Here is a 71287-nt window from a genome sequence, read left to right as displayed (position 1 = left end):
ACATTTGCCGTAGAAACCTCGATATTGAGCGCCCTACATACACTAACCTGAATAGGCTGATAGGTCAGATCGTGTCCTCCATCACGGCCTCTCTCCGTTTCGATGGTGCCCTCAATGTCGACCTTACTGAATTCCAGACCAACTTGGTGCCCTACCCTCGTATTCATTTCCCACTGGCCACCTATGCTCCAGTGATCTCTGCAGAGAAAGCTTACCATGAACAGCTCTCTGTGGCTGAAATCACAAATGCCTGCTTTGAGCCGGCCAATCAGATGGTGAAATGTGACCCACGTCACGGCAAGTACATGGCCTGCTGCCTGCTGTACCGTGGTGACGTGGTGCCTAAAGATGTGAATGCTGCTATTGCCACCATCAAGACCAAGCGCACCATCCAGTTTGTGGACTGGTGTCCCACTGGGTTCAAGGTGGGCATCAACTACCAGCCTCCCACTGTGGTTCCAGGTGGAGACCTGGCCAAGGTGCAGAGGGCTGTGTGCATGCTGAGCAACACCACAGCTGTTGCTGAGGCCTGGGCTCGTCTCGATCACAAGTTTGATCTGATGTACGCCAAGCGCGCCTTTGTGCACTGGTATGTTGGTGAGGGTATGGAAGAGGGAGAGTTCTCTGAGGCCAGAGAGGACATGGCTGCCCTGGAGAAGGATTATGAAGAAGTTGGTGTTGACTCCATTGAAGGTGAAGGAGAGGAAGAGGGAGAGGAGTATTGAAATACTGGAAGGAAGTCATTGTCTGGTGTAAGATGAAATGAAACATGAATTGTATGGCCTGAACTTGAACTTGAAATGAAACAACAAACAAAATAACACTGTATGCAAAAACATAAAGAAATAAAGCTCCTTTCAAGTTCCCACATTTGGTTGTCTTTTAATTGTATTAAACTGGAAAAAGTAATAAATAAAAAATTATATATATATAAAAAAAGAATACATATTTTCTAAAGCAAAACACTTTTCCATAAGCAAATAGTAGGGCTGCACGATTATGACCAAAATGATAATCCCGATTATTTTGATCTATATTTTAGATCTCGATTATTTATCACGATTATTCATTGATTTTAGTGACAACATATTTTTATTGCACTTTCACATTTAAATAAACAGACCGCTGCTTTCAACTCCATATTGTGCTACATTCCTGCAAATGTACAAATCTTATACAAATTAGACTGATCTTTAAAGTGCATCATCTCATAGAAGCAAAATATAAATAAAATTGTACCCAAAATACAGAATAAGCAAAAATAAAAATGCCATCAACCAAATGAAAATATGAAATCAAATATCAATCAATATGCAACCAAATGAAAACAATTCAGGTGTGTGCAGAAAAGGCAATAACAGTGTTTACAGGAGGAGAGACGCAAGACAGTTTCTTTTAGGAGCACTTGTGTACCTAATTACAAAACTTAGGAGCAGAGGTGAAGTTGAGTTTATTATTATTTATTTATTTATTTATTTATTTTTAGAAATGGTAACATTAATGTGCCACAATATAACACACAAGTAGGCATGAGAAAACTTGAGCTGGTCAATTATGACAGAATTTAGGAACATAGTGTGAGTCATGACACATTAATGTACCTTCTGATAAACTAAATGTAATATTTTCAGTTAATTTTACAGGCTGTATGCAAAAAACAACCATTAACCTGTTCCACCTTGTAAACAAATACAATAAACCTCAATGTTCAGTCTTTGAATTCTGCTCCTGTTAAATATATTTAAAGCTACACTATTAGACATTTTCCAGTGTCATGGTTCTGGGATGGAGTCAGTTCTCGAACCGCTCTGTGTATATTGTGTATATATCTGAATAATCTCATATTGGATGTGATTGGGTGAGTTCATTTATCCTTCAGATGCACAGTGCTTTAGTTTAATGGTGTTTATTAGGGATGCACCAATCAGGATTTTTACAACCGAAACCGATCCAGATACCAATCTTTTTTACTTTAAACTTTAATCAGGAGGTCTGTCATAAACAGTTAAATGTAAGCTCTCTGCTCGTGGTCACTGTTAATTGAGTTAAAATAATAGCAATGAGAAATACTTTGGTTAATTGATAAATAAACAAGCATAAAATATTTATTTTTAAATATCTTAAACAATAAAGAGTCCTAATTAAAAGTAGACTAACACAAGCATGATCCATATTAGGAAAAAGGCTAATAGCTTCTAAGGAAATAGCGAACTAAGCTTAATGTCAAATTGATATTAAATGCAACCCATAGTAATTAAACATTTCATTTCTCATTTTATTTATATTTATGAAGTTATTATAATATCTATTTTTTATACTATAACTAAGCACAATTTCTGTCTTTACATTTTATGTTTTCTGTCTGTTTGTTTACAGTTGTTCTTTTTAGATGGGTTCCCCCAGTACAGTGTTGCCATGTCTGATGATAATATTGTGTTTTGGGGATTAAAATCAAAACATGGAAACTGGAGGTGCCTTCTCTAGTGATATCTGGCAACCCTGAGTTTAAATGACGTCACTACGCTATGTATTTGAGTTACTCTACTGCCCACACTCCAGTCCAGTAGGTGGCGGTAATGCACCTTTAGTGGTTTGCCAACCGCCATTAAAAACAAAAAGAAGAGGTAGTATTTGAGTTACTGAAGCGCGAGAAGGACAGCAGCGTACTCCTTCTGAACAGTTGTTAGTCTTGATTATGATTGGTGAGGAATTATTTAATAAAGAAATTTAAATTAAACCCACCTTGTAGCGTTAGCATTATTATTAATTTACTCCACCCGCCGCTGCTGTGTCTACAAGAGCAGGTGAAAGTTCAGGTAATTTTCCGGGATCAATAAAAGATGGCGGTTGTGAGATCGGGAAGTTGAGGGAAGCAGATGATGTTCATTGTTACTCTTCATCATAATGGCTTCTCTGCAGTATTTACACACTTGTTCGGTTGACTGAGGAGATGAAAACAGTGTGAAAGTAACTGTTGCTCGGTGTACATGTATTTTGGACTTCCTGTAGTTTTTATTCCGATTGTATTCTACAACTCCGAACAGGTCACTCGCACCGGTGCGAATAAATATTTATTCACAGTCGCACAAAATACTTTTCAGTCGCAAATGCGAGTGAAATGGTCGCACTGTAGAGCCCTGAGTTTATCTGCAAAGTTTTCTCCCGTTCGACGTGAAGACGTTTAATGTCCCCGACAACCTCTGTAGTGCCATTTAGCATCATGTTAATGTCATGATTTCCGCTCGCAGCGAAACCGGCAGCTCAAGCATTAAAATGCTAAACCATTTCCGGGGTTTGGCGTTACAAAATGACGTCACCCCTGTGCCGCTCTATGTGATTGGCTGTATTAGGAAGCGCTTGATTTCATCTGTAGCGGAGTTTTCTATTAGCGGAGGACGGACTTTAAACGTTAATATCGAAGTCGATCATGTTCATTTAATCGTGGGCAGTCAAAATCGTAATCGAGATCAATATCCGATTAATTGTGCAGCCCTAGTCTGCACCAAACAGGTCTGCTGTTAATGTTGCCAAACAACTCTATCTTTCATACGTCTGTCCAGAGCACATTATTCCAAAAAGCCTGGTCTTTGCCTATATGCTCATTGGCAGACTGTAGTCTTGCAAATGCTTTTTCCTGGCATGCCTCCCATGAAGGTCACATTTGTGCAATCTCTTTCTGATTATGGGCTGAATTTGCTGGGATGGCCAGTAAACAGTATCCTGAGCTCAAGATCGAATCAGGGATCTTGGAAATTTCCAAGTATTGCATTTCCCAGAGCCGTCTTCATCACACATTTTATTTGAATATTTGTCTTAATTATTAGCAGGCTGTGATTATTACAAAACAGAAAATTTGCTATTAATTCTAGTTATTCCAGTAGTTACTGTATTTACATTGCACTTGTGTGTTAAAATGTACGCTAATGCAGTTTTCTTCACTGCCTAATTGCCTGTTGTTGTTTCTAGATTTAACCACTAAAACATTGAAAGTATTTTACACAACAGTGAAACAGTCTATCATCATTCTGAAGTCACCTGGATGTTAGCTGCTGCCAGACGCATCACAACACCATAACAGTGTAATAAATTTACCACATAGTCCTCAAGTTCCACAGTGACCGTCTCCATGCGGTGACAGGAAATGATTTCTGTAACCGTCCCAGATACTCCCTTAAGAGAACAATTTAAATTGAGCAAAATTAGTCACTGAAACTAACAAAGGTTTTGTGAGGCTACAATGAATAATCTCTTACCTGTATGCCAGTGAAACAGTCCTTGGTTTCGGAATAATAAGGGAATCCCTGCAAATAACAATTAGCTGAAACTCAAGATTTATTTCACATAAATGCTCCTCTAATAATCATTAACATCAGTTCTCTTCATCAGAGTAATAAAGACTGGGATTACGTCGTGGTTCAACCAGCGTTTCTTGGTGGTTTTAAACCAGCAGAGCCGACTCTCTGGACCCCTCATCATTCCGAGGAAGTACCTCCTAATGTTCACTGACTAGAAATAGAAAAAACAAAAACAAACATTAGAGCTTGTGTGTGTGTGTGTGTGTGCGTGTGCATGTGCGTGTAAGCTGCAGCACTGTACAATACCCCAGACTGCTGGAAGCTGAAGTAGTCTGAAGAGAGGAACTGAACATCGCGCCAGGCGCTGCTTATCTCGCCAGCACTGAGAGGCTGTGGAAAGTAGAGCACAAAGATCGTAACTGCTTCATAACATAGCAGTTTCATACTGACACATCTTACATTCTGTCACTTTCTACACAGCAGAAACAACTTTGGAAAATTTTGTAATTGGCTTTAGTAAATAAATGAAAGGTTTGGTTACCAGAACGACAGCTGAAGGGTCATGATGAGGTTCAGTGGGCAGCACCTGCAGGTTAGGCTCAACAACCTTAACACACACACACAATCACAATTAGTCACAGCAAGTATTTAATTACAGCAAAATTTTGTTATGCCACAATGAATAATCCCTTACCTGTATGCCAGTGAAACAGTCCTCTGCATTGGAATAATAAGGGAATCCCTAAAAATAACAATTAGATTAGACTCAAATCTACAACTGCACTCCACAAAAGCGCTCTTCTAATAATCATTAATGTCAAGTCTCTTTATCAGAGTAATAAAGACTGTGATTACCTCGTGATGCAGGCGTTGTGTCTCTGTGGTTTCAAACCAGCAGAGTCGAGACTCTGGACCCCTTATCATGCCAAGGACGTCTCTCCTGATGTCCACTGACTAGAAATAGAGAAACAAAACTAAACATTAGAGCTTGTAAATAAGTGTGTGTTTGTGTGTATCTCAGCTGCAGCACTGTACAATACCTCAGACTGGAAGCTGAAGGAGTCTGCAGAAGAGGAACTGAACATCGCTCCAGGCGCTGCTTGTCTCACCGGCACTGAGAGGCTGTGGAAAGTAGAGCACAAAGATCGTAAGTGCTTCATATCATAGCAGTTTCATACTAACACATCTGACATTCTGTTAGTTGTAAAATTCAGTGATTGAATTTAGTAAATAAATGAAACTTTTGGTTACCAGAACAACAGCTGAAGGGTCTTGGTGATGTTCAGTGGGCAGTAGTTGCAGGTTTGGCTCAATGACCTACACACACACACACACACACACACACACAATTAGACAATAACAGCCTACAGGTTACAAATGTAGTTAAATTATTTATTTCTAACTGACACATACCTGAAGGACAGAGGGAGTGTCTAATGATTCTTCCAGCACATCCTCAGGCTCTGCAATAAATGACTTTTATGTGACTCAGAATTACATTTACAACCAATATTTTCTATCGTTCATTTAAAACCAACTGTCAGATTTATTATTTAGTAACATTAGGATAAATATTGTGTTGTGTTGAGACCTTAAAATGGGTAGCCATGTTTTCAAGTGCACCTGCATTCAGCGAACTATTCAATTGTATAATTCATGTTTAAGCATTAATAAGAAAGGAGAATATTTGACCAGCTACTCATTTTAATGTTTAGCTCTGCTCAATACAATTTTATCTTAATGTTAGCTCCCAAGCTAAGTAGCCAGGTTTGTTAGCAGTGTAGCTAATGCTAATGTGTTTGAGAAAGTACAGGTGACATGATTAAACTCTCTAAAACCTCCGGTCCATCACCCAAATCTATATAAACATTATACTGTTATACTTATTAAAACCTTTAACCGAGTTCAGCAAGCAAACCAGCTTTAAACTCACTATGATATTGTGTAAATGAAATAACGAGCTAAGTTGTCCAGGTAGATAACATTCACCTGTAACAGTTCGTTAGCGCGCTAGCTTGCTCATCACTACACTCATCATGATTTAGTGTAAAACCAGTAACCAGGTTTGGTAAAAGTGACTTACTAATGGGGTAAACATTATACTATGGAAATAAACTACATTATTAAGACAAGCTAATCAACTTGGCTAAGGATTTTAGTGTGTAATATGAACCAGTAGCCAGGTTTGCTGGCACGGTAACTAGCATTAGGCTAATTAGCCCCAATAGACACTGCTGCTTGTGAACTAGATGACATGACACTGTAACACTGTGTGACTTGAACATGATTTATTGTAAAAGCAGTGAGGCAGTAAAGTCACATGACCGACCGAAGTTCCTCTTACCGTGAGGAGACGGAGTGTGGTCAGGAGGAGCGCTTCCTCTCCGCATGCGGCGGTAAACACGGTAACCCGCACCGGCAGAGAGCACGAGCAGCCCCGCAGCACAGGCGATCTCACCCAGTTCTTCAGATCCGGCAGAAATCTTCGGAAATCCATCGCTTTCTTCCAAGTCACTTGTTGTAGAGTTGAGGGAGATGAAGTTGATCCGTCACGAAGCAGAAACTCAGTGTTGTGTTTTGGTTCAAAATAATTCCATGGAACGCATTTATCAACATGGAGACATTTTAAACACAAACATTTTTGTGCACAGATGGATGCACAGATGGATGCAGGTGCAGGCTCTTGTTTTATTTTAAAAATCAGGTAAACAAGCTACAACACAATCCAAGAGTCTAAAATGGGTTTAAAAATATATCAGGAAAAGCTCAAAACCAGAGAAAAAAACAGAGCGCAAAAGTAACACAAGGTCAGAATCAGAAATAAGCTACAACACGCAATATAAATTCAGAAATTAATTCACAAATATAGCGATTGTATCACTGCAAGTTGCCAGCCGCTGTACTATGAAGTCGCCAATAGGCGCGCCTACTACTGGTTGCCATAGTAACATTTATCAGTGGGTGGTGCGACTAGCGTTCCACTTTCGGCAACAAATCAGTATTCTTGCCACTGAAATGAAACATTCTGGAGGGAGAACGTTTGTATATAAAATTCACCAGTGTACAGTATATATGCATATACTACAATATGAAGGAGAAGCAGTGTGTGCTCTTTGACATTGCAGCCATCTATCTGTGGCGAAAACAAGCTGTCTGGGTCCACAAAAAAATTTGGACTCGCAGACAGAATGGCGGATCACGGATCACTCTACTGTCTTCACACCCATTGGTAGTCTCTGCACTAAGTCACACAAAATTTGCATAAAGTGAAACTTTCATCTTTCTCGCGTCACCGGACACGCCCACATCTAGTCACCAAAGGTCGCTGTCGATCATGTCGCCGGAAGTCGCCAGCTCTCATTGCAAATGAATGAAAAAGGAGTCACTGTATGTGTGAACATACCTTGAACGTACCATAACTCAATTGTAATCAGTCAGTGATGCATTAATCAATCAAAGGTACATTATTCTAAAAGTTTCTAAAATATCATTTTTGATTAAACTTTAAAGTTTAAAGCTTTTGGTGGATATGTTATGCTTGGAATATGTAGGCTATTAAAAAAAAAAAAACAATTCAATTATTTCAGTGAAAAAGCATGCACCTGTGTACCCCTAAATGTAGTCATCACTGTATGTGGTCGTCTGCTAAAATATTACAATAAGCCTGTTCATCCAAGACTTTTAAAGAAATTTGTATTTGAATTATGTCTGTTATTTTTGATACATTGCTTGATGCATTGCAAAAACTAAAGCAGCATGTGCCATTTAATATCAGCATTGTGTCATATGTAATGAAATTAATTAATTAATTAATTTTTTATTACGGTTGTGTTTGCTGCGGCCGCTAGTGTTGAAAAGTTGTAAGTGGATGAGTTCACATTCACTGATGTACTATTTTACCCTTCACCAGATCCTGTCATATTCTGACAGAAAAGTTGATCAAATCTGTAAATATATCCAGAACGGAAAACAAAAGAATTGCTCCTATAGTGCAGGTCAAAGCAGTCTTTTATTTATGAATGCTGCTCAGATTTTTATTGTGACCCAATTAAACCAAGACTAGGAAATGACAAAGATCTCTGTGATATGCTCAGGCCATTTTTACTTCAGCTTTGCATCAGAGAAGTGCATGAAAACCACATAGTCACATGGTCCATTTTGAAAGCTGCAAACCACAATGTGTTTCCTTTAAATGCTATTTCTATTTGGTACTACTTCTACAAATATGCATTCTTTTCCAATGTAATACAACAGTTTTCATTACAAATGATATCATTCACAACAACTGTGTGTGTGTGTGTGTGTGTGTTTTACTATGTTTACACTTTACTGATTTGCTTATATACTAATGTAAAATATGAAAATCAGAAATTCCCCAGCAGCTCTGAGATTCTTAAATTTTTTATAATAACACTGATTAAGAAAAAAAAACATAGCCTCTTTCTGATTGGATCTTTTGATTCAAGCTCCATTTTCTGACAACACCCAGAGCAACGAGGTAAAAACAGACAGTTAAAACCAGCACCCCCATATGACTCTGTGTTAATGAGAATGTTTTAGGTTAAGTAGCTTGACTGATTTTTTTTTAAATTATTAATATTATTTTGTCCTAGTTTTTGTTAAGTATTTTTATACCACAGCACTGTTGAATTCACAAATATGATTATTCAGAAGATGTTGATTAATTGTTTATAACAGCAGCTCAGAAAGTACTGTAGTTCCAGCTACAAGGCAAATCACTTGTGTGATTGTTCATATAGTATAGCATTTTGTGAGAAGATTGTACGTTCACATTACCGTGGCGCAGAATGGGGTTTGATAACATCCTTTAAGTAGGTGGGTGCTGGTCTGTTATTTTAGCTTTGTAGGCAAGCATCAGTGTTTTGATTCTGAAGCAGACAGCTACAAGATGCCATTGGAGAGAATGGAGGAATATAGAAGAATTTGGGGAGATTAAAAACAAGAAATGACAAGGGACTGAAGAAATCCTTATTTATTATTCATCATATTAAACAGTAGGCTACCTGTTAGAGTAGGGTTACAGCTGAATTAACAAAACAGTATGCCAACCTACTGTAGCTCTAGTAGTGGCTATGGTGAACATTCATGAATATGACTTAGATATCCTTTCATGAGGCTTTGGCTAGAAATACACAGAACACATACTGTATATGTTTGCCAACAACTTTCTTAAAAACCTCCAAACATGGTGTCAGACAGACCCATGCAACTCGCTCTCATACAGTGGATATAAAAAGTCTCTGCATCTCTTTTTTTCCTCATTTTTGTGATGTAAAAAAAAATTAAACCAAGTTAAATTGTGTCAGCACTTTTTCCACGCTCAATGTGAAATTATAATGTATAAAAATTAAGTAATTTTTTTTAGGGACAAATAGGACAAATAAAAAACTTACAATAACCTGGTTGCATAAGTGTGCACACCCTTTTATAACTGTGAATGTGGCTGTGCTCAGAATAAACCAATCACATTCAATCTCATGTTCAAAAGTAATTATCATACAGCTGTCTTCAATGGGTTATTCTGATTATCACCTAAATAAAGAACAACTCTTTCTGTAGGATTTTCTTCACATCTTCTTAGTTTCATGACAAAGCATGCATGATGTCTAACTTGTTGAAGGGAATCAATCAGGAGAGGGGTAGAAAAGAATTAGATCTGAAAACATTAGATGTACCATCGAACATCGTGAAGGCCATCATTAACAAGTGGAGAAAATGGAACACCACAGTGACATCACCAAGAACAGGACGTCCCTCCAAAATTTATAAAAGGATGAGACAAAATCTTACCAGGGAGGCTGCCAAGAGACCTACAGCAACATTAAAGGTGTTTTTAAAATAAGCATGCAAGAAGATTTTTTCAGATGCTGCAAGTGTGCCAGATTCTTTCAGCTTACAGAGCCCAGTTATCATATAAATCAAATTCTTTCCGCTTTTCAGAGGCTGGTAGGAGGAGTGGATGTGTGTTCACAAGGAGGGCAGGAAGAAGAACACCGGAAACTTTACATGCAGACAGTGTAACAGTCATTTGTGGCATACGAGCTACTCAACTGTCTCAGCAAGATGTTTGCAGCTGTGCTGTTTATAACAGGTATGTCCTTTTTAGACTATTCTATGAGCATCTTACATATTTGAGTAAGAAGTATAAAAATTATACGTGACCAAATATATATACTTGATTCTTGATTTTTTTTTATTTTTTATTTAAAGAACCAAGTGTTGAAAGTTTCTTACTTTTGTTAGTATTCTGTACTAGGCTTCAGTCCTTCTATATTTTGTAAATAAATTTAAAAAATTCACAGGGATATACACAGCAGTGGGATTCAACGTATACATAACGCCACTGAACAATTTTACAAATGAAGACCCACTGTTTGGTCAAACCATTATTCAGTCAAAGGATGGGTTAGTATCTTTAACTAAGTTTTTTAAAATTGTAAAACATGTTTAATATGCTTATTTACCAATGGTACTGGAATAAAAATGTATTTATTTATATATTTTGTTTTATTTATTTATTTATTTTTAGAGTTTTTGTTCCTTTGCCTACCTCTGGAGATGTTTTCAGATGCACAGAGATCAGCTGTACTCTAATTAATGTCAATGGTAAAGTTAGTTTTTTTTTTTCTTTTTTACTTTGGTAATGCGTTTGTCTATCTCATACATATTTTTAAAAAATAGGTCAGACATGTTTATACACATACTATACTATTGCACTTTAATAAGTTACATTATCTTTAAATTGCACTTGCTGTAAGATTATCTTTATCTTTTCACACTGCAATACTTCCATGTTATATGAAAAATAATACTAATAAATCAATTACAGATGTAATGAAAGGCCTGAGTCCAATTGCATCTGTAGCATCCAGCTGGAAGGAAGATAATGAGCAGTTTCTGGTATTTTTTTTTAAATTAAATATTTTCCATGATGATGCTTTAATATATTTTTTGGTCATTAGAAGTGAATTGTGCTCAAATTGTAGGTCAGATACTGTATGTGATGCAGTTCGTGTCTGCTTCTCATGACAGTCTACTTCTGTGTAAAACCACAGTTTCCCCTGCTAAAGGCGTCAGACATACCGACTTCTCTTTTAGGCAGCAAGTCATGTTCCCTCACAAAGAAACGACATGTTGCTGACTTGGGGCCTGATAAGTAAATGTTGTTTAGACTATGCACAAAACTGTAGCCTACACAGAAGCAGACACCCGGGGTTAATAACAAATTAGCAGATTGTTTAAAATTCTCATTTATCCATTCATAACAGCCACCTGCAGTCACTCATGACCTTTCTTAGTCACAAGTCTAACCACACACATTTGTGACATAACCGACCCAGATTTTCAGTAGATAATACAGATGGAGTTTAATGTAACTAAACAAAAAGAAACTTCCCCAGTAGCCATGTTCTTCCTGTAATTCAGATTTTCTGGGGTGAGCCACTTTACGGTGCTGTGAAAAAGTATTTGCCGCATCCTGATTTCTTCTGTTTTGTGTATCTCTCGTACTAAATTGTTTCAGAAATTAAAACACAATCTAAGATAAAACAAAGGCAACCCGAGTAAACACACAATACAGTTTTTAAATGAGAATGTTACTTACTGAAGCAAAAAAGTTATCCAAAACCAACTGGGCCTGTGTGAAAATGTATTTGCCCCCATACAGTAGTTACTAATTCCCCAAATCTATGAAACTGCATTCATAATGGGGTTCAGCTGGACTAGACGCAACCAGGCCTGATTACTACAAACCTTGTTCAATCACATCAACACTTAAATAGAACTTTTTCAACAGCAGGAAGTTAGTTAAAAGGTCTTACCCAGTAACACACCATGCCAAGAAATTCCAGAAATGATGAGGAAGAAGGTGATTGACATACATCAGTCGGGGAAGGGTTACAAAGCTATTTCAAAAGCTCTGGGTCTCCGAAGAACCACAGTGAGAGTACAGAGAGTTCAGTAGTGAACCTTCCCAGAAGTGGCTGACCTTCCAAAAAAGAACAACATTAAGGCTCATCTGAATTTTGCCAAAACACACCTTGATGATCCTCAAACCTTTTTGGAGAATGTTCTGTGGACTGATGAGTCGAAAGTGGAACTTTGTGGAAGACAGGGGTCCTGTTACATCTGGCGTAAACCAAACACCGAATTCCACAAAAAGAACATCATACCTACAGTCAAGCATGGTGGTGGAAGTGTGATGGTGTGGGGATGCTTTGCTGCTTCAGGGCCTGGGCAAGTTACAATAATTGAGGGAAACATGAATTCTGCTCTCTACCAGAAAATCCTAAAGGAGAATTTCAGTCTGTAAGTTGAAACTCAAGCGCAACTGGATTATGCAGCAAGACAATGATCCAAATCATAGGAGTAAGTCCTAGTCCTAGAAGTAAGTGAAAGTCTGATCTCCAGTTATCGGAAGCGTTCAGTTGCAGTTCTTGCTGGTAAAGATGGCACAACCAGATTTTAAGTTTAAGGGGGCAATTAGTTTTTCACATGGGTGATAAGTGTTGGATAAATTTTTTGCTTCAATAAACAAATAAAATAAATATAAACTGTATTGTCTGTTTACTCAGGTTGCCTTTATGTTGTATTTTGTTTGAAGAGCTAAAACTATTTAGTATGAGATATACACAAAAAAAACAGAAGAAATCAGGATGGGGCAAATACTTTTTCACAGCACTGTATTATCTAAAATGTGACAAAACATTTCAGACATTTTCTAAAGCATCATTTAAACATTGGAACAAAAAATCAAAATCAGCAAACTTTTATTAATGCATATGTGACAATAATCATGAGATTGTGACAGTTGGATCAGAGCAAAGAAGAAGAAGATGCTGGGATTTTGAAAGAAGGAGACTAAATACTGGAAAACAGAGGGTTTATATAACTAACCAAGTAACTGACTAATTAAGTTAAATAAGTACATTTAACTATATAATTAAATAAGCCAAGTAAGTAAATAAATAAACTATAAAATTATTTTCATCTTCAACGTAGAAGATGCCACTAAGCCATTTATTTATACCACAGTAAGTTTAATTTGAATTGAAAAATACATGAAAAACAAATGATTCTCCAAAGCTCTTGAACCTTTTTCTCAACACTTAGGTTTGTAACCAAGTTCGGACAAGGAATTCGTCAACTGAATATTACAATGGAAACTGCACATACCTATATAATGAGCAGAGAAAGAGTCAAATCTATCCTGATAAGTTGGGTATGTGTCTACACTAAATCATACACAAGAAATTCTGTCATCGGAAGACTTCCCACTTAATAACATTACACCACTTTAGTTTTACAGGTACTGGAACAAAATGCCAACAACAATAACAACAACAATAAAGGCAGTCAAAAATCTCATCAAGGTAAAAGCATCTGAGGAAAAAGTAGAAATGATTAATAATAATTAAGTCTATATTGTGCATATTTTATCATGAATGTGTTTTTAAATACTGTAAATGTTTGTAATTAGACCACTGGAGGAAGAGAAGAGCTGCAGAGAATGATGAGGATGAAGACGATGAAGGTAATTAAAATTTTGTCTATCAATCAGTCCATGAACAGAATTTCTTAAATTACACTTCTTTAAACTACAGTTTAGATTCTCATGTTCTCAACATTTGTGAAATCTCTCTGATACTTGTGTTTATCTGAAGATGCAGGGACGGAGATCACTTTTGTGCTGGACGGCTCTAGTAGCATTGAGGAGGAGGATTTTGAAAGGGCCAAAGACTTTATTTATAACGTGATGAACAATGTTTGGACGACATGTTTCAGTGTAAGTACGGGATCAAACAGTATGAAAAATTAATGATATGATAACTGTATAAACCAGTATAAAAAATTTTAACATACTGTGATATTTTAGGAAAATTGCTAGAATATTTAATTGCCTTTAATTTTTATGTAATGTCCTCTGCTTTAGTGTGTCTGTAAAAAAAAAGACCACAATTTAGATGTCCAAAAAATTATATTACAGAGAAATTATATGATGAAAGAACAAAAGAAAGAAATAAAGAAAGAAAGCGATATTAATTATTAGAACACTTTTTAGATAATGTGAATATCATTGAATTTACAGAACATCGTTAAGGCTTTCTGGAATTACTCCATGATGAAGCCATTCAGAGGCCTTTTACTAAGGTTCACAAATAAACTGAGCTCTGAAGTTCTAAAAGAAAACTACTTATTTAGATAAACATTTATCATTAGCAACAAAGGCAAAACTAAGGTAAACTCTGTCTCTCTCCACCCCACCCCCCCCCTCTCTCCTCAGTGCAACTTTGCAATAGTGCAGTATGGCAGAAACATAAATACAGAACTCTCACTGAAAGAAAATAATGACAGTGTTGAAGCCTTGAATAAGGTGAAGAGTATAAAACAGATTAATGAAATCACCAAGACTGCTTCAGCCCTCTACCATGTTCTGTAAGTAATCAAATCCAAACATTTGTTATCATGGGTTTGCACAAAAGTGCATCAATGGCTGACAGTCTATCAGTGTTTGCAGCACATCTTACTAAAGTCTTTAATAGCTTCTGTGTCCTGTACTACCTGCAGCACAGACGTTTTTGTTCCTCAAAATGGATCAAAAGAGAACGCAAAAAAAATGATTATTCTGCTGTCTGATGGAGAAATGTTAGGAGATACAAGAAACCTCACAGATGTTTTGAACATGCCACAGATGAAGGGGATTGTTCGCTATTCTATAGGAGTAAGTGCACAATTTTACAACGTTTCATGGCTCTAGTGACAAGAATAGAACAGGAACTGTTAATAGGCTGTATGCTATAGCAGCCACAGAGATGTTTAATCTTTTTACAGTTAGTTTATATGCCTTGTGCATCTAAAGACTGCTGGTTTGGATGTTTAGAACATCAATTTTCCAAAAAAGTAAACAATTATTTCTCAGATTATTTTGTCCAGATATCAAAAATATGTCCTTTCATATTTATTTATTTATTTATTTATTTATTTATTTATTTGTGAAGCATTACAACTGTTTTAAGGGATGTGTGATTAATATCAAAAACCATAGTTTGTAGGGATTTTTAAATATTATTTAATGATTTAAAATGTAAATTGTTGTTTTGTCTTCTGGGAAAAATTTAAAAATAAATAAATAAATAAATAAATAAATAAATAAAAATCTTATGTAGCTTATGAAGAGCAGTAGTAAATGCAAAAATAAGAGCTTTAAATAAAAAATAAATAATAATTTACAAAGATCATCCTGTTCAAAAGTTTACAACCCCCTGGCTCTTAATATAGTATCGTGTTGCCTTCATGAGCATCGGTGAATGTTTGCAGCTTTTATAGTAGTCGTGAACGAGTCCCTCAGTTGTCCTCAGCGTGAAAATATGGATCTGAACATCATATTGTCACTGTTGGAAAGGGGTCAAATATGCAGAAGATGCTGGAAAAGCAAAGAATGTGTAGGACCAAAGACAGGATAAATGAGCAACTATCAAAAAACATAAAAACAGATCATCCAGGTAATGACACACAGTAGTAAGAATCAAACTACTTAATTTGTGTAAATGCAGTTATTATTGTGTCTTGTGGACTATATGTAAACATGTGTTATGCTAAATAAATTATTCAAGGCAGAACTAAAAAAAACAATGCAATTTTTATAATCCTTCTTATCTTTTTGAAATTCTAATTCTACAAGGGGTATGTACATTTATGAGCACAACTGTAGATATATAAAGGGTTCATTAAAAATATAGCACTAATACAGCGATTTTCTATTCTCAGGTGGGGCCAGAGGTTCTGAATAAACCAAAGGCAATACAAGAAATGATAGAGATAGCTGGCAGTGATGAACGATTTTTCAATGTTTCTAATTATGCAGCCTTAGAAAAAATCCTTTCTTCTTTGGAGAAAAGCATCATTGGAATTGAAGGTAAGTTATTTGAAAATAAATGCAAATCACTTGTGCTTGTTAATAATTGATCGATAAATTATGCCTCAGCACTGCTGAATTTTCACATTGGTCAGAACACTGCTGATTTTACAGATTTCTATGATTGCGCTTGTTCTAAAATGCTATAATTTCTATTCTAAATGTGTAAGTTAACAGTGTTGGCACGTTGTAACAGTCAGTAGGTCTTCTGCTATGGGAGAGAATTCAGGATAAAAGACTGTATTTTGTGGTTTCTCTATAACATGACAAGGTGCATTTTATTGTGTTATTAACTTCAAGAGAGAGGAAAAAAACTTATTGTGGCATGTCTACAACATTAAATGTAAATATAAATTGTTATGTGTATGATGTCTTTCTTTTTATTAAAAAGAAAGGTTTCTTTTTATTTCTTTTTATTATTTTATTCGGTAAATTGGAGTGAGACAAGTGGAATAAAACACTTCAGGACATCCTATGGAATGCTAGATTTTCATGAATGAAGCATTGCTGAATTGTACTCTTTTTTTTCAGCAGACATTTAGTCAAAACTTTTTCACTATGGAATGATAAACTCCATGTTTCATTTGCAAAGATAGTGTTGCTTCACACTTTTGACTTGTAGTGTTAAAGTTGACCCATATAAAAAAAAAAAGTTTTTTTGTCTAATATGGTTCTAGTTTTGAATAAAATGCTGCAGATATTGTTCGGGGTGTTTTTGATTGATTGTCTCTTCTATCAGGCATACAGAAGGGAGCAGGATTTGAATTTCAGCTTGCAGAGGCTGGATTTAGCTCTCACTTTACCCATGATGTAAGTGCCAGATATTACTCATCAGTTATAGCTGGAGATTATTTAAAGGACATAGAGTAACTGCTTTTGTTTAAAAGTTGTTATGAAGTCAAGTTTGTCCTTATACACAATATACAATTACATACCATCTCTTTCAACCTGTAGGGTTCAATGCTTTTTGGTGCTGTAGGGGCCTATGACTGGAGTGGAGGGATCATTGTGAAAAAAAATAACGAAGAGCCTGTGGCATTTTTTAATGCAACCATGGACGAATCCAGATTTTCCTATTTGGGTATGATCAACAGAAAGCATGAATGTTGAAGAAAATTGTTTAGTAGATCTCAACTTAAAGCTTTTTGGAAATTATAGGTTACAGTGTGGTATCTGCACATCTGGACAAGAAAACACTATATATATCCGGGGCACCCAGGTACAACTTGACTGGTGCAGTATTTATTTTTGATGGGACCAATCAGGATTTGCTAAAAGGAGATCAGGTTTGAAGAAATAAATAAATAAATACATTAACTTTTTTTAAAAGATAAAAATAGTAATTTGACAATAACTGACATACATATTGGTTCTACAGATAGGATCTTATTTTGGATCAGTTCTATGTGCCTTGGACATCAATAAAAATATGGAGACAGATTATCTTCTGGTTGGAGTGCCGCATTTTCATGTAAAAGGGGAAGAGGGCAAAGTACTGGTTTACAAACTGAATAAAGTATGTCTACTAATTACATCTTTCCTTCCAAATATTTTTTACATTTTGTCTCCTTTAAATTAACCATTCAGTGGACTGCTTCTGCAGGGAAAATTTGAGAAAGAAGCCTCTGAATTGCGTGGACTAGCCAAGTACACATATGCAAGGTTTGGCTCAGCCATAGCCGATATTGGAGACATTGACGGGAACCATTTCAATGATGTGGCAGTGGGAGCTCCTCTTGAAGAAGATAATGCAGGAAGTGTCTACATATATAACGGATTTGAGGATGGGATAAAGCACCAGTTTTCACAGGTAGGCTATACAGTGCCTTGCATAAGCATTGACTCCCTTGACCTTTTCACATGTTGTAATATTACAACCTGAAATTGAAATGGAATAATTAGGCTTTTTTTTTTTTTTTTTTTTGCTATTTGATTTACACAACATTGAAGGTACAAAATATTTTTTTATTGTGACACATAAGTTAAGAAAACAAGAAATTCCAGACATTTTTGTGGGTTGCATAAATATTCATGCCTCTGGTTCAGTATTGTGTAGAACCACCTTTGCCTCCAATTACAGTTGTCAACTTTGCATCTTTGGCTGCAATAAAAGTTCTCTAGGTTCTGTGTGTTAGTTTTGCATCTTTAGATTTGGATCCTGATATTTTTGCCCAGTCCTCTGCAAAATTGCTCTAGCCCTGTCTGATTGGATGGAGACCATTTGCAAATAGCAATTTTCAAGGTTTGATGATGCTGGTTATTTAGATAGGTTCTCTTACCAAATCTGTGGATTTCCAGGAACAGGTGTATTTATCTTGAGATTATGCAAAACTTTAATTGCACACAGGCAGACTCCGTTTAAATAATGTTGTCATGTCTGATTATAACTGGTTGTTATTTAGAGATCTCGCAGCAATGAGTATTCAGTGGTTGAAGGCCTGGATCTAATTAGATTGCAATCCTCTGCAAATAATAATGCATCATTATCGGATTATCGGACAATTATGTAATCTCATTACACAACAACAATATTATTTCTGAAGAACTGTATTATGTGTATAGCCAAGTAAAACCTACTATTTCTTCTGTAATGGGGTATTGTTCATAGTCAAAAAGCGATTGAATATGAATGTCATTTTTCATGACTGATCATCCAAATGACCTGTTTTAGCTCATTTGTTTCTTGTTAGTTTTGAGTGAGTGATTTTTCTTTTTCTTCACAGAGAATCACACCATCAGACTTCGGAATAAAACTTGTGCATTTTGGCCAGGCAGTGAGTGCCATGTCTTCCTCAGAAAACGAGGCACCACTAATCAGTGTTGGGAGTGAAGGAGCCATAAATGTCTTTCAGTGAGTATAGAAAATAGCATTGTAGGAACTAGGTGTAGAACAAAAAAAACCCCTCATGGTATGACAACCCAGTATCACACTTTTAGTACTGTATATGAAAGTGTGACCTATTCCATCAGTTTTCAAAAAGGATGTTGTGGTTGTTGATTGTTCTTTAAAATACAATGAAGGCTACTGTGGTTTGTAATGAATGGTTATAAGCTACAATTTTTAGGGACATAAAAATATCACATTTTTAAATCTACATAATGTAACATTTGGGAATTGCATCCTTTCTAAACAGAAAAACACTATTGTGAGCATTTTGTATCATGTGTTGTGCGGTGTCATTCTGAGCCACATGGATTAATCATGGGGAGTTTTCCAGAAAGAAGGTTACTACTGACCCCAATCTGTTAATCTCAAGCAAATTACCTTATATTGACACAATCCAGCGACAAAGCAACAGGTGACCTTCCAATTTCGTTCGGTGTGTGACACAGAGATGTGATTTCACAGACACCAGCCTGCTACAAAGTGACAGTGGAACAAGAATCTGAATTGAGATTTTCTTAATGCTATGAAATTTAGGTATGACACAGTAAAGCAACACACCCGAAAGAGTGATCAAACGATTCCTCTGACTAATCCTATGCCATTTGTTGTATGACGATTCTTCAGTTCCTCACTCACAATTTTGGTTCCTATACCTCCATTTTGTTCGCATTGCATGTGCTATATACACTGTGGCCAAAAGTATGTGGACACCTACGCTTCGTACCCATATGGGCTTGTTGAACCTCCTATTCCAAATTTAGACCCCCTTTTCTGTTATAACAGCCTCCAATCTTTTGAAAAGGCTTTCCACTCAATTTTTGTATGTAGTTGTGACAATTTTCCCATGAAGACAAAAAAGCAAAATAAATATGGGAGACAATCAAGTTAATAAAGAAATATTTGGGAGGGTGCCAGATAAACCAGTGTAGAAGGATGGGGTGAGATTTGGCCTAGGTAGAAGATTAGATTGCAGTTAGGTTCCAGTTATGGAAATCATGGATCTGTAAGCAAAAACATCTTATATTATCACTGAGGGCAGTGGTAGATCAGTGGTTAAGATGATAGACTACTGATTGGAAGGCTGTGAGTTCAAATGCCAAGCTGCCACCACTGGGCTCTTGAGCAAGGCCCTTAACCCTCAACTGTTCAGTTGTATAAATTAGATGAACATAAGTCACTCTGGATAAAGGAGTCTGCCAAATGCAGATTAACTTAATTGAATTAATATAACTGTTTAATTTATTTAAAAATACTTCAGAACTACTGAACCTTAGTTTAGGCCATATAATCTTTAAACACTGAATAAACTAATCAGGTTTTTTTTTCTCAAATGTGTAGAGGTTTCACAGTTTAAATGAAATTTAATTTCAAGTTAAAATTTAGGGTTTTTTTAAACCCCCATTCTGAAATGCACCCCCCTCCTTTTTCATTTTTAACAAATGAATCCTTAGCACATGAGCTTTGATATTATAGCCGTTTTTTTGTTTTCTATATTACAGTATACTCCTAAGCCTGTAAATGACTACATTCCTAATAAAAATTTGATTTTAAAAATAAATCACCAAAATAAATTAGTTATAAGATGCATTTGCTTATTTGCATTCATTATTTAATGGATTCATAGTGAGAAGAGATATGACGATAAATGTGTAATGTAATTTTTATTTCACTTCTAGGACCATTCCTGTTATCATTATTAAACCAAAATTAAACATTGATCATAAGGTAATTACCCTTGATAAGCAGAACAATGATGAATCAAGCAAATTTGACACAAGGCTCCAAATTTGCTTCAATGCACCAAAAGGAGAAATTAAGTGTAAGTAGTCCTACCCAAACTTAAATGTGTCAGCTTAGTCTTCTGTCTTTATTTTTTTGATTGATTTCCATTTTTAATCGTTTTTGTCTCCCACTCTTCATCCCTTTAGCCGGTGAACTACCACTTGAGTACAATATTGATTTGGACTCGGGAATAGAACAAAAGCGACTGATTCATACCAAGCCTTATGAAGGGAGAATGAGCTTTACTCTGACAAATTCCCAAACCTGCACTGAACGGATAGATCTGAAATATGTGGTAAATTAATGTGAATCTCTTGAGTCTTGATTCCCATGTTTAAAAACTTGAAACTCTTTGATTTAATAAAGCTATTTTATTATTATTATTATTATTATTATTAATAATAATAATAATAATAATAATAATAATAATAATAATATCTGTTTGCAGGGCTGCTCTGACTGTTTCTCACCTATCAAGATTAGGGTGAATTTTACATTAACCCCATCCACTGGATTACCTATTCGGGTTCTTGATGCATATAATCCAAAAGAGGCCACAGAAGAGGTGAATATGAAAAACTGTGAATTAAATATTAAACCAAGGTGGTAAAAAATTGTAGCTGTAAAGCTGTCCACAGAATATTAGGTAGTTTTTAAGATTATAATTGATCTTAACAAATCAATTTTTCTTCACTATTACTCTAAGATAGTAGAAAATAGTAAAAAATAGTAGTGTATAATGTGTCTATAGAAAATTACATACAGTATATATTGGATAGATGGAGAGATCGATAGATATTGAGCATTGGTAGCTGAGTAAGTAGTTCAGTGGTTAAGGCATTGGGCTACTGGGCTAAAGCACCACTAAGTTGCGAATGTTGGATCCTTGAGTATGACCATTAACCCTCAACTGCTCAGCTATATCCTAGCTCAGTTGTAATTTGGTTTTGATAACAAGCATCAGCCTAAGGTAAATTTACAGTCCAGTCCAATTTCTTGTTTTAAAAAGGAATAAAGAAATGCACAAATGTCTAATGTCTTATTTTTATGGTTCAGATTATGTTTGCAAAGGATTGCAGCAATGAACACTGTAAGGCTAATATTTCATTGGTTGACTCAAAACTCAGGTGAGGCTGTAATTATGTCAGTTTTTGAAATCCTAGCCCTGCAGACCCCTTTTTAAAATTACTATTTTAATGCTGACTATTTTTTTCCCCATCATTATAGCGATGACATTTTAATAATTGGCTCCAGTCAAACCTTGGATATAAAGTTTAATCTTGTGAACTTTGGGGACAATTCCTATCTGACCACTCTGACTGTGAATTATCCTGAGATATTATCTTATAAGGTAAACCACAATTATCCTTAAACTTTTGGGGTTTTGACTTGAAAACCACATTGATCGTGCTTAATTTCAGTTGAATATTAACTTTTTATGTGTTTTTACAGAAAGCTGATGGCGGAACATGTGAAGATAAATATGACAACCATCAAATAGTGTGTAAAATTTTGCATCCTATATTCAAAAGGAATAAACAGGTATTACTCAAGCATGTTTGTGGCAATACAATCTAAATTATTTCACAAGATTTTACTTTTTAATATAACTGCTATTCTTTTTTTTTTTCTTCACTTTGCTGCTATAGGCCAATGTTATTATCGCTTGGCAGCCTATCAACAGAAACTCAAACCGCTCAGTTGCAATTACTGCTGTCTTAACAGGGTTGGCAACTACACTTTTATTTTAACTGAGAAAGATTTCTGTGTGTTATGTTGTACTGAAATATTTTATTAATCTATATATATTTTCAGTGGAAATAATGCCAATGAGGAACTTGCTCGTAGGAACTATAATTTCACAGTGAAGAAAGCCCTTGCAGTTCAGCTTATTGGGTAAGGAAAGATCATCACTTAAAAAATATTTTTACAACCTTGTGTACCTAATTCTATTGTTTTTTTGTTTTTTTTAACAGCACAGCCAAGCCAAACAGACTGAATATTACAGAGGGTGAAGAAACCATAACACAATTGCTACATTTCACTTTTAAGGTAAAAGTTCTGAATTGTAAATTGTCATAGTTCTGAGAATTCATTTCTGCTGTAGGGTAATGGGTCATATTCTGGTCACTTTTAACATTCAGAACTCGCTTGTGCTTGTCTGTCTTATATTTGCAGCTGCTGGGTGAAAACAAATATAATGCCAAAATAAATGTGACGATAACAATTGAAAAGCAGACACATAAAACTGACATCATCATCACGAGCGTTGAACCAAAGGTACAGTCAGTCATGAGAGGTTTCATTTGATGCAGTTTGTACTAACATGAGGATATGTTTTTGATTGAGACTACAAAGGACTTCTCTAATCACTCTGGATAAAAACATCTTTTAATGCAGTTAATTTAAAAATGTAGATGAAGGTATCTGGACAAACAACTTTCCCGTATGTACATTCTAACATTACTGTTTTCTTACTGGTAGAACTGTTCATGGCCCTCTGACAGAACTGTTAAGGTAAGGGACTTCTTATCAAATAAATGATAAAAGTCATCATATTCTTTGCTATACTGTATATTTTGGTGGAATATTTAATTTAATCATGTACAGTATGATCATGTTTTTTTTTCTCTGTAGAGCACCTTCCAGATTGTATGTACTCTGACAGAGTTGCATGATGTTAACATTATGGCTGAAACACATATCCATGACATTCAGGTACAGTGGTACTTGTCTATTCATAATCTTTTTCTGAAGTGGTTAATATTACTGATTGTCAGACACAATTCTCAGGCATACTGGTTCAAAATATCTGTGAACAAAATCACTGTGTGAGTCTTATAGGTTGTGACAGTTCAGCATGAAGAATGAGAATAAAATCAGTAGAACAAACTTTATATGTTATAAGCAATATCAATGGCTTCGTTACCAGTACGCTTGAGGCAATATCAGCGGCTTCATTATCAATCAGGACATCTAGCTGCAAAAGCAGGGAAATACTGCAGATGTTTGTATTTTAGGGTACACAAAATGTAGTGCATAATATATTCATTTAAAAAGTTAATTTTGTGCTTTATATGTGTGCAGACGTCATGACCAAATGTGAACTTGTTCCTTATCCTTTCAATTAAACAGGCAGAAACTGAAAAGATCACTGCCAAGGGAGAAATTACATTTGATGAGAGCATCTATGATGGAAAAAACATTATAAAGACACAGCAAGTGGGTGAAGGTTAACCTTAAATACCTAAATTATACCTTAAGTACTTAAAAATTTAAAAATCTATAAATGCCTAAATTAGTTTTTTCACCTAATAAACGTGTTTAACTGGCTCATGTTTTTCTCTGGAACGGCAGGTAGAGGTTTCACTTATTAAGCTGACAGTTGTGACATCAACTGCACTTATTGCAGGCAGCGCCATTGGAGGGTTTCTCCTTTTAATCGTCATTATCATTATTCTTATCAAGGTAAAGTTTTTTTTGTTCTGCTTGCTACACCCTTCTCCAAACTTTATATACATTTTAAAAGTGTTAATACTCCATTTTTTCTTATAAGCAGTGTGGATTTTTCCGCCGACGCCATAAAGTGGATCGCAGACAGAGTACAAACTGAACACATTCATATTATTATTGTTATTATTATTGTCCATTTTAGAACATGACTGCACAGATGTTTTATTATTATTAAAATTGTTTATTATTATTATTATTATTATTATTATTATTATTATTAAAATTGTGCACATTTTGTTAACTGCTGAATTGTGAGCTAGAACCCAAATGTTACTTCTGTGGGGTTTTTTTTCACTTAAAATTCCCTTTGTTTTCCTATAATCTTGAGGTATTTTGTACCGACCCTGTGTAAAAATAAGCTCTGTTGGCAAATTTTTTTTGCATACATTTTTGGGTGAGAGAATGAAAAAAAAAGAAAAAAAAGAAAAGAAAAAAAAAAAAAGATTTCATTATCCTTAAGTCCTGTGTATAATAATACAAGGAATTGAAAGCACAAGACATATACAAGCTGTGAGCACACTAAAACTACACAGGTCTAGCACATGAAAGATAAATATTTCTACTTGGAAAACCTCACTGCTTTCTGCTTAGTCCTTAATCCTGTGTTTTTTATTTCCATTTCCATTCATTCTTTCATTCTGTCTTTTAATTCATTTGAAATTAAATAAACCATTCTTTCTCCCTGATTTTTCAAGTAATGTTCATTAACCTAAGTGGGATAATTAACACATCTGTAAATTTCCTGGGAAAATGAATAGGGTTTTATTGTGGTGTTAGTGGTATAAATTCTTAATAACTTCAATGCCAAATTTCCAGACAGACAACCTGGGAGTACCATTACCAGTCTGAATGTACATAAAGCCAGTACTGCAACAAGCACTTGATATTGTAAATAAAGGGCTGCATACTCCAACCAAATCTATCAACACTTATAGAGAGGGCACACAGTGACAATCTAATGCTGATAGTCAGTATTACTCTTTGCCTCATTTTGCTGTGTTTGAATTAAAATTGTTTCCAATAACTTTCTAACAATTGTAGAAAATGAGCTTCTATGCCATAGCCATCCTTCATTCAAATCAAGACCCAACAAAAAATAAGTGCATGCTATTAACCATGTGTGAGTATATGAACAAAAACTCTAGCTAAAAACAATTGAATATTGTTAAGGAATATAACTTAAAGGATGTAGAGCAGTGGTCACCAACCCTGTTCCTGGAGGTCTACCTTCCTGAAGACTTTAGCTCCAACCATAATCGTGCCCACCTGACCATCTAATTGTTGCCTTAAGAAGTTCTTGATCAACTAAAACAGGTGTTATATTTTGGTTGGAGATGAAACCTGCAGGAAAGTAGATCTCAAGGAAGAGGGTTGGTGACCACTGATGTACAGAAAATATATGGTGTATTGAGTTGGTGCCTGAGTTTATCCCTAATGCACTTAAAGTGTGGAGTAATAAAAGATCACCAGGAACATCACATACCAGAAAATGGACCCAAAGACAACAGCAGACTCTCATAATAGTATTATTAAAATATTTATATAAGCAGTGCTGTCTCTAGGCAAATTTGGGACACTCAAAAGAAAAACAGCTTACAGAACATCTCTCAACAATTACAAAAGCTTAACTAGAAATCAATCAAACCAAATCTACCACAATCACAAGATTGGATTAAACTCTTAACGGATGTCTTTATCATTGTAAAAAATAATTAGCTTTCCATCTAAAACTCCAAAATTGCAGATTTAGCACATTCTGAGCGAATTTGTCAGTCCTAATCACCCTAAGGTATTTGTCTGGCAGATTATTGAAGATACATACATGAATGTTGCCAGGAGCATACTGGGAACAAAATCAGCATGGAAATTTGATTTAAACTGCCCCTGTGCATTTGTCAAAATGACATAGCCTAAATGAAAGTGCATCAACTATTGTCAGAACATAGGGCTACATTAGGCCTAGTGTATAATGCCACGTAAATAAAATATAGCCATAAACAACAGTGTTGTATGAAAATATACAAATGTGTTCTAACATTCCATTTATTATAACATTACTGCGGTCTTCCCTTTCACATAAACAAATCTAATCAGCACATTTTGCATACTTCAACAATTTCTCTAATAAAGAATAGACAGTTGATTAGTGAGCTAAATATTTTTAATGCAAGACACAAAATTAGATCTGGTGTCACCATTTCAGAAAACTAGAAGCACCAACACTAGCCATTACCTGGTTGTTAACTGTTAAAGGACTGTAACATCAGGATTAATTTAACTTAAGAGGACAATACTCCATACACTTGACCTTTTACACTAATTTGCAGTGTTTAGTGTACACGTATATATGTCTAAATGGGTCTAAATATCAGATCTGAAATATTGATGGTACTTGAGATCCAGAGCACCCACAGAGCTGGTGCTATTTTGTATGTGTGTGTGTGTGTGTGTGTGTGTGTGTGTGTGTGTGTGCGTGTGTGTGCTTCCTGTCAGATAGTGTGAGTGTGTAGGCCCATGCAGAGGATAATTACCTGATGACTAGTCCACCTCTGACTACTGCTGTGAAATGTCTTCCTGAAAATCTGTAAATATTTATATAGTCAGAGGATTCAGATAAGGGGCTGTTTTTGTTGATGTTGGGGTAGCCTGCATTAACTGGCAATCATATGTCCTTTTCAATAATTAAATCAGTTGGACCTAATAAGAACCCAAGAAACGGTGAGCAAGATCAACACGTCAGGAGAAGGTGCCTACAGAATAAATGGAGTACAGCACTGCAATGCAGTTATAAAGCACACTGCAGGATTTAGAGGATGTGTATAGAGTTGCACTATACATCCCCATTAACATCATGGATGTGTGTAATGGTTGTTTCCTTGCAGTACTTCGTTTTGGTGCTACATAGAAGCAATTCTACCCAAGACACAGTGAAAAAGGAACATCTTATTTTTCTCAGAACATGTATGTTTGACCAAAACAGCTTAATTAACAACTGAAGGAAAGGGCTTATGAAAAATGCTCTGTCCAATGTAAACACTACACTGACCTGGCTTTTGGTGTCTTAATGAGCTGCTTTGCATGTCTCATTATGAGTCTATATACAGTGCTGTGAAAAAGTATTTGCCACATCCTGATTTCTTCTGTTTTTGTGTATCTCTTATACTAAATTGTTTCAGAAATTTAAATAAAATCTAAGATTAAACAAAGGCAACCCGAATAAACAAAAAAACACAGTTTGTAAAAGATAAAGTTATTTATTGAATCAAAAAAATGTATCCAATACCAACTGGGCCTGAGTGAAAACTTATTTGCCCCCAAGTTACTAATTCCCCAAATCTATGAAACTACATTCATAATGGGGTTCAGCTGGACTAGACGAAACCAGACCTGTTTACTGCAAACCTTGTTCAATCACATCAGCACTTAAATAGAACTTTTTCAACAGAATGAAGTTGGTTAAAAGGTCTTACCCAGTAACACACTATGCCAAAGTGGAAAGAAATTCCAGAAATGATGAGGAAGAAGGTGATTGAAATACATCAGTCTGGGAAGGGTTACAAAGCTATTTCAAAAGCTCTGGGACTCCAAAGAACCACAATGAGAGCCATTATCTCCAAATGGAAAAACTCTGCACAGCAGCAAAACTTCTTCCCAGCTGTGGCTGACTTTCCAAAATTCCTCCAAGAGCACAGCAACTACTCATCCAGGAAATCACAAAAGTGCCAAGGACAACATCGAAGGACCTACAGGCCTCTCTTGCATCAATAAAGGTCACTGTTCATGACTCCACTATCAGAAAGACAGTGGGGGAAAATGGCATCCCTGGAGTGGCGAGGCAAAAACCACTCGCCTTAATGTTCTACCCAGAAGAACATTAAGGCTCGTCTGAATTTTGTCAAAACACACCTTGATGATCCTGAAATCTTTTGGAAGAATGTTCTGTGGACTGATGAGTTGAAAGTGGAACTGTTTGGAAGACAAGGGTCCCTTTACCTCTGGCATAAACCAAACACCGAATTCCACAAAAAGAACATCATACCTACAGTCAAGCATGGTGGTGGAAGTGTGATGGTGTGGGGATGCTTTGCCGCTTCAGGGTCTGGGAAACTTACAGTAATTGAGGGAAACATGAATTCTGCTCTCTACCAGAAAATCCTAAAGAAGAATGTCCAGTCTTCAGTCCGTAAGAAATTCAAGTGCAATTGAATTATGCAGCAAGACAATGATCCAAATCATAGGAGTAAGTCCTAGTCCTATAAGTAAATGAAAGACTGATCTCCAGTTATCGGAAGTGTTTGGTTGCTAAAGGTGTTATTCAGTTATTGCTGCTAAAGGTGGCACAACCAGATTGTAAGTTTAAGGGGGCAATTAGTTTTTCACATTGGTAATAGGTGTTGGATAACTTTTTACTTGCGTCAATAAAAACAATAAAAAACTGTATTGTGTCTTTACTCAGGTTGCCTTTGTTTTATGTTGTATTTTATTTGAAAATCTAAAACTATTTAGTATGAGATATACACAAAAACAGAAGAAATCAGGACAAATACTTTTCCCCGGCATTGTACAGTCGAGGGACTGCAAGCAACACTGTTGCTGGTAAAGGTTCAATAAAGGATCGGGGAAGGTACATTAACCTCTCTGAAGGCCCAAAATTCCAACTTTGTGTTCCTGCAAGTTGGAACAACTAAAAATGGGAAGGAATTATGCTGTGTTTGACTAAAATTCGTAACTCTGAATTTTCAACCTAGGAAAGATCAAAGAAAACACCCCCTTAACTGGCAATTCCTACAAGGTGTCCTTAACCCTGAGTTCAGCATACGATGTCGTGTCAAAACATCATCAACAGTAAAATTAAATATCACTGTATATATAAAATAAATATTCACTACTTTAAATGGGTTTATAGTAGGATTGATTTAGATTAATCAACGGAGACACTCTGTTAAATCTTTAACACTGGCCGTACAGTTCATTGTTTTCAGAAAGTAAATAGATCATAAACTCATGATTACTAATGTTAACTGGCTAACTTGTTGCTAACAAAACACATGTTTTCATGGATGTGTCCGTTTTTCCCCACTTTGTCATCTGAATGTGCCGAGCTCAAAATGACATAATTCTGACTTCAGAAGTCCCATTTCTGAGCATTAACTCCAAATGGAATTGCACTCGGTTAAATGCTTTGTTACTGGTCTAATAAACATGTACAGTATCTCAAAAAAGTGAGTACACCCCTCACATTTTTGTAAATATTTGATTATATCTTTTAATGTGACAACACTGAAGAAATGACACTTTGCTACAATGTAAAGTAGTGAGTGTACAGCTTGTGTAACAGTGTAAATTTGCTGTCCCCTCAAAATAACTCAACACACAGCCGTTAGTGTCTAAACCGCTGGCAACAAAAGTGAGTACACCCCTAAGTGAAAATGTCCAAATTGGGCCCAAAGTGTCAATATTTTGTGTGGCCACCATTATTTTCCAGCACTGCCTTAACCCTCTTGGGCATGGAGTTCACCAGAGCTTCACAGGTTGCCACTGGAGTCTTCTTCCACTCCTCCATGACGACGTCACGGAGCTGGTGGATGTTAGAGACCTTGTGCTCCTCCACCTTCCATTTGAGGATGCCCCACAGATGCTCAATAGGGTTTAGTCCATCACCTTCACCCTCAGCTTCTTTAGCAAGGCAGTGGTCATCTTGGAGGTGTGTTTGGGGTCGTTATCATGCTGGAATACTGCCCTGTGGCCCAGTCTCCGAAGGGAGGGGATCATGCTCTGCTTCAGTATGTCACAGTACATGTTGGCATTCATGGTTCCCTCAATGAACTGTAGCTCCCCAGTGCCGGCAGCACTCATGCAGCCCCAGACCATGACACTCCCACCACCATGCTTGACTGTAGGAAAGACCCACTTATTTGTACTCTTCACCTGGTTGCTGCCACACACGCTTGACACCATCTGAACCAAATAAGTTTATCTTGATCTCATCAGACCACAGGACATGGTTCCAGTAATCCATTTCCTTAGTCTGCTTGTCTTCAGCAAACTGTTTGCGGGCTTTCTTGTGCATCATCTTTAGAAGAGGCTTCCTTCTGGGATGACAGCCATGCAGACCAATTTGATGCAGTGTGCGGCGTATGGTCTGAGCACTGACAGGCTGACCCGCCACCCCTTCAACCTCTGCAGCAATGCTGGCAGCACTCATACATCTATTTCCCAAAGACAACCACTGGATATGACGCTGAGCACGTGCACTCAACTTCTTTGGTCAACCATGGCGAGGCCTGTTCTGAGTGGAACCTGTCCTGTTAAACCGCTGTATGATCTTGGCCACTGTGCTGCAGCTCAGTGTCAGGGTCTTGGCAATCTTCTTATAGCCTAGGCCATCTTTATGTAGAGCAACAATTCTTTTTTTTTTCAGATCCTCAGAGAGTTCTTGCTATGAGGTGCCATGTTGAACTTCCAGTGACCAGTATGAGGGAGTGTGAGAGCGTTGACACCAAATTTAACACACCTGCTCCCCATTCACACCTGAGACCTTGTAACACTAACAAGTCACATGACACCGGGGAGGGAAAATGGCTAATTGGGCCCAATTTGGACATTTTCACTTAGGGGTGTACTCACTTTTGTTGCCAGCGGTTTAGACATTAACGGCTGTGTGTTGAGTTATTTTGAGGGGACAGCAAATTTACACTGTTACACAAGCTGTACACTCACTACTTTACATTGTAGCAAAGTGTCAATTCTTCTGAAGGTGTGAGGTTTTCTGTTCAAGTAGGAGTAACAACACCTCATGTGGAACCAAGAGGTTCAATTCTGAGTAACCGACCAGGTCACTGGATGCCACCACAACTTTCTCAGCTGCTGCTACTGCACGTACATATGGGGGAAACCCTGTAGCGACTCGACACTGTGCCCTGGAGAAAGTGGTAGAGGTGCTAAGTTGTCCTTTAGCATTAGGTTGTATATCGTTAGTGATTCTCAATACCCTTAACACAAGTGTGTGAAAGTGTGAAAGTGTAAGGACGTCCGTCAAATATGAATGCAAACCGAAACTGTCTTTATCAAGAGATATACTGAAAAAACGCATTAGCTACGACTGAAAACCATTCGCTATTTACTGGAACCTGGCTTAATGAAGTGTAAGAATTTGGCACATCTGGAGCTCTCTGTTTGACTGCTGCATTAACCGTTTGCAAATCTTGTACAAATCTCCATTCATCACGTTGTAGGTTTTTTTGTGTTTTTTTTTTTTTTGCTTCTCACACTGGAAATATTGGAATGCGCACTGACGAATCAGGACAGGGGACAATGACCCCTGCTTTTAGTAGTGAATTAAATACTGGCCTAATTCCCTCAATAGCTTCTGATTTAAGAGGGTGTTGAGATTGTCTGGGCCTAAAGTCAGATTTGGGCGTGATCACAACTGGTGGTGCACTTCTAATCAGGCCTACGTCACGTTTCCCTTGGGCCCACCGCCCGAGAGGCACCTTCTTCAATTGTGGGTGTCGGGCTTGTCCCAAGGTTCAGAAACATTCCTTTGTCATGACAAATAACATTCCGGTTAACCTTGCACATTTCCTTAAAGAATTTTTATAAACTCCCAGCGACAGGCTGTACCACATGTTGGAGGTGGGTTTCTGTTCCCAATCTGTAATTTTCCCACTCTCACATAATCTGACCCACAGTCCCACGTCTTTCTACTGTTTGTTCTTTATTTTGGCTTATGAGACGTGGGGCGCTGATACTGGGACAAAAAATACATGCAACTGCGTGTCACTCAATTTGACTGAGCATGCACAAAATTTGTCACACCAGTATAGGTACAGCTTTTCACTTTATGGGATATCCATAAACCATTCTTTCTCAAAATTAAAGTCTCTTCCTTCATGCACTTGCACTGTGCAATGAAAGGCAGAGGACAGCATAAAATCAACATAGTTGTCCTTCATCTTATCATGTACCAACGTCAACAACTGAGCAAAGGCTCTAGGCTCGTTATGCATGGACCACTGATAAACACAGAGCTCTGTTTCTTTAACAAATAAAGTTCCCAAAGATGAGTCATCAGTTGTTGTTGCTCCCTGAGGTGAGGACATCAAATTTAAGTGTAAAACACACATTAAGTCCCTGCCCAGTAGATTTACTGGACATAAAGATGAAATTAGGAATTGTTGGGTTACTCTTTTCCCATTTTCACATTCACAAACCAGCTGTTCAGAGAAACGTTCTAATACTGAATGTCCTGTCACGCCCATGGAGTGCAGTGACCGTGAACTCATTTTCAAGGATTCTTTTAATTTGCAGTGTTTTATTACTGAATACGTTGCTCCTGAATCTACCAAAAATATGACACTTTGTCTGTTAACTACAAGAGTTATACATGGTAACTGTGTAAAAGGAGAGGCATTATACTTTAAAAGGTTAAGGGTCATGACTGCTTCAGACATTTGTGATTTGTCAGTCTGACTAATGTTGGATGTGGGTATGTGCATATATTCCTGTTCTTTGTGAGCTAACTGATAGTTTGGGTGTTTGGCGCGGTGACGTAATGACGTGTGCCGTTAATCTAATTATGTTCTATAACATGTAAAACGGGTACATGAAAGGATTATTCTAAAAGTGACTCATGTAAACACCTTAATCACATTATTATCTTACTCAGAGTAAGGTCAATAATTAGATTACTGCTGTCCATGTAAATATAAAATTCATAAAATTCTCATTCTAATTCTAAATTCTTGATGATTTCTACCAGTCAGTGGTAAGGCTGCATCGGTCTTTCGCTCTGCACAACAAAGGAAAAATCGCCTACGCCAACACGTACTTCAGGGTGAAACTTTTCACGAGCGTCCTCCGGTTTGCTTGTTGTCCAGAAAAGCTGAAAAGACTCTCGCAGCCCAGCCAGAGACACCAAATTGTCGTGGAAATTAGACACAGTCGCTGACTTGTCCTCTGAAGGTAAAAAGGTTTATTACAGAAAGATGGTTAATACAGGATAGAATAATGAGAGCGCTCTGAAGCGCTTGTGCTGAACCACTACTATATATATGAAAAGCAGAGTATGACACACTTCTGTGTACTGATAAGAAGCGGTTTGAGGCAGTTCAAACAGGCTTTGTTTTAGGATCTTGGAAGATGTTTATATGAACCTTGAACAGAAGAACATGTTTGTGTCTCTGTAAGCAGGTAAACATTCTTTGTCTTTAATTTATTTATTAATTTTCATATGAATTTACATGAGATTCATTTACATGTGATTCATTTTCATGAGATTCATATTCATGAGATTCATATTCAAGTGATACATTTTCATGTGATTCATTTTCATGTGAATCATTTTCATGTGATTCATTTTCATGTGATTCATATTCAAGTGATACATTTTCATGTGATTCATTTACGTATGATTCATTTACGTATGATTCATTTACATGTGATTCATTTACTAATTTGCTTCTCTTTAAATCCAGATTTAGACTGTGATATTACAAAGGTCTTTCCAAATTATTACTTGCTACACTGTATGAGATAACCCCAGTATAATTGCCTGAATTCTATAATATAATTTGTTCACCATGTTAGGTTTAAATCCTCTAAAAACAGATTCGCAATTAAATAACATTACATCCTTCAAAGCATTGGCATGTTCTGCTTACTCTCACAATCCTCCAAACACCCACACACCCAAAGTCTCCATAAACAAATGAGACAGCAGTGTATCCTACAGAAACCTAACGTTGTCCACAATGTGAAAACAACTCGGAGAGTAAGATGAACTAACCAACAAAATTACCAAGACTGAAAAACAGTCTGCACACAATAAATATAATGTCCTTACCTTTTAAAGACTTGTAAAAAATAATATAACAGTGTATCACGTAAAGCCGAGGAGATAACACTAACAAAATTAAATAAACAGAAACTCTAACCCGGTCAGAGCATCAAAACAGAGAAGCACATTAATACAGAAGTAAATCTTAAGAGGAGTAAGTCCACAAAATCTAGGTGAAGTAATGCAATGACAATATCTTCAATAAGAATCCGAATTCTGTAGAGCTGGAAGGCCAAGTGCAAAAAATAAAAATAAAAGAAGAGCGAAAAAGACTCTGCTGTGTAGGTGATGCAGTTCACCCCGATATCAAGAGTTTAACATAGTCTCTGCTTCCTCCGCTGAAATAAAGTCCTTCTGAACACCGTTATATGTAATGCGAAGCCGAGCTGGGTGAAGTATTCCATAGCGAGCGCCCTCAATACCACGAAGTTGACGCCGAACCTCGTTAAATGCGGCCCGGTCCCGGGCTGTCTTGGCTGTGTAGTCAGGGAAAACGGAGATGGTCAAATCCCTCACTTTAATCCGCTGGATCTCTCTCGCACGGCGTAAAATGTCAACACAGTCACTGTAATAGTGGAATCTGCACACAATAGCTCGTGGTCGTTTGGGCTTCGGCTGAAGGGTCCGGTGGGACCAGTCCAAAACCGGCTCCTTCTCCAGACCAAACGCTTCTTTTAACAAGGCCGCTACAGCAGCAGTTGTACAGGTGTCAGCGCCCTCTGGAACTCCCACTATCCTAACATTATTGTGCCGTGACCTCGACTCCAAATCCTCACATTTATTCTCTAATTGAGTCACGGTCGCAGTGAGAGACTCGATAGTAGTCTTCATATAAACTATGTCTTTGGTGCAACCGGAGAGAGCGTGCTCCGTTTCCCCAACAGTACCTTTCAGTGTTGATATGGTAGCCTCGGTAGAAACTTTATCACTAGCCAGCTGTGTTTTCACGGCCTGCAGGTCAAGCTGGATAGTAGACAGCGCATCCCCGAGAGTCTCCTGGAGCTTCTGGAGCTGCTTTTTAAAAATATCGGCGATGTCCTTCCTCAGTAAAGCCAGCAGCTCGAGCCTGAGTGCGGTGAAGTCAGGGTCACCGCTCGGCGATGTGGATTCAGGGAGAGAAGGGGACTCACTCACGGTGCGCACACTTGGCCTCAGTCGTGTCTGAATGCTACCCCAGGTTTTCGTGTTCTTTCCAGACATTTTAACATACCACAAAGTTAAAATTGCAAACAAGGAAACAGAGTAGAATAAGTCAAAATATATTGTATGACCGAAAAGCACTAATTAATTACAATTTAAATCGAAATCAGCAGGAGCCTCCAACTTCGCGTCCTACTCCATCGAATTCCGAATTCCGAATTTTTTTTCAGGTAAACATTCTTTACTGATCTCAGTGACATGACATGGCCTTCTTAGGCGTTATCCTCAGATGATCAGAAAAAGAACAAAACTATTACAAAGTGAAAATTAGTAATTTCCCTCACAGATCGCGAGAAAAAGTACATAGCTGATGTGATCACTACTTAATAATGACAACATTCCTTCATTTTGCTTATTTTTCCAGAAAAAAAATATCACAGTTAGCATTCTTGTTTTTAGTCATGCTTTCAATTTCACAGTTTTCACACAAATGCATTTTCACTAGACCTTTAACATGAAATATTAGGATACTTGCATTAGACTACAAAGTGGATCAAGCCCATGTAATTGCACATATTTTAGATTATTAAAAAATCTAAATCATATTGCAGTCTGTGAATTTACTCAAACAACTGACTGCATGCAAGATCAAAAATAAACACTGAACTCTGCATAACAGAAAACCCACTGGACTTGTTAACAACCAATAGGGAAGCAGTTAAGAGAGTTCTGGCCCTCCCATTCTGAGTTCTGACCCTCCCACCTGGAGTTCTGACCTTCCAATTTAGTTTTATGACCCACCCATTTGGAGTTATGAGCCTCCCTTTTACAGTTATGCTCTCCCATTGGAATTATGACCCTCCCATTTGACATTATGACCTCTTATGACCCCATTTTGACATCTGGCTTTTGGCATTATGACCCCACTATGACATCTGGAGTTATGACCTCCTATTTGGAGTTATGCCCTCCCATTTGGAGTTACACCCTTCCCATCTGAAATTGTGCCCTGCCAATTGCAGTTATGACCTTCTATTTGCAATTATGACCTCTTTGAAATTATGACCTCCCATTTAGAGTTATGACCTTCCCATTTGGAATTATGCCCTCCCATTTGGAGTTATGACCTCCTATTTGAAGTTATGACCTTCCCATTTGGAGTTATGCCCTCCCATCTAATGTTTTGGCCTCCCATTTGAAGTTATGCCCTCCCATTTGAAGTTATTACCTCCTATTTGGAGTTATGCCCTCCTATTTGGAGTTATGACCCTTCCATTTGGAGTTATGACCCTCCCATCTGTTGTTATGATCCTCCCATTTGAAGGTACACCCTACCCACTTGGAGGTATTCCAGTTTGCAGTAATATCCTTCTTGGTGCCAGTATTTGGTTGTGTTGTGCTGAACCCTGTCTCCAGCAAGTTTAAAAGAAGCTAGGTTAAAGGTCAGATACAGTGACATCTGGTGGCAGGTGTATGATTTATAAGTGACCCAGCAATTGAGATTCAAAATAAGCAAGTGGCACAGCCAGGTTTAACCCACACTCTATACATGAACTCAGTCCCAGAACCGGAGCTGTGACAGTGCAATTGCTCCACTAATTTCCAAACACCACACTTTAATATCATGACTGTTGCAAAAATTGCTCAATTCGTGTGATTTTACACTTTACTACCCCTGTGAAAATGAAAATACTGGTGCATCTCAAAAAATTAGAATATCATGGAAAAGTTTTTTTCTGTAATTTAATTTTTTTTTTTTTTTTAAATTGAACTTTTTTTGGAACTGTGCCTCTCCACTCTTCCTCCAGACTCTGGGACCTTGATTTCCAAATGAAATGCAAAATTTACTTTCATCTTCCTCATGATTGTGGTTGTGTGTACCGAACCAGACTGAGAGATTAAAGGCTCAGGAAACCGTTGCAGGTGTTTTGAGTTAATTAGCTGATTACAGCTCTTCTCAGGTCGACATTTCTGTATTATAAATTCTTTATTCTAATATTTTGAGATACTGGATTTTTTATTATTATTATTTCCATGAGCTTTAAGTCATAATTATTCAGATTTAAAAAAAAAAAAAAAAGGCTTAAAATATTTCACTTTGTGTAATGAATCTAGAATATATTAAACTTTTTTAATTAAATTACGGGGGAAAAAACAAACTTTTCCACGATATTCAAAGTTTTTTTAGATTCACCTGTATATAACAAATCCACACACAAATGGTAGTTACCTGGACACCTCATGACAGATAGCCCCATGAATAGTGTTCATTGTGTTTTACATATATATGTAAATATATATATATATATATATATATATATGTGTGTGTGTGTGTATGTGTATGTATGTATTTCGAGACAGTCTAGTATTTCCGTTCAGCTGCCATGAAGAAACTACATGTGTCTACCTAAACCCTCTCTATTCTCATGCACTTCAACACTCGCGAGATCAAGAGGGAGAGTAAGTTAAGGAAATATGGCGATGTCTAATTTGTTAAAGGTAAGACCTTACAGCTCGATTGTTTCCTATTGTGCATCAGTAACTGGCGCTCTGCGTGTTTGCTGAAAACTCGAGGAATTATTTCTTCTTGTGTTTTATACGTGAGAGTTTTGCTTGGGTACCTTCCTGCAAAACCACTTTCTGCCAGGTAGTTGACTAAAGACTGATTAGCCGAGCTGTTTTGCTAGTGAACGAACATCAACGACCGTTTCCCCCCGCACCTGTATTCCGACGAATGTGGCATTCCTCGCTACGATTGGTTAGTCATATGTGTCCGGCTCTCTGATTGGTTAATACCTTCTGCGCTCCAGGACGTGAGTTGGAATTACTGGCCAATCCAATCGCCTGAAGGCGACCCCCCCCCTTTCTTTTGGAATACGGGTGGGGAAAATAATGCCGCACAGCTAGCTAGCTAGCTAGCATTCAAGCATAGTATTGGCCCATTTTATCTTAATAGCTAGCAAACAGTGATATTATTCCTTGTATTATTGATTCAGAGCTATATTCTGTCCGTCGTCTTTACTCTTTGCTCTGCAGACGCGCAATTTTTACATAATCGCACATATTAGTTTGGATGTAGTTAATCTGCGGTGGATTAGCAGTTAGATTGATAGTTAGCGAAGTAGCTGCCTGGGATGGTTTCAATAATTTGATGCCGGTTAGCAGCACTAGCAAGTAAATATTCTGATTATGAATGCATTTGAAAGTTTTACATAAATTCTTCCTCGCTTAAACAAAAACGGGGCGACTTAGCAGATATTAGGTTCGTGTTAAACCTTTCATTCACTAACATGAAAGATTTTATCTGCAGCTTAGTTTAGCTTAGCCTAGCCTAGCTAACGCCTCCGCTGCTCTTTACATTTACAGAGCCTTTAAGAAAAAGTTCCTCTGTAACGATGCGGTACAGTTTATTAAAAACTGTTGTTACATAACTGACATGGTGAAGTGTTTTTAAACGAGTTTTGGACCCTCATAAATGAACCAAGTTCCCCTGTCAGCTGTCACCTACTTTACATTGCTATATTTGTCAGAAGATTTTCTGGAAAGTGGCTCAGATGGAGAATACACTGCAGGCATAGAGCTGGTTAAAGGGCTTGATTTGAAGCAAAACTCCACCCTGAAACTCTTTAAATAGGTTTAGATTCAAATATTTGTGATGTGTTTCGTGATGCCGGTGCAGATTTTTTGGTTGGTGTTGTATTTTCTTGTTCTTGGGAGAAGTTAATGGTTGTGTGCAGTGCTGAGGCCACAAGAGGAGAAAGGCTGCCATCCCAGACATACAGCGGTGCTTGAAAATTTGTGAACCCCTTCGAATTTCCTGTAAATATGACCTAAAACATCATCAGATTTTCCACACAAGTCTTAAAAGTGGACAGGGAGCACAAATGAGACAAAAATATTATACCTGGTCGTTTATTTATTGAGGGAAATGATCCAATATCACATATCGGAGAGTGGCAAAAGTATGTGAACGTCTAAGATTAATAGTTAATTTGAAGGTGAAATTAGAGCCAGGTGTTTTCAATCAATGGGATGACAATCAGGTGTAAGTGAGCGCCCTGTTTTATTTAAAGAACAGGGATCTATCAAAATCTGATCTTCACAACGCATGTGTGTGGAAGTGTATCGTGGCATGAACAAAGGAGATTTCTGAGGACCGCCGAAAAATAGTTGTTGATGCTCATCAGGCTGGAGAAGGTTACAAAACCATCTCTAAAGAGTTTGGACTCCACCAATCCACATTCAGACAGATTGTGTACAAATGGAGGAAATGTAAGACCATTGTTACCCTCCGCAGGAGTCGACCAATAAAGATCACTCCAAGAGCAAGACGTGTAATAGTCCATGAGGTCACAAAGGAGCCTGTGTAACTTCTAAGCAACTAAGGATTATGTTTGGAGAAAGGAAAACACTGCATTCCAGCATAAGAGCTTTATCCCATCTGTGAAACACGGTGGTGGTAGTATCATGGTTTGGGTCTGTTTTGCTGCATCTGGACCAGGACGACTCGACATCATTGACGGCACAATGAATTCTGAATTATACCAGAGAATTATAAAGTAAAATGTCAGGACACCTGTCCATGAACTGAATCTCAAGAGAAAGTGGGTCATGCAACAAGACCGTGAGCCTAAACACACAAGTCGTTCTACCAAAGAATGTTTAAAGAAGAATAAAGTTAATGTTTTGGAATGCTCAAGTCAACATCCAGAAATGTTGTGGAAGGACCTGAAGCAAGCAGTTCATGTGAGGAAACACACCAACATCCCAGAGCTGAAGCTGTTCTGTACTGAGGAACGGGATAAAATTCCTCCAAGCCGATGTGCAGGACTGATCAACAGTTACCGGAAATGTTTAGTTACAGTTATTGCTGCACAAGGGGGTCACACCACATACTGAAAGCAAAGGTTCACATACTTTTACCACTCACTGATATGTAATATTGGATCATTTTCCTCTATAAGTAAATGACTGTGTATAATATTTTTGTCTCATTTGTTTAATAATTTAAAATCTGATGTTTTAGGTCACATTTATGCAGAAATACAGAAACTACACAAACTTTCAAGCATCACCGTATGTACAGAAGCCCTAAGAGGCCATGCATGATCTTTTTTTTTTTTCTTTCTTATTGTTTTTTTTGTTTTGTTGTGATAACGACTTCATTTTCTCATAATCGCCGCATAACAAAAAGCTGTTTTCTCACAACGTAATTTTATCATGAGAAAATCTCGCACCTTTGTGATTGGGACTAGTGTCACATTCATGTTTTTGTCTTTGCAGTTGCCATCATGAATTTAATCATTACCCTCTGCTGAGATGGACTTTATCTCCGCGTTAAGAGAGAGGGGTCCTTCTCACATGTCGGACACGGATGTGGAAGTTGTCAATCTCTGACAAACGTAGAGCTATTTCAGCTTGAGTGATAATAATTGAGTAATAATGCATGGCCTCTTCGTACTTCTGAACATAATGGTAACGGTCAGGTTTTGCTCCTATCTTACATGGAAGTTATGGAGACAACAAATCCTGGGCTTAAAGTTAAAGAATTCAGTGTAGCTGTACAACGCTGTTTTGCGACGAGTTACAGCATAGCCTCCGATGACTGTTTATAAGATGCACGTATACAATGGCATTGAGTGCGGTATATTAGCATGAAAGTTGAAGCTTTGGTAGCTGATCAGTTTGAGCAGAGTGTCTAGATGAAGAGGTGAGAGAGCTGGACAGACTAAAGGACTAAAGCTCTGCTGCATCACTCTTTCGGTAGAAGAGAAGCAAGAGCTAGATGGCACAATCACTGGGATGTGAAACAACACGTCATGAAAGAAGTTTATTTAGGGAAAAAAAAATAAAGTCCATTCAGAATTTATTTATAAAATAAATCTGTCATGCAAGATCACATGTTCATTTTAAAGATTAATACACAAGCCCTTCAGATGTTTTTATTTTTTTCCTTTAAGGATTCAGACCACTAGCGGCTATCTGCCAGTTCTGGGATTCGTTCCAAATTTCCGTGCATCAGAAAATGACAAACCTGACCTGATTCTGATCCGATCCCAACGCTTACGATTTCATCTGACACGTGAACACAAACTGTCTCAAAGCACCCTGCCATCGCTCCTCTGATATTTATTTTTTTAACAGAAGTTTGAGTGACGTCTTGTTGACTGTGCGAATGTCCGTGTGAGAATGTCAGTGATGTGCAAGTGTCCGCTCTCCAGAAAGATTAACTGTAGCGTTATTCAATAGAGCGCTACAAAAATGAGGCCCGGCAAACGTTAGTTTAAAAAATAAATAAATAAATACTGTGGTGTTTTAATGAAGCCATTTTGATCTTTCTCAGAACAAAGGGTCCCTCCAGTTTGAGGACAAGTGGGATCTGATGCGTCCAATTGTCCTGAAGTTACTTCGCCAGGAGTCTGTAACGAAGCAGCAGTGGTTCGATCTGTTCTCGTAAGATTCTTTCATTGAATTTGATGCTGATTATCAGACTTGGTCTAATCTTACTCTTTAAATTTGCCTGAAATGTCCATCTTAATGCTGTCTTTTTCTGCTTTTTTTTTCTGCCATAGAGACGTTCATGCAGTCTGTCTATGGGATGACAAAGGCCCAGCAAAGATTCACCAGGCTCTTAAGGAGGACATTTTAGATTTTATAAAGCAAGCCCAGGCGGTAAGGAAGATCATGTTTTTGTTGTTGTTTGGTTGTTTTTGTTTATATGGGGGGGGACACTTCAGGCCAGAGTCGTACGTGGTTTCAAATCAGATTTCAGATTCAAGCTAGACCAAGCTGTGTTCACATTACCAGGCTGAAGTGATTCAAATTCAAATCAGATTTCAGATTCAAGCTAGGCCAAGCTGTGTTCACATTACCAGGCTGAAGTGATTCAAATTAAAATCAGACCCGCACCACTTCCGTACGAGGGCCTATATTGGAGGCAGATCCAATAAGGAGCCGTGTGAGAGAAATTCCCAGCGTCACTGCATATTTGCTGTCATCATCATGGCAAACATGGAGGACAGCACCTGTGGGGACTGCATTCAGTGGAAGGATGGGGGGAAATTGACAATTTACTTGTGGTGGTTATTGGCTATTTAGAGAGTTGCGTTCGAAACAGTTGCCCAAGAACTGTGGCTACAATGATAAAGAAATATTCTCCCGTATAAATGCTCAGTGACTCCCTCAGCACTGTGATCCCACTGCTCCTGACTCCTCATCACTCAGTGTCAGCAGTAGCTGCAAAAAGCTAGCCATCTGGTCTTTTTCTTCACCTTCTCGACCTGATAGTGTACAGCCGGCTGAGAAAACAAACTGAGAAAATTGTGCTGCAGGCTTGGGCTATGAGCACATTTGATTTGTTTCTTCTACTGTCATGGATCGTCTCACAAATACAGTTTGATGCGTGTGAATTATGGAGCACAGATATCCAAAGATTTCAGAGGAGAGGAGCATTCACATTAAAGTCACAGTTCCAAATGTAACTTACTGCCAAGATGAGCACAAATCGAAATTGTAAATTGTGCAGTAAAGCTTGTAATGTGAACGCAGCTTCAGTCTGAGCATCTGTGGGGTTTTGTGTTTTTTTGGTCAATTATTACACTGCGCTTCCTGACATGAGAAATTCATGTCATGAACACTGACTGTCTCCCAAACCAGTTACTGCTGTGCTAAAAATTAGTACATCAGTCATGTTGCTGTTTATTTGACTATTTGTGACGCGGTGTACGGGCTAGAACGTATGCAAGCAAAAACAAGCGTGAACCTAGCCAAACTGTAGAATCTGCGATGTCGGCGAACCCAGCGGCAGACTGGTTATATGCCACGTTCAGCATTTTTGTCCTTGCTGTTTGGGTGGAAATTGACTAAAAAAAATAATTGACTGGGGAAAAGTGTTCATGGCATGCTAACTAACTTTTAAACACAAGCTCGATGTAGAAGAGATTAGATTAACATGGCATCCTGCAGTAATTCCATCATTTGAAGGTGCTACTCAGTCCCATGTCAGTGTTGTTTTGTTTTCCTCCTCTGGAAAAAATACAGATCAAATTACCTCCGTTTTTTTGTTTGTTTGTTTTTTAACTATGAGCTCTGATGATATTAGTCCAGTCGGAATAGACATCCCTGTCATTACTAATCACTAAAGCATATAAAACAACAAATGGCACACACATCTGGATTTGTAGGAAAGACATCCCGGTAGAAATTCGCTCATCCTGTGTTAATTTGATTGCCGTCCATTCTCGAGAGTTTTTTTTTATCATGGAAGAGAGAAGTACACATTAATACAAATATCACACATGCAGTATCTGGATAGGGCTGTTTTTTTTTTTGTTTTTTTTTATCTTCAAAACCTCATTTTTATCTTCAAAGATAATTTCCCCCACCAGTTTGAATGATCCTCTAATCCTGATTTTTTTCCACTGCCATGCTCTTCAGAGGGTGCTCAGTCACCAAGATGACACGGCCCTCCTCAAGGCTTACATCGTGGAGTGGAGGAAGTTCTTCACTCAGTGTGATATACTACCTAAGCCATTTTGCCAGCTTGAGATCACTCTGATGGGGAAGCAAGGCAGCAACAAGAAGTCGAACGTCGAGGACAGCATCGTGCGGAAGGTGAGCAGGGAGAGAGCAGGAGAACGCGAGCGGTCAGCTCGGCGTTTAAGCAGTAAACGTGTGCGATGTGTGACGCGAAGTTTGTTTTCACTCCTGTATCCATTCCTAGCTGATGTTGGACACTTGGAACGAATCCATTTTTTCCAACATCAAGAACAGACTGCAGGATAGTGCAATGAAGCTGGTCCATGCCGAAAGACTCGGAGAGGCTTTCGACTCTCAGCTGGTCATCGGAGTGCGCGAGTCTTATGGTAAGGACAAAAGCATTTGGAAACTCTGCATTCGTTTTTACTGCACAGTATTTAATACTGGAGGTGTTGTATCAATTTTGTAGGATTAAGGTCAAGTCTGTGTTTTGCTAGAATATTTATATAACCACGCTTTTTTGGTCTAATGCTGGTATATTTATTATGCAAGGAATAACACACAACAGATCGTGCTGTTATACTAAAAAAAAAGTGCAAGGCTGGGGGGGTGATATGGGGGGTTGATGTTCCATGACGCAAGTCATTGTGCATGTGTTACTATAGAAGCAACCTATTATAACGGGTGCATTAATATTAACCTGTCGGTCATGTTACATATTTACCACGCTGTGGTAGGATATACACCGATCAGCCGTAACGTTAAAACCACTGAGAGGTGAAGTGAATAACATTGATTATCTTGTTACAGTGGCACCTGTCGAGGGGTGGGGTATATTTATTAGGCAGCAAGTGAACAATCAGTTCTCGAAGTTGATGTGTTGGAAGCAGGAAAAATGGGCAAGCGTAAGGATCTGAGCGACTTTGTTGTGGGTACAAATTGTGTTGGCTCGATGACCGGATCAGAGCATCTCCAAAACGCCAGGTCTTGTGGGGTGTTCCCGGTATGTAGTGGTTGGAAGGACAACTGGTGAACCGGTGACAGGGTCATGGGTGCCCAAGGCTAACTGATGTTTATCGGGAGCGAAGGCTAGAGTCTCTGGTCCGATCCCACAGAAGAGCTGCTGTAGTACAAATTGAATGAGAGCGAGAGGGAGAGATGGATAGAGAGAGAGAGAGAGACAGCAAATATGTGAGTATATGTGTTAACTCTACATGAAGATCCCTAATTGTAACCATTTTCACAGTGAACCTGTGTTCCAACCCCGATGATAAGCTGCAGATCTACAGGGATAATTTTGAGAAGGCCTACCTGGACTCCACTGAGAGGTTCTACAGGACACAGGCTCCTTCCTACCTGCAACAAAATGGAGTCCAAAACTACATGAAATATGTAAGAGGTTTACAGTAAAAAAAAAATAATAATAAGGCAGCGGGTTATGATTCTGTGTGGGCGTTTTATTGTAAATTGCGACTCCTTGACAAAAGGTGCACCTGCCTACGCGTGTACACCTGTCCCTTCGATTACGTTGCCATGTCTGATGCACCTTCATGACAACTATGGAGTTCTTTAAATGGTGCAGCCTAAAGATCATTTGGTTTACTGAGGATGGTATCACTTAAAAACACTTAGGCTTTAGACCACAATTCATATGAACAGCTATGCTAGATGTAGTAGAAGATGTAGTTGACCTGACGTGGATGGGAATTGGCCACGACTAAATTAGCGCTAAATAAAAATCACTAAAATTCCACTCATAACTTCGTGTAATAAATGATTCCCTCATAGTTTATTAGCACTTAACTGGCTGGAGTATAGGGGATGAGAATATAGGAGTTAAGAACAGAGTAATACTTTATGCAAAATTAATTACTAGCCCATGTTAGATTAACTGGTAATGTGGTCTGCAGTAGTGTTTAACTAAGCTTATACACCTTTCCAAATACACTATATGGCCAAAAGTATGTGGACACCTGACCATCACACCCATATGTGGTTCTTCACCAAACTGTTGTCACAAAGTTGGAAACATAATTGTATAGAATGTCCTTGGTATGGTGTAGCATTAAGATTTCCATTCATTGGAACTAAGAGGTTCAGACCTGTTGCAGCATGACATTGTCCCTATGCACAAAGCGAGCTCCACGAAGACCGGTTGGAGTGGAAGAACTCGAGTGGCCTTCACAGAGCCCTGACCTCATCCCCACTGAACACCTTTGGGATGAACTGGAACGCCGACTGCACCCCAGGAGTCCTCACTCGACATAAGTGCCTGACCTCACTAATGCTCTCGTGGCTAAATGATCACAAATCCCCACAACCATGCTCCAAAATCTAGTGGTGAAAGTGGAGGTTATTATAACAGCAAAGTGGGCTAAATATGCAATGGGATGTTCAGCAAGCACATATGGGTGTGATGGTCAGGTGTCTTCAAACATTTTGCCGTATAGTGCATGTCTTTGGTGAAGAAAATAGATATAAAAGACTGATCCTTATTCTAAACTTTTATGTGTATACACTACCGGTCAAAAGTTTGGAGACACTTGAAACTGAAATGTTTCTCATGATCTTAAAAACCTTTTTGATTTTATCCGAACATTTTATTTACAAATAAATATTTTTTAAACGGACGACTCGGAGAGAAATATTCCAGAAAGCAGCCAATAAGTGTCCAGCGTAGGTGTGAACTCCTTTAATACTGTTTAAAAAGCATCTCAGGGAAATTCCTCAAGAAATCGGTTGAAAAAATGCCAAGAATACATTTCTGGAAATTCTAGCCAAAAAGGGTGTCTACTTTGAAGATGCTAAAATATTAAATTATTGATTTATTTTGGCTTTTTTATCACAACATAATTCCCATAGCTCCATTTGTGTTACTCCAGAGTTTTGATGACTATTTATTATTATTCAACAGTGTGGGAAAAATAAAGAAAGAGTGTGTCTAAACTTTTGACTGGGGGTGTGTGTGTGTGTGTGTGTGTGTGTGTGTGTATGTATATATAATATTATAGGCTATCCATTTTACTAGTAATGGAAATCATTAAAAAGTTCTATTGCATACCTGTGATTATATAACCTTTTTGCTTTTTTAAATGTTTGGTGCCATGTTTGTCACTTGCAGGCAGACGCTAAATTAAGGGAGGAGGAAAAACGTGCACTACGCTATTTAGAGACACGACGTGAATGTAACTCTGTTCAAGCAGTGAGTATTTAGAACTATGTCCTCTATTATATCTGTGAACCATAACCAGTGAAATTTCGAATTACTGATTTGAGAAATAACCTTTCTTTTAGCTTATGGAATGTTGTGTAAATGCACTGGTGACGTCATTCAAAGAAACAATCTTGGCAGAATGTCCAGGCATGATTAAACGCAATGAGACTGACAGTGAGTATTGGAGCAGCTGGTTTAATATTTCCTTTTGAGGATTAGTCGTCTTGTTGCTATAAATGTTACACAATGCCACGTACAATTACAGAGCTTCACCTGATGTTCTCACTGATGGATAAAGTACCCAGTGGAATTGAACCCATGCTTAAGGATCTGGAGGAACACATCATCAGTGCTGGCCTGGCCGACATGGTTGCTGCTGCTGAGACGATCACGACGGTGAGTGGAGGGGGGGAAACATCCAAACACTGGGTGTTTTTACTTTTTGGATAGATTTGCGTTCTTCCGCTGAAGAGAAATGAAAAATAATTATTCTCCAGAGCACTTCTATTGTTCGTGATTTCTATGGGGTTTCTTTCTCAGAGTACTTTTGTTTGTGAAAGTACCGAAAGAAATTCTCATTGAAGAATGCTCTTAAATTTCTTCAACAATATGACAACAGGAAGAAACATTCACACGGTGCTAAAGCCGAAACACTTTCCTCTGGATTTTGGAACATGACTGTGGGGATTTGTGCTCATTAAACCACTAGAGCATTAGTGAGGTCAGGTACTGATTTCAGGCAGGAAGGTTTGGGGCTCAGTCGGTGTTCCAGTTCATCCCAAAGGTGCTCAGTGGGGTTGATGTCAGGGCTCGAGTTCTTGGCAAACCGTGTCTTCATGGATCTCGCTTTGTGCACAGGGGCGTTGTCATGCTGGAACAGGTCTGGGCCCCTTAGTTCCTGTGAAGGGAAATTGTAATACTACAGCTTTCAAAGGCATCCTCTATAATTGTGTGCTTCCAGCTTTGTGACAGCAGTTTGGGGAAGAATGACATATATATGAATTAATACATAAATGAGGGGAAAAAAAATACGTGATAAATAAATACTGATCTAATATTTCTGTGTTCAGGATTCTGAGAAGTATGTGGAGCAGCTTCTCACTCTGTTCAACCGCTTTAGTAAACTTGTGAAGGAGGCGTTCCAGGACGATCCTCGATTCCTCACAGCCAGAGATAAAGTGAGTGCACTGCAGCATATGTGTTAATGCTCTGGCTCTCTTAAACGTTTACTACAGTTTAATGAGAATAATGACTCTATAATCTAAGTACTGCAGCAGACTAGGGCTGGGCGATAGGATGATGTTGGATGAACACTGAGTCAGTGCTAATCCTTGACAGACAATGATCTCGCACATTTTGTAACAGCTTTTGAGAGACAAATAGTACAGAAAAGTTTACATTTTACCTTCTTTTAGTTATACTGCATACTCTGCATGATGAAACTAGATCCATTTTATTACCAAAGACAGCAGACATTGTGAGGGGAAATTAATCCCTCCCAAAGTGATCATGTATGAAAAACAAGACAAATGTAGGATATATTATAAAGGTTTTTATTTATTAGGCATTTAGTTATTACAGAATATAGAATGAAGCATTTCTAAAATTAAACTAAAATTTCGAATTTAACTTGAGTAAAACGCAACAACACAAAAAGAGATCGTTTAGCCTTTATCATTAGCAAAAAGTATTTAAAAAAAGGATCTAGTATGGTCTATGTGAAAAAGATTACCATGAGTACTCTGCTGTCTACTGCTGTCTTACATATGGGGTTGGGATGTAATCAATTCTCCTCTCTCTCTCTCTCTCTCTCTCTCTCTCTCTCTCTCTCTCTCTCTCTCTATATATATATATATATATATATATATATATATATATATATATATATATATATATATATATATATATATATATATATATATATATATAAAAAATATTTATTTTCTAGAGAGAGAGAGATGAGAATTGATTACATCCCAACCCCATATGTAAGACAGCAGTGTTTACAGCAGAGTACTCATGGTAATATATATATATATATATATATATATATATATATATATATATATATATATATATATATATATATATATATATAATATAATTTTATTTATTTATTTATTTATTTATTTATTTTTTACAAAAGGCTATTGTTATAACTATTTTTAGATCTCTCCCAGCCCTGCTGCGGATATTTTTAGATATCTCCCAGCCCTGCTGTTTTATACTAACCCCTATAATAGTGACTGTTTATTAAGTGATGAATGAAATATGCAATACAGACACTACTGGAAGCTGATTACATAACCTACTGTTCATTTTTACTAGGCGTACAAAGCGGTTGTGAATGATGCCACAATATTTAAGTTGGAGCTACCTTTGAAACAGAAGGGGTGAGTGAGCAAAAACAGCTGTGCATTTAGAAAATGCTGAAAAAGTTCAGTGTTTACCTCATCCTGATTTCTTCTGTTTTTGAGTATCTCTCGTACTAAATTGTTTCAGAAATGAAAATAAAATCTAAGATAAAACAAAGGCAACCTGAGTAAACACAGAATACAGTTTTTAAATGTCAGTGTTATTTTATTGAAGCAAAAAAGTTATCCAGTACCAACTGGGTCTGTGTGAAAATGTATTTGCCCCCATAGTTACTAATTCCTCAAATCTATGACACTGCATTCATAATGGGGTTCAGCTGGACTAGATGCAACCAGACCTACTGCAAACCCTGTTCAATCAAATCAACACTTAAAGAGAACTTTTTCAACAGCATGAGGTTGGTTAAAAGGTCTTACTCAGTAACACACTATGGCAAAGTTGAAAGAAATTCAGAAATGATGAGGAAGGAGGTGATTGAAGTACATCAGTCTGGGAAGGGGTACAAAGCTATTTCAAAGGTTCTGGGACTCCAAAGAACCACAGCAAGAGCCATTATCTCCAAATGAAAAAACTCAGCACAGCAGTGAACCTTCCAAGAAGTGTCTGACCTTCCACAATTAATCCAAGAGCACAGCAACTACTCATCCAGGTAGTCACAAAATGACAACATCAAAGGAACTACAGGTTTCTCGTGCATCAATAAAGGTCACTGTTCATGACTCCACTATCAGAAAGACACACAGCCTCCATGGTAGTGTGATGGTGTGGGGATGCTTTGCTGCTTCAGGACCTGGGAAACTTGCAATAATCGAGGGAAACGTGAATTCTGCTCTCTACCAGAAAATCCTAAAGGTCTTCAGTCAGTATCTGGTCAATCCTGTCTGGTCTTCAGTCCGTAAATTGAACCTCAAGCGCAACTGGATTATGCAGCAAGACAATTATCCAAAGCATAGGAGTAAGTCCTAGTCCTAGAAGTAAGTGAAAGACTTCTCTACAGTTATCAGAAGTGTTTGGTTGCAGTTATTGCTGCTAAAAGTGGCACAACCAGATTTTAAGTTTAAGGGGGCAATTAGTTTTTCATATGGATGATGGGTGTTGAATAACATTTTTTGCTTCAATAAAAAAAATAAAAGCTGTATTGTGGTTAATCAGGTTGTCTTTGTATTATGTTGTATTTCATTTGAAGATCTAAAACTTTTTTTAGTATGAGATCTACACAAAAACAGAAGAAATTAAATACTTTTTCACAGCACTGTATCTCTGTACAGCTAACTTGCCTCTTACACAAGTTAAGTTTGTTTAGTAATTCAGCTCTGTATTTATATATAGAGTGGGCCTCAAAACGCAACCCGAGTCCAAGTGTCCAGAGCTGCTAGCCAACTACTGTGACATGCTGCTGAGGAAGACGCCACTCAGTAAGAAGCTCACGTCTGAGGAGATCGAGCTGAAGTTAAAAGAAGTGGTAAAGGCCTATAAAAAGCATGTTGAACTACACAACAAAATCATTCTTTCCCAAGGAAGTCAGACTTAACCCGTGCTTTGTTTTATAGTTGCTGGTGCTAAAATATGTCCAGAATAAGGACGTGTTTATGAGGTACCATAAAGCCCACCTGACCAGGAGGCTGATTCTGGACATCTCCGCTGACAGCGAGATTGAGGAGAACATGGTCGAATGGCTCAGGGTAAAGATCAGGATAGGAAAATGCTGCTCTCTTTATTTAAACCGACCGTAATGGATCAGATAATGGGTGGAATGCTCCTGATTCTCTCAAGTTCCTATGATTAGGTTTTATTTTAAAATGTCTTGCTCTCATTCTGTAGGAAGTTGGTATGCCGGCCGATTATGTCAACAAGCTAGCTAGAATGTTCCAGGACATCAAAGTCTCAGAGGATCTAAACCAGGTCTTCAAGGAGATGCATAAACACAACAAGCTTGCTTTACCAGGTGACTTTAAAGCACAGATTTTTAATCTGTGATCATGTTTAACCCAGACAAGGCTGGTTCTCATATCTCAAATTATGTGTCCTGTGGTGCAGCTGACTCCGTAAATATAAAGATCCTGAATGCTGGAGCATGGTCGCGCAGCTCAGAGAAGGTCTTTGTTTCACTTCCCACTGAGCTGGAGGACCTCATTCCTGAAGTTGAAGACTTTTACAAAAAGAATCACAGTGGCAGAAAGCTGCACTGGCACCACCTCATGTCCAATGGCATTGTGAGTTGGGTTTTATTTATATATATATATATATATATAAAATTTTTCTCTCTGTAGAATTTGTTTTTTGAGGCATCGCTTGCCAATAAGTATCTCCTCTTTATTTATTTATTTATTTATTTTGCCACAGATCACATTTAAGAATGAAGTGGGTCAGTATGACTTGGAGGTCACAACCTTCCAGCTGGCTGTTCTTTTCGCCTGGAACCAAAGACCTAGAGAGAAGATCAGCTTTGAGAACTTGAAGCTTGCCACTGAGCTGCCTGATGCAGAGCTGAGACGCACACTCTGGGTGAGGGGTGAACATGCAAAGTGCAGTGTAGTGTGGAATTTTTCAGTCTCAGGTGGTGTGGTTCATCAGTTACAGTGAAGTTCTTCCACTCCAACTTTGGCAAACCATGTCTTCACGGTGCCCGCTTTATTATATTGTTATGCTACAGTATTCAAAGATATTCTATAAGCTTGGCCATATATGTGTAAATTATACAGTTGCAATCAAAGTTATTCGACCTTCATTGCAAATCAGGTTTGTTGTCAAAATGTACAGACTTTCAGATGTTTCCAATGAACTAATCAAACAAAAGCAATTCAAATAGTTCAACACAATGAATTCTGGTATTTCATTGATTTGTCCATTGCAAACAGCTGAAAGTCTGTACATTTTGACAATAAACCTGATTTGCAATGGGGTTCGAATAATTTTGATTGCAAGTGTACAATGCATTCAAAAAAAACTCCTGAATTTGCATAAAATACTCCATAATAAATAGTTTCTTAGAGTTTTCAATTCATTGTAACATGTACATTCAGTTTGATGGGACATCATTTGGATAGGCACACGTCTGCATGGCAAAGCAGAGTTGCAACCCAAAGGAATTGTCTGTAGCCCTCAAAGACAGGATTGGGGAAGGGAACTGAAAACTTTTTGCGTCTGCAGCTTTGAAGGTCTTGAAGAAACGCTGGCTGCTTCCATCATTCTAAAAGAGAAGAACTGAGCAAATGGTGAAAAGAGCTGTAGTCAGGGAGGTGACCAAGAATTTTAAGGTCACCTGATGGAGCTCCAAAAGTCCTGTGTGGAGATAAATGTAAGAACTGACCAGAGGGGTAGTCATCTGTACAGCACTGCACCAATCAGGCCTTGATAGTCGAGTGGCCAGAGAGAAATGTAAATCAGTAAAAGTCATGTGATTGTTCATTTGGCACCTGATGGGCTCCTGGGCCATGAAAACCAAGACTCTATGGTCTGATGAAATCAAGATTGAACACTTTTTGTCCTGTAAGCTAAGCACTACATTTGAAGGAAACCAGGTTCATCACATGTCCAGTTCCATCTCTATTCTGAAGCACACTGTCCTGATGCGAGGAGGCTTCACAGCAGCAGGGAATGGAAACTTGTCACGATTCAGGGGAGAAATGAGGCATCTCATCTGCTGAATTAGAGCTCAGGACTTCCAGTTCCAACATGACAGTTACTCGAAACACACAACCACAGGAATGGCTCCCATTAACGCTCTTGAGCGGCCCAGCGACCAAACTCGAACCTGATGGAAAATGTCATTTCTGGAGAAACCTGAAAATAGCCGTACACTGACCGTCCACTTCCACCCTGACAGAGCCTGAACGGTTCTTCAGAGAATTGCTGCATAGGTGTATTAACAAAATACCGAGTTAAGAGTCTGAACACTTGCGTAAATGTCATGCCTCAGTTTGGTTCGTGATTTCTCATTATGGAGTGTTTTTGCAGATAATTGGCAAACCATTTTAAGTAATTAATTTTATAGTAAGGCTGTAGGTTAACAAAAATGAGGAAACTGGTTTGAATCGTTTCTGAATGCATGGTGGTTGAGGTAATGTGACAATTGTCATGTTCTAAAGTCATATCTATGTAGCCGGTGGGTTTAAGCACATTGCTGACGTTTGTTCTGTCTTTATCTCTCTCTCTCTCTCTCTCTCTCTCTCTCCCTTTAGTCTCTCGTTGCCTTCCCAAAACTCAAACGGCAGGTGCTTTCATATGAACCTCAAGTGAGCTCTCCCAAAGACTTCACAGATAGTACATTGTTCTTCGTTAACCAGGAATTCTCCTTGATGTGTGTATCTCCTTTTTGATTATTTACCTTTTTTTTTAAATATATAAATATATATATATATATATATATATATATATATATATATATAAATGTTTTACATTGATTTTATCAGAGTAAATGGGTTAAGTAGAGTCCTGGTGCTACAGCGTTCACTGTTTTGCTCATCAGAAAAAACTCCAAGGTGCAGAAGAGGGGGAAGATTAACCTGATTGGCCGCTTACAGTTGACTACGGAGCGAATGAGAGAGGAAGAGAATGAAGGCATTGTTCAACTAAGAATATTAAGAACACAGGTATGTAATCATTTTGATGGGAAAATGTTTCATGGAAGTTCGTGATGTTGTTTCATAAACTGCTGCAAGGATCATCAACTGGCGGAGCACGGTCCAGATGTGGACCTCGTTAAGTATTTCAGTCGATCCAAGAGAACAGATGCAGAGCCGATTAACATCTGGAAAAGATGGTCATAGTTCACCAGTTTTATTAGTATGAACCGATGCAGCTTCTGTAACAGACTATCTGTTGTACTTTATCCAATCACATGCATTAACGTAAATGATTTAGCAGCTCATTGGAACAGAGACTGCCTACAGTTCTAGAGACAATAGACAAAATATAACCACTTTGAAATGTCCAATTGTGTAGGTAGAAACTGACTAAACTCTACCGGTTTAAGCGTTAAATGTACTTTAGACACTGTGTTTGTAAGAAAGGAATGTTATGTAACTGAACCTTTCAGAGATTTCCATTGAATGCGATGGTGTGCTGGGTTTTTTTTTTCCCCACCAAGAGAGATTTGTTTTGTTACAGTTTTTCTCGCTTTTGATGTTGCAGGAGGCCATTATACAAATTATGAAGATGCGAAAGAAGATCACTAATGCCCAGCTGCAGACCGAGCTAGTGGAGATCCTGAAAAACATGTTCCTTCCCCAGAAGAAGATGATCAAGGAGCAGATCGAGTGGCTGATTGAGCACAAGTACATCAAGCGTGATGAGACGGACATTAACACCTTCATCTACATGGCATAGCACTGAGGTTGTTTGTTTTTTTTTTTTGTTGCTGGAAATGCTTATCGTTCCAATCAAGATGAAGACACTGAACATGCAGCGGCTCAGCAGCGAGAGAGGAGTGCTGACGCAATGGAGCAACCAAGCTGGCTGCTGATCTTCTCGTGGAGTGATGGGCTTGTTTTACACGACAGTCACACACCAGAATAGCTTGTTTTCAAGAAAAATCCCTGCCTTACCTTACAGTAAAGAAACCTGAGATGAGGATGGGAGATTTCAAAGGAAAAACAAAACAACAAAAATAAAATGAACTATATTTTTGCCAACAGGTAGTCAGTATGCATGGTGGGTGGTTTGCCTTTTTTTTTTTTTGTGAGTGTCGACATCAACAGCATGCTGTCGGTGGGAATGTTTGTCATCTGAGGACTTGTTTGTGTGTGCTGTGTTTCTGTGTGTGTGTGTGTGTGTGTGTGTCCTTGTCTGGTCCAGGCTGTGTCCACTCTTCTCCTCTCCAGCTCAGCTCTCAGCCTGGTCCAAAAGCTCACACTGCAGCCACATGGGAGCTCCGTCACCAGGGTGGTGGACTGGAGCGTTAGCACTTTACGCATTCTGCCACACATTCAGCATGGCCATGTTCCCGTCATCTGTTCTGTGTTGCTTTGGTTTCTTTTCTTTTCGAGAACGTGTTAAACTTGGATAGTCGATGATGGCGTGTTATACTGTAAGGCAGCCATCTTGAGATCACAGAAGTTCACTTTACATTTTCCCCTTTATTCATTATTATTATTATTGACTTCTTCTCTCTGGCCTACACGACGTCAGATACAGTTGCAGCGTGATACCACGTCCAGTCTGCAGTTCTGCTGTACAGTGTGGGGTTTAGTAGGCGTCTGTTCCGTTATCTGAGTAGTTTTGATACGACTTGCCCCGGAGATACCGTTTACTCCTACTACTCCTACTACTACTTCTACTACATACTACTTCCGTTGACCTTCAAGCCACTTAAGGACACATTGGCTTCTTCTTAGCGGTGTTATTTTTTCAGAGTGTGTCGTTGGAACGGTTCGATTTCTCGACACGAGTGCTGTACGAGCTCGCACTTTGTCCACGTGGAAGGATTGATGTAATCATTATACGGAAATGATCTAGGCAATATTTTCTAGTGTATTTCACTTTTACTCACTCATTTAGGATGAGCTCCCTATGACCGGTATCGTTACTCTGTTTCTACATGATGTAATTGTTTTATAGCATACCCTCCTCACACTCTAACAGATGTGAGCGATGAGTGATACTGTTTTCCGTTATCAGATTTGAGTGATAAATGATATTGCTATAATTGACTAAATGGTTGGAAAAAAAAAAAAAAACATTTCTTGTTACCTACACGGCCTATTTAAAATGTTTCACACCAGTCATTAGGTGGGTTGTATACACTGACCTACACTAGCAAGTGCTTTAAAGTATCTTCTTGATAACTGAGGTCATAATGAAAAATGATCATGAAAAAAACAAAGCATTAAATATTACATAAAGTAACATTTTGTGAATTAAAAAAATGAGTGCACGTATGATATTGTTCAAATCCACGTTTCAGTATTTTTTTTTTTTTTTTTTTTTTTTTTTTTTTTTTAAGTCTACTTTCAATCTGGATCGATATACTATGTGTAGGTTTAAATAGGTTACATACAGGGTTTATTTATACATGTTTATTTCATTTAAACATCGTTATCCTTTGAAAAATCCTGAGCCGCACGAATCAACTTGGTATCAGTACAATGTGAAAACGAATGCCCAGACAGGAAAAGCCGACACATAGACAATTTGTAAACATAATAAACTGACTCGTCATTTATTCACCCTCAGTTAAGCACTTTATCCAAGTCAGGGTCGTGGTGGATCTGGAACCTGTCCCAGGAACATTGGGACGCCAGTCCATCGCAGGGTCTCGTACACAGACCCATTCACAGCTAGGATAGCCAATCCAGGTGGGAGGAAACCCACACGCCACAAAACTCTTCTTTTTTTTTTTTTTTTTTTCTTTTTTTTTTTTTTTTTTTTCTTTTTTTTTTTTCTTTTTTTTTTTGGCCAGTGTAAAATTCATTGTGTAGTTTATTTATTTACTCATAATTTCATACCATGAGTGAGAGCGCATAATTAGGTGTGTATCTGTACATTTAATTGTTCAGTGATTTGTTTCACGTTTCCTAAATTGCAGATGACGTTTTACAGCGTCTCCTTTTCCACTAGTTTTTGACCGGTGTGTAATAATTCTGATTTGGTTTGGGTTTCCATGTCATGAAATTGTTGGAATTTGGCATTAATGGTTTTTTGAATGTAAGGTTTCCATTAAGTAGCGTGACACTAAGAAGATATTTAAATTTCTCTGAACTACCTAATGAGTGAATGAATTTTTTTTTTTTTTTTTTTTTTTTTTAATCAAACTATTTTTGCAAGCATATTTCTGCCGTTAACATTTGCATTTAAATTTAGAAACAACTAAGCAAATCTTTACCCAAAGCAAATACAGGCTGTTTTTTTTTTGTTTGTTTGTTTTGTTTTTTACTAGAAAGTAGTTCCAGACACGTCGTTTAATATTTTTTCGGCATGTTTTAATAACTTGGTAATTGTTAAAGTAAAATCCATAGTGGATGTAGCATGTGGGGCGTGCTGCAGTCGTGCATTAATGCGAGGACGTGGTGTTTTTAATGTAGGACGCTGAGAGTCGTGTCGGATTTGAAGCAGCAGAAGGCTGAAGTCATGTGTGATTTTTGTGTTGTGAGGTTCCAGCATTGGATGCTCTACTGTTATCCTGTGTGTTATAGGACCTATAAGTTATAAAACAATAGACCTTGAGGTTGCTTTGGTTGATCTTTCACCTAAATCCACAAAAGCACCTTTATCCAAACCCAGCACTAGTTTTCAGCCCCTTTATATCGTAAGGGTTTCAGAGACTCCGTGTGTGTGTGTGTGTGTGTGTGTGTGTGTCCTGTTCACTTTTCACACACCACCCACTTCATCCACACGTGAAAAGGCTGCAGCGAAGCATATAATCAGTATTCATTTTCTTTCGTGTCTTAAGATTCGAATAGAGTTGAACGAACAGTTTTCAGTGTTAATTTCTGAGTGAGTGAGTGAGTGAGTAATTTTCTGCACTTGACCGTTTTGTCTTTAGGAGAACGATAGCAAGAAATTAAGTATGCTTAGTTTGAAACCGCACCCAAAAAAAAAAAAAAAAAAACACATGAATTTACCTATTAAACATGCATTACTGTGTAGGATCATCTACGTCTCTAAGTTGTGCAGATCTGACGGCTGTAAACATGAAGACTTGGGTTTTTAATCCCCCGCTGAATTCACGTGAATGTGTGCCACTATGTGCAGAGAGGGAGTGGAGCTGTGGGGCGCTCGAGTGGATGTTCATCGTGCAGTCAGGGTGAACCGGTTTGGTGTACACCATATGTTTATTTCTCTTCAAATACGTTTTTTTATGTTGTATAATTTATTTCCTTGCAAAATAAAGATGTCTTTTAAAGGAGGTTGATATGGCTTTGACTCTAGATGGCACTACATCTTTTCACCACAAAGGAAAACTGATCTATTTTTTATTTTTATTTTTATTTTAGCATAACTTCACACTGAATCTAAGCATGCGTACCAGACAAGCATCATGAACTTGACAAGGCACATCATTTCTGCTGTTTAGATCAGCAGAGAATCGTATCTCGAGGATAGGAGATATGAAAAATTGACAGTATGATAGCTGTACAAGCCAGTATCACTAGTTTCACTACACCATGACTCAAACCAGTGGGTAATATGACAAAAATATGATGACACTTGAATATATATCATGATATATATATGAATATATATACAGCAGCCAACAAAACAGTAGTTTTGCATTGAGTTTGATGATACTGTATAAATAACAAAACTGAACAGAAGAAAAAAAAATCTACATTAATGATTTACAACCTTACACTTCCAATCAGTTTGTAATAATTATTATTTTTTAAAACAACCCCAGATAAAGATGTCATGGTATCTGAGCAAATACCTCAGATAAGTGTGCTGTGTATTGTTCAGACTATAGACAGTGTGTATGTGCTCTGGACTGGGGAAGGAAACCAGGGTACTTGGAGTGGAGGTGGGATTTGAACCGTCAACTCTGGCAGTGCGAGGCAACTGTGCTAACTACTAACCCACTATGCCACCTCCCCCTAGCACTAGCACTAAATATACAATATTTAGTTAAAAATGAGTAAATATGTAAATCATTATTGTGGCGTTTATGTCTAAAAATTTCTTCTTTATGAAGACAAATAATTTGCTATATAATGAATAAACTATAAAAAGAAAAAAAAAAAAAGAAATTAAGACCAATCCAGTGGGAAACCAGAAGTTATCAAGTTAAAAGTTATTTCCCCAAAATGTTACTTTTAATTTTTAAAATTGAATCTATGAGGGTTCATTGTATTAATTGTGCATCTGCACACAATGCACACAGACATTCAAACACTCATTTTCCACCATTTGTTATTTACAGTCCACTGTAAGCACTCTAGGATAATAATGCATTTGGAATATTTTGAAAAAGTGTCTGCTCTCAACCCTGCTTGCTTCACTTGTCATACACTTGTTACAGAGAAAATAAAATTAATAATTATTGTTGCGCCTCGTCTTTAAGTAACAGTAAATAAGAGGAAAATAACACCATTTTTAATTGACTGCAAATCAACATGTGACTGCATAACTGGATGAAGTGCCTTGTTGACCGATGCACATGAACTGCATGTTTACTTGCCTGCTTATTTTCACTGAGGAAAATTTTCCATCTGATTAAATATGCACTCTGCACTGTATGGACTTGGACACAATTTGGTGTATAGCAAGCTATTGGTTGGTACTCATCTGGCCCAGAACAGTTTGTCCCAGAGTTTGTAGGGTTTTGAAATAGTTCAATATATTATTTTCTTAGCCTAACTAATTGCTATCAATATGACATCCAAACTCTTTGTTTAGTTTTTTAACTTTCAATGTAAATCATTGAAATACACTATGAAAACATGAAATAAACTAATTTTAAAGATACATGCACAGTGCTCTCCACTAATATTGGCACCCTTGGTAAATATGAGCAAAGAAGACTGTGAATAATTGTCTTTATTGTTTAACCTTTTGATCTTTTGTTCAAGAAAATCACAAAAATACTCTGCTCTCATGGATATCAAACATTTGCAAACACAGAACAGGTATATCAAAACCAATTGTTGTTAAATATAGGTGTCCAACAATTATTGGCACCCTTTTAGTCAATACTTTGTGCTACCTCCCGTTGCCAAGATAACAGCTCTGAGTCTTCTCCTATCGTGCCTGATGAGTTTGGAGAATACATGGTAAGGGATCTGAGACCATTCCTCCATACAAGATCTCTCCAGAGCCTTCAAATTTCAAAGTCCATGCTGGTGGACTCTCCGCTTCAGTTCACCCCACAGGTTTTCTATGGGTCAGGGGACTGGGCTAGATATGGCAGGCAGATGTGGCTTAGGTGGTAGAGCGGGTTGTCCACTAATCGTAGGGTTGGTGGTTTGACTCCTGGCCTGTATGACTCCGCAAGCCGAAGTGTCCTTGGGCAAGAGGTTGAACCCTATGTTGTTCCTGATGGCAAGTTAGCACCTTGCATGGCAGCTCTGCTACCATTGGAGTGTGAATGAGACACAGTGTAAAGTGCTATATAAGTGTGCTTTTTACCTTCATTTTGTGGCCAGTAGTGTCTGGTAAACTGAAGACGCCTTAGTTTGTTTTTGGATGAGAGTAGAGGATTTTTTCTTGAAACCCTTCCAAACAACTTGTGGTGTTGTAGGTGACTTCAGACTGTAGTTTTGGAGGTTTTCTGAAGCCAAGACACAACTAACTTCTGCAATTCTCCAGCTGTGATCCTTGGAGATTTTTTGGCCACTCGAACCGTCCTCTTCACAGTGCATTGAGACAATATAGACACACGTGCAATTCCAGGTTGATTCATAAACTTCCTAATTATTGCCCTGATGGTGGAAATGGGCATGTTCAATGCTTGTGCTATTTTCTTATAGCCACTTCCCATTTTGTGAAGCTCAACAACCTTTTGCTGCACATCACAGCTATATTCCTTGGTCTTACCCATTGTTATGAATGACTAAGGGGATTTTAGCCTATGTGTTACCTCTTATTTATACCCCTCTGAAACAGGAAGTCATGGTTGAACAATTTCCTGTTCCTAGTCACCCAGGTGTAATAAAAAAAATTGTAAAATATCAATGGGAATATACTTCAAATATATTTTTGTCACATGAATTCATAGGGGTGCCAATAATTGTTGCACACCTATATTTAACAGTTTTGTTTTTTTTAATAAACCTGTGTTGCATTTGCAATTGTTTGATATCCATGACAGCAGAGTATTTTTATGATTTTTTTGTTAACAAAAGATCAAAAGTTTAAACAATAAAGACAGTTTTTCACAGCCTTCTTTGCTCATATTTATCAAGGGTGCCAATATTAGTGCAGGGCACTATAGTTTTACCCATGGTAAAGCTTGCATGAAAAAAAAAATCTGCAAGAATTTTGCAAGTTTTGTTCGAGGCTATTAATCCATATTTTCAGTTTGATCCACATATAACACGGCTGTGCTAACTTTTAGAGGAGATTTAAAATAATCAGATGAGTATTAAAAATGCTTGTTAGCAATTGTAAATAACTGGAGTATATTCTGTACAATTTACTGTAGCCTATATATGCCATTCTCTTTGTAATCGACACTTTGTTAAAAAGGCTTACATTATCAACCAAAGAACAATAAACAATTAAAGTACAAACCAAAAATATATACATATTAAGTTATTAACATATTTATTATTATAGATCACTTTGTCTCATGCCTCCAATACACAGTTAGTGTTATTTGGCTCTGAGTGTTCTTGTTAGAAGAATCCTAGCTCAGGTGTTGATAAATGATTTAAAATGTTTATTTATTGTGTCTTGAAGGTTGTCGTGGATTTTGGACACGAAATGATGATTTGGACAGAGAGATGTGCGTTTAAAAAGCGGATTTGGTGGTAAATAATGCCTGTTAGACATAAATGAAAAATATCCTGTGAGTCCCTGTGTACCCCGCCCAAGTGTGAACCAATGATAGATGACTAATTTGCATACATGAACCATCATGCAGTGCGGTGCTTTTTTAAAAAAAAATTATTTCGAGTTTTATATAAAATGTATTATGTTTACATTTTTCGTACGATGTTATACAGTGTCTATACTTAAATGTCTGGTATATACTACTTTTATTGTTTTATTTTTTAATTATCTACCCTCATGGCAACATCTATACGGATGTTGTGGTACATATTCCTGTGTTGCTAGCTGTGTTAAATGCCCGGATGAACCTCGGTGGTCCGGGGTGCAGGCTTCAAACCTGTAGCTGCTTAGCGGCAGAGTGGTTCAATTCCACCTTTCGGGCGAACACAGAAATGTGAACTTTTTTTAAATTATAAGTTTTAAAATAGTCAGAGATCACAGACTAGATCTCAGTGTAAGGTCGAATCTTATTGTTTTTATTTTTTTTTTTGTTTGTTTTTTAACCACCAAACTTGTTTTTATGAATGAGAGACTCATGAGGAAATATGAGCAGCTATCCTGTTTAGTCCGCAATGTGTTCAGTTTTAGATGGATCCAAAAACATTAAAGTATCTTCCCCTAATTTCCTATGAATTCAGTTCACCCGGATGAGAACATTTCTGACAACCAATCACAATGGCTTGTTCGTGGAATGTCACCGGAAGCGGATGAGTGTGTCCTTGACAGACATGTGTGCGTGCCTGGCTATGCGCAGACACCAGGTCTGAAAAGCTAACACAAGCAATCTAATATTTACCTTTAGCTGCTTTTTCCTCAAGGTATGTTGTTACAAAGCGTAATTATTATGGATAAAAATCCGACCAGATAATTTAGCAGAGCTAATCTTTTGTTTATTAGCTTGCTAGCTACCTAGCTGCAATGTTTACACTCAGTAGCTGTCTTATTCAGATCACAGTCTGGCTGACTGGTGGATTAGTTTCACATCTGAGCTTTTAATAGGGGCTTTTCTGCGTTTGTATATTAAACGCTGCTGAAGAAGGAGAAGAAGAAGAAGAAGTGCAGTGCTTTATTTATTGATGATGATGATGATGATGATGATCAAAAGCTTACACAGAAAGAAAGTAGATGTCGGATGTTTCAGAGGTGTTGCAATTATTCAGCATAAATCACAGATAAATGCAAGACCTCACACTCTGATCTCTCCCAAATAAGATGCTTATCTCATTAAATGTCATGTTTGTCAGCATAAGGCACGTATACATGCAACCAAATAATCCGTTAGTAATCAGATCAGATTGAAAAGCCTTCATGTAAACACCTCAGTCGATCCGATTGAGCTCGATCCGAATGTAATTTCGATCAGATTGAGAGGGGTGGTGTGGATCTGAAATAATCCGGTAAATAGGGGGGGACATTGCCATGTAAACGCTTGAATCATCATCATGACTATTTTCACAATCGTGGTGCGCATGTTTATTTACGTCTTACGTTTTTGCCCAGAAGTTTTGTTACGAATATATGCAACGCACATGTAAACGAATATTTGAATTGGATTGCAATGTTCAGGATACATGTAAACAGTACTTTCCGAATCTGCAATCGGCTTGACAAAAATTGGTGCGCATAAACGTACTGTACTTACAGAGAGTTCCCTTGGCCCTGCGTTGTTTAAAAAAAAAAAAAACACTATCACAAGTCAGATTTGAATAGAGCTGTATTGAACGTATCTACTAATACCATCTTCTTAAACTTTGTCTTCTCAAAGCGAGATGCCGTTACACAAATACCCACCGCGCCTGTGGGAAGCCTTGAAATTACAGAAAGGGATCTACGCCCGTCTGCCGCAGCATTACCTGAAATCCCTTCAGGACACATCACCCCCAACTCCTGTGCATTGGAAACCTCTGGGCGTGAAATACAGAGCAAACCCGAAAACAGGCCACAGAGAGCGGGTTCAGGATGTACCCATTCCCATCTATCACCCACCGGAGTCGCAGGACGGCCTGTGGGGTGGAGAGGGCTGGGTATGTGGCTACAGATACGCAAATAACGATAAGGTGAGTTTCTGGATAAGATTGTGTTGTGATTATGAAGTTGTGATGATGCTAAAGTCTTCGGTCTTGAGCGGATACCTCGATAAGGGTTGGGTTTAGTACTGCAGGATTGTGGCCTGAACCTGGAAATAAAAGCTGAGATGGATTTAACTTGTACATTTCAAATAGTGCTTCGTCCTGGGAGCATCATATCTGGCCATCCATATGACGGTTAAAGCTGGCCACTATTTTATCCCTGATGCATGGTTTAATGTGGCGCAGTGATATCTTTTTTTTTTCTTTCTTTATCACTGTTTTCTGCATTTCTAAATCTAAATTTGAAGCTAAGCAGGGTTGAGCCTGGCTAGTACCTGGATGGGAGATCTCCTGCGGAAAACAGAGGGTACTGCTGGAAGTGGTAATAGTGAGGCCAGCAGGGGGCGCTCGCCCTGTGGTCTGTGTAGGTCCTAATGGCCCAGTATAGTGACGGGGATGCTATACTGTAAAAACGGCACTGTCTTTCGTATGAGACGTTAAACCAAGGTCCTGACTCTCCGTGGGCATTAAAAATCTCAGGACACTTATCGTAGAAGAGTAAGTATATAACCCCGGTGTCCTGGTGAAATTCCCCCATTGGCCCTTATCTATCATGGCCCTTAATAATCCCCATCTCTGAATTGGCTACATCACTCTCTCCTCTCCACTAATAGCTGGTGTGTGGTGGGCGTTCTGGAGCACTGTGGCTGCTGTCGCATCATCCAGGTGGATGCTACACACCAGTGGTGGTTGAGGAGATCCCCTCCATACTATGTAAAACACTTCGAGTGTCTAGAAAAGCGTTATATAAATGTAACTGTAAGTAAAAAAATTCTGTGTACTGGTTTAAATCAGGATAATAAACTGCAGCACGATGAGCTTTTCATGGCTCTTTAAAAGTTCTTAAAGAGTTTGTATGAAGCAGTTAGTGACAGTGATAGTCCAGTGCACGTGCCGATGGGCTGTAGTGAAAGGTCGGTGGTCTCCCATGCTAGTGAAATCCCCTCCTTTTCCTGTTAAAGTAGGCGCTTCTTAGTCGCATGTGTCCACAGACTCTGTAGCGAGAGTCTGAAGGTCTGGCTTGTGAGGCTAGTTCTGCGTAAACTGCGAAATAAAACAGTTTTGTCAGACTTAAGCCACATTCTTAACTACTTAATCGGCATGTTTAAAACGTGTGCCTGGAGCTCAAAGTGTTTCCGTGTCACTTGCCTGCAGCTCTCTGCAAGAGTGAAGAAGATATGGAAGCCTCAGCTCTTCAAGAGGGAGCTGTACAGTGAAATCCTCGACCAGAAGTTCAACATCACGGTCACGGCTCGCACGCTGGATCTTATCGACGCTGCTTACGGCTTTGACTTCTACATTCTAAAGGTAACAGCTGATTATTTTTTCATGACTTTAGTCTCAGAAGACTCTGTGTCCGCCCTGTGCGCGCAGAGTTTGCATGCTCTCCCTGTGCTTTGGGGGTTTCCTTCGGGTACTCCGGTTTCCTCCCCAGTCCTGAGACAGAAAACGGATGGATGGATGGAAGATTCTGTCTGGGTTAAGAGATCTTTTGAGATCAGAGGGGGATCAGAGTTGGCAAACCTCTAAAGCACTGTAACCTCCATGTACAGCTCAACAAGGTGTACAGTCCAGATGTACATTTTTAAAGATTCTCAATTATAAAGTGGATTTTCCAAGCACTGGCCAAACACATGAAACCTTATTGTTCTGTAAAATCGAGTACTGTTTGCTTGGTTTTACAAGGTTCTGTTTAAAAATCTGAAGTTGTTAATAAACTAAGATGTTTCACCTTAAATACTGAACACATTTAACAGTATAGTCTTGTAGTGAAAGACATTAGAACATACGTTACATGTTTCACACACATACACACACCTTACAATCTCTGCTAGATAATCTTCTGTTCCATCTAAATTTGGTTTTATATCATATTTAATGTTATCTGGTAATAGCTAGAATATCAGCTTTCCATTTCCACCTCTTAAGATCAGTGAACACTGTAGAGCAATCCTGGTTTTGATTTGTCGACCTTAGTTGTTTTTGGGGTTTTTATTTTGTAAATTTATTGAGCACATATAAAAGCGAGCACATTTACAGCTAAAAGTTTCCTTCTCCTCCAGCGCTCCATACTGAGGCTTTGAGGCTAAATATTGATTGGCCATGACGGCAGGATCTTCATCCTGGATGATGATTGGCTAGCTGATAGAACCTTTGGAGAACTTTCTTTTCAAGATGTTACAAGAAAAACCTTGCAAAATGTTTAAAAAGATACCACCATGGGAGATGAAAGATTGATCTAAGTTTGTGTTTTCACCCAAAATGCCAGATAGAACCTTATAACACCTAGGTCATGTTGCTGTTGTTGTTAATTTGTTGTGTTAGAGCTTTGACAGTATGGGTGGTACTAACCGTACAGATACACGTTATTATTCAGTGAACGAATCGTATGAATAGGCCGGAAGCTTCTGGAAATCACCTCACACGTACTTAAAGATGATTATTATTTTATTTTATATGAGACACCAAAACAGGACTTGAACTCCAAGTTCGGCATGGACCTGAAGCGTGCCATGCTCCTGCGGTTAGCACGCAGAGACACTCAGCTCTATCCGGACGATCCGACTCGACGGGAGAAGATCTACAACAAATACAAGGTGCGCAGTTCACAAAATCTCCATTTCTGATTAAAGTACGTGGAAGGAATGTGTCGGATGTGATATAATTGGATAGCTGAACGTTTTGCTGTGTGTCCCTGTGTCCGTCGGCTTGCACGCGGTGGCGAGACAGCAGTTTGAGGTTCCTGCTGATGAGGCGGAGTGGGTCGGCCTGAGTTTGGAGGAAGCAGTCGAGAAACAGAGACTCCTTGAGCACAAGGTGATGTGATTGTGACTGTGAATAAGAACATTAATGATCAGGTCTAAGCCATATTCTACACTAGACACACCTCTGTGAAACATCTCTAAGCATCTGTTCAGTCCACTTCGAGCTACGATAACCAGAGCTGGATGGGATTAGTGGGTATTGGTGGTTGAATACTAAATACAGTATCCTAAATATGTTAAGTAACATATTACTTTAAAATACATAGAAAAGTTTGAGAGCTTGAATGCCATGGCCATCTGTCAGAATTGGCCATGTTCTCTGGGGGAGAGGGATGGCATTCTCTCTCTCTCTCTCCCTCTCTCTTTCTCTCTCTCTCTCGCTGTCTCACTCACTCTCTCGCTCACTCTCTCTATCTTTCTCCCACTATCTCTCTCTCTCCCACTCTCGCCCTCTATCTCCCCTGCTCTCTCTCCCCCCGCTCTCTCGCTCTCTCTCTCTCTCTCTCTCTCACATTCTCCCCTGGCATTCACAGCAGCGACACTAGCCAGGTGTAAGTGAGCTTGTGTATGCGGAAGAGGGCCGATAGCATCGAGTGAGTTACGCTGCCCTGTGACTTTGCGTGAGCAGCAGTTTTAAAAGATGTGGTTGGTTTGCTCCACGTGTCTCAGATGAACCACGTAATAGCCTTCAACTGGGTTGATAGCTCTCGTATGACGGGGGAGAGCTGGACGATGGGTGAGGAGAAATTTGGGGTAGAAGACCTATTGAACAGGTTCTTGTGAAGCAGCTTTATTGTAACAGACAGAATTCGTACTGTTTCATTTAGTTTAGAAAGTTACCCTACAACATACAGGACTGTCGCCCTGACGTGCAACTTCATACGCATTCTAATAGATTTTTTTCAACTACACCAGCTCTCGTCTTTGATTTTACAGACAACTACTCTGTAGAATTAATTTCATGACATTTACATTTTTATAAATCTGATTTTAGAAATTAAATGTATCACAAATGTCTTTTGCCGTTCTAGCATTTATCTGATATTGTGTTATCTGAACGATGGTGGTATTAGCCACCAAAAGCAGTGGAGCACAAGCGCGTCCCAATTCATAAAAACCTGTAGCTTTCTGATTCATGTTTAATCTACTATAATAGAAGCATATATTACTATTATTGTTGTTAATACAAAAACATTAAAGCTGAAGAGCAGTTGAGCTCAGTGGTTAAGACGTTGGACTTAGGATCAGAAGGTCGTGAGTTCAAATCCCAGCACCTCCAAGCTGCCACTGCTGGGCCCTTGAGCCTTAACCCTGCTCAGTTGTATAAACGTAAGTCGTTTAGGATAAGGGCATCTGCCGAATGCTGTAAATGTAAATTAACAAATGTACTGTGATTTCTTCTGTTTTTGTGTATATCTCATACTAAATAGTTTTAGATCTTCAAATGAAATACAACATAAAACAAAGGCAACCTGAATAAACACACAATACAGTTTTCATTTATTTATTTATTTTTTATTGAAGCAATAAAGTTATCCAACACCTATCACCCATGTGAAAAACTATTTTCCTCTCTTAAACTTAAAATCTGGTTGTACCAGCTTTAGCAGCAATAACTGCAACCAAACTGGAGATCAGTCTTTCACAGTGCTGTGGTGGAAATTTGGCCCAGTCTTCTATGCAGAACTGCTTTAGTTCAGCCACACTGGAGGGTTTTCCAGCATGAACTGCCAAAGTCAGGACTTTGACGAGGCCACTCCAAAACTTTCATTTAGCTTTTTTTTGAGTCATTCAGAGGTGGATGTACTCCTCTGTTTTGGATCATTGTCTTGATGCATAATCCAGCTGTGCTTGAGTTTCAACTTATGGACTGAAGACCGGACATTCTCCTTTAGGATTTTCTGGCAGAGAGCAGAATTCATGTTTCTCTCAATTACTGCAAGTTGCCCAGACCCTGAAGCAGCAAAGCATCCCCACACCATCACACTTCCACCACCATGCTTGACTGTAGGTATGATGTTCTTTTTGTGGAATTCGGTGTTCGGTTTATGCCAGATGTAACAGGGCCTCTGAACAGGTCTTCTAAACACTTCCACTTTCAACTCATCAGTCCACAGAACATTCTCCCAAAAGTTTTGAGGATCATCAAGGGGTGTTTTGGCAAAATTCAGAAGAGCCTTAATGTTCTTCTGGGTTAGCAGTGGTTTTCACCTCGCCTCTCTTCCATGGAGGTCATTTTCCCCCAGTGTCTTTCTGATAGTGGAGTCATGAACTTTATTGATGCAATAGAGGCCTGTAGTTCCTTTGATGTTGTCCTTGGTTCTTTTGTGACGTCCTGGATGAGCCATTGCTGTACTCTTGGAGGAATCGTGGAAGGTCGGACACTTCTGGGAAGGTTCACTGCTATGCCAAGTTTTTTCATTTGGAGATAATGGCTCTCGCTGTGGTTCTCTGGAGTCCCAGAGCCATTGAAATAGCTTTGTAACCCTTCCCAGACTGATGCTTGCAGTAATCAGGCCTGGTTGCATGTAGTCCAGCTGAAAGATTTGAGGAATTCGTAACTATGGGGGCAAATACATTTTCACACAGGCCCAGTTGGTATTTTTTGCTTCAATAAATAACTGTCATTTTAAAAACTGTATTTTGTGTTTACTCAGGTTGCCTTTGTTTTATCTTAGATTTTGTTTTCATTTCTGAAACAATTTAGTACGAGATGTACACAAAAACCGAAGAAATCAGGATGGCGCAAATACTTGTTCACAGCACTGTATAGTATTCATTTTATTTGAAAGCTCTGCTTTCCATTTTTGGAGAAATAATGTCTCTACATTCAAAAAACCGAATGCCCTAGTCTGCCTTGATTTTGTGTGTGGATCATGTTCCAGTTACTGCTGCCCTGCAGAGCAAAAAGGGGAAGATGTGCACATGCTGGGGGAAGAAGTAGTTAATAAATAAACACTGATGATGTTTCTTTTAAAGATTGTATGTTTTTGTTGAATTAGTGTGGATATATTCTAAGAGGTTCTACAAATGTCTAAATACCGGCTTTTTGAACTGTATCGTGGATTAAACACTCGTACGTATGCTATATTTTTGTATTCTGAATGTGTAGCCCATGACTATTACCCTCAGTATTTTTGTCACAGCTCAACTGTGATAATAACCACATACCAGAAAAACAGGAAACCAGATATCAACGACCCGAGTCAACAAACATTATTGTATTGTATGATATGTAAAATCAAATCTTACTGCAGTAGCATTTTTGCTAATGAGCTCACTTCAGATCAGTTATTCCAAATAGGAGATGATGGTTTAGTTTCAGTCAAGAAATCTAAGACATATAGTGTAGCGGGGGTTTTTCTTTCCCCCCAGTACCATTTTCTTTGCTTAACCCATCCTTCTTCATTGTCACACAGGATCCTGAGCCACTTTACAAGAGCTGTGTGGAGAACCTGGTGAAGGAACTTGCCATGCAGAAACTTGCTGAACCCCAGGTTGTGGAAAAGAAAGACTGATGAAAAATGTATTTATTGGGGTTTTGTTTTCTCTGCTTACTTTTGTACTGATGGCATTTATGATATGCCAATATCCTGTAAATATCAAACTGCTAGTCAAACAATAAATTAATTCATTATCTGATGTACGTGTGTCAGACAAACTATGTGATCAAATATGTGGGTCCTTTTTATTTTATTTTATTAAAAAAAACAAAACATTTTTTTGAGTTGAGTTGGAGAGATCACTGTTGATTCTGCCAGCAGGTGGCAGGGACTCGACTGTACTTCTCAATTCTCAAACCATGACACACACGCCCCTCTAACCCCAACAAGATTTCACCAAGCCCGTTGTACTTGAGTTTGCTGAGCTCAAAGAGTATTGACCAGGAATCTATAACTCAAGCACTGCTTTTACAACAAATAGTTTGTATTATGCACACATTGTTCTGTAACCAGTATTTATATAACCACGCTAAAAGGTTAAGCAGTTAACAGTTTAGTTTCACATCATGTTTTATTTTAAATTACATGTCTTAAGATCGTACCCTTATTTATTTTAATTATTTGTAAAGTCCAAAGACAGTCAATTAGAAAACAACTTTACATAGTTAAGGAAATTAGATCTGAAATTCAAATGAAAGCACTAAAATCTTAACCATGTTCCAGCATGCATTGTGGTTCCCAAGCCAACCGCAGTACATCACATTGTTTAAATAACAGTGTAGAACTTCCTGTTTAGAACTATATAAACACCTCTCATGCCTGTATCGATAATATACCGTGCGTAAAGCTTACAAGTTCACATGAAAAAAGTCCATACGGTTATTAAAATGCTAAGCGGTGATGATCGGAGAGGGTGTGTTGTGTAACTACCACGCACAATAGAAGCGGTATAAATAAATACCACAGCTTGAAGAGTTGTGCAATGGTGGAGTTTCCCCCCACTGGCGTAGGCCCGAGCTTCCTTTCAGAGCTCCGCGATGACATGATGGAATCTGACTTTGCAGCA

General features: G+C 38.1%; 4 protein-coding genes and 1 non-coding gene across 9 annotated transcripts in view; all 5 read left to right on the top strand.

Annotated features, from left to right (window-relative positions):
* Positions 1-870, top strand: part of LOC128621645 (tubulin alpha-1A chain-like) — a 2624-nt gene extending 1754 nt beyond the window's left edge. Inside the window, exon 4 of the mRNA XM_053647566.1 lies at positions 1-870. This exon is cut by the window's left edge and continues 256 nt beyond it. Coding sequence (XP_053503541.1) covers positions 1-725 — 725 coding nt within the window. The 3' untranslated portion in view covers positions 726-870.
* A 1510-nt stretch (positions 871-2380) lies between these two features.
* Positions 2381-25119, top strand: itgae.2 (integrin, alpha E, tandem duplicate 2). Of its 2 annotated transcripts, XM_053646597.1 has the most exons (34): positions 2381-2816; positions 5317-5442; positions 10257-10407; positions 10619-10721; positions 10846-10922; positions 11146-11216; positions 13428-13536; positions 13616-13687; positions 13795-13848; positions 13979-14100; positions 14599-14750; positions 14883-15036; positions 16083-16230; positions 16970-17040; positions 17185-17311; positions 17389-17516; positions 17609-17746; positions 17834-18040; positions 18954-19081; positions 20794-20936; positions 21046-21194; positions 21348-21464; positions 21956-22026; positions 22127-22250; positions 22352-22441; positions 22549-22625; positions 22715-22795; positions 22876-22951; positions 23078-23179; positions 23384-23416; positions 23537-23617; positions 24035-24121; positions 24257-24367; positions 24459-25119. In XM_053646597.1, the coding sequence occupies exons 3-34, from the start codon at positions 10380-10382 to the stop codon at positions 24510-24512; spliced, it is 3285 nt and encodes a 1094-aa protein (XP_053502572.1). In that variant the 5' UTR covers positions 2381-2816; positions 5317-5442; positions 10257-10379; the 3' UTR covers positions 24513-25119. The 2 variants fall into 2 exon arrangements, with proteins under 2 accessions (XP_053502572.1, XP_053502571.1); XM_053646596.1 differs by lacking the exons at positions 2381-2816; positions 5317-5442 and adding an exon at positions 9937-10143.
* A 7878-nt stretch (positions 25120-32997) lies between these two features.
* Positions 32998-55091, top strand: cul5a (cullin 5a). Of its 3 annotated transcripts, XM_053646599.1 has the most exons (21): positions 32998-33046; positions 33174-33376; positions 37752-37889; positions 41734-41843; positions 41963-42062; positions 43827-44003; positions 44113-44254; positions 45115-45260; positions 46990-47070; positions 47163-47256; positions 47348-47478; positions 48153-48260; positions 49411-49475; positions 50788-50920; positions 51009-51140; positions 51280-51403; positions 51496-51671; positions 51802-51963; positions 53640-53758; positions 53927-54050; positions 54592-55091. In XM_053646599.1, the coding sequence occupies exons 3-21, from the start codon at positions 37866-37868 to the stop codon at positions 54784-54786; spliced, it is 2343 nt and encodes a 780-aa protein (XP_053502574.1). In that variant the 5' UTR covers positions 32998-33046; positions 33174-33376; positions 37752-37865; the 3' UTR covers positions 54787-55091. The 3 variants fall into 3 exon arrangements, with proteins under 3 accessions (XP_053502574.1, XP_053502575.1, XP_053502573.1); XM_053646598.1 differs by lacking the exons at positions 32998-33046; positions 33174-33376 and adding an exon at positions 35282-35385; XM_053646600.1 differs by lacking the exons at positions 32998-33046; positions 37752-37889 and having other exon boundaries at positions 33115-33376.
* A 7000-nt stretch (positions 55092-62091) lies between these two features.
* On the top strand, positions 62092-70548 carry mrpl28 (mitochondrial ribosomal protein L28). Of its 2 annotated transcripts, none has more exons than XM_053647140.1 (6): positions 62092-62645; positions 63650-63941; positions 65169-65322; positions 66474-66610; positions 66744-66830; positions 70198-70548. In XM_053647140.1, the coding sequence occupies exons 2-6, from the start codon at positions 63654-63656 to the stop codon at positions 70294-70296; spliced, it is 765 nt and encodes a 254-aa protein (XP_053503115.1). In that variant the 5' UTR covers positions 62092-62645; positions 63650-63653; the 3' UTR covers positions 70297-70548. The 2 variants fall into 2 exon arrangements, with proteins under 2 accessions (XP_053503115.1, XP_053503117.1); XM_053647142.1 differs by having other exon boundaries at positions 62095-62702; positions 65169-65321; positions 66476-66610; positions 70198-70532.
* trnastop-uca (transfer RNA opal suppressor (anticodon UCA)) lies at positions 62181-62267 on the top strand. Its single transcript has one exon. It is a non-coding gene; the product is annotated as a tRNA-Sec (tRNA).
* Positions 70549-71287: the final 739 nt, after the last annotated feature.

The sequence above is a fragment of the Ictalurus furcatus genome, chromosome 17 (assembly GCF_023375685.1).
Source record: "Ictalurus furcatus strain D&B chromosome 17, Billie_1.0, whole genome shotgun sequence".
Lineage (NCBI taxonomy): Eukaryota > Metazoa > Chordata > Actinopteri > Siluriformes > Ictaluridae > Ictalurus > Ictalurus furcatus.
Note: the sequence above shows the minus strand (reverse complement) of the source record. Positions and strands in the feature narration are given on the sequence as shown.

Excerpts from the sequence above, each read along its gene's own strand:
- itgae.2 (XM_053646597.1), top strand. The coding sequence starts at position 10,380 with ATGTTTGCAGCTGTGCTGTTTATAACAG. Across the intron at positions 19,082-20,793 it reads GGAGCCATAAATGTCTTTCA|GACCATTCCTGTTATCATTA; the intron begins GTGAGTATAGAA and ends TTTCACTTCTAG. Across the intron at positions 22,027-22,126 it reads TTGGTTGACTCAAAACTCAG|CGATGACATTTTAATAATTG; the intron begins GTGAGGCTGTAA and ends CCATCATTATAG.
- cul5a (XM_053646599.1), top strand. The coding sequence starts at position 37,866 with ATGGCGATGTCTAATTTGTTAAAG. Across the intron at positions 44,255-45,114 it reads CGGAGTGCGCGAGTCTTATG|TGAACCTGTGTTCCAACCCC; the intron begins GTAAGGACAAAA and ends CCATTTTCACAG. Across the intron at positions 48,261-49,410 it reads TCCTCACAGCCAGAGATAAA|GCGTACAAAGCGGTTGTGAA; the intron begins GTGAGTGCACTG and ends CATTTTTACTAG.
- mrpl28 (XM_053647140.1), top strand. The coding sequence starts at position 63,654 with ATGCCGTTACACAAATACCCACCGCGCCTGTGGGAAGCCTTGAAATTA. Across the intron at positions 63,942-65,168 it reads GATACGCAAATAACGATAAG|CTCTCTGCAAGAGTGAAGAA; the intron begins GTGAGTTTCTGG and ends ACTTGCCTGCAG. Across the intron at positions 66,831-70,197 it reads AGAGACTCCTTGAGCACAAG|GATCCTGAGCCACTTTACAA; the intron begins GTGATGTGATTG and ends ATTGTCACACAG.